Genomic DNA, 72,089 nt, shown 5'->3' with positions numbered 1-72,089 from the left:
AAGAGGGTTGCAGGCAGATCTTGTGCGACCTGTAGGAATATTTGCGGGACAGAGCCCAGAGAGAGCTGGGGGGGCAAGGCCAGAGAGGAGTCGGTAGAAGATGGAAAGACCACCAACCTGCCTGCGGTGAGTGAGTGAGAGGCCCTTGGAGTTAGCTTCATCGCGGGAGATTCCAATGATTCTGAATGCTTTGGTTTCAACAGCGTGAAGACGAGCTAGGTGTGAGGCAGGAGCACCAGCCCAGAGGGGAGAGCAGTATTCCATTGAGCTGCGGATGAAAGCCTTGTATGTGGTGAGGAGCTCAGGTGTGCCAAGGAAGGACTTCGCACGACGGAGGATGCCCAGTCGGCGACTGGCTTTGGAGGCCAGATTTGAAATGTGGTTTTCCCAGGAAAGATCATGGCACATAGTGAGACCCAAAAGCTTGAGTGACAGAACTTCTCGGAGAGGATTATTCAGAAAGTGGATGGGAGGGTTGTCCAGTCGGTCTTTTCGGAGAGACATCGTAAGAGTGTGAGATTTGTCAGGATTGAAAGACATGTTCCACTTGTTTGCCCAGTCTGTGATTTTGTCCAGGTCTGCAGAGAGTGAGGAGGCAGCAGACTGCCGATCTGAGGGATGAAGAATGGAGCGACAGAGAGTAGAGTCATCAGCAAAGAGATACAGAGGATTTTCAAGAGAGTCAGAGAGATCATTGATGAAGACCAGAAAAAGGACAGGGCCGAGAACACTGCCTTGTGGAACTCCAGCCTGAACAGGAAGAGGAGATGAGAGAAACCCATTCAGGGCCACACGTTGACTACGACTAGAGAGGAAGTCCGCCAGCCATGCGTGGAGATTTCCATGGATACCAAAAGAGGAGAGTTTGGTGAGCAGAGCGGGGTGCCAGACCGTATCGAAGGCACGTGATATGTCAAGGGAGACTGCTCTAATTTCCTGTTTGGCATTGAGGACCTCCATCCATTGTTGGGAAAGCAGAAGCAGCATGTCCAGAGTAGAGTGTCCAGGTCTGAAACCAAATTGATGATCAGAGATCAAGCCATTGGAGAAGAGGAAAGATTTCATATCTGAAGCAATGATGGATTCCATGACTTTGCTGATAATTGGGAGAAGGCTGATTGGTCTGTAGTTGCTGGGATCTGTTTTTGCACCTTGTTTGTGCAAAGCGGTGATGTTGGCAGATTTCCAAGCAGATGGAAGATGACCTTGAGCAAAAGAGAGGGTGAAGAGAACAGAGAGAGGGAGTGAAAGAGCGGAAGAACAGGATTTTAGGACCCGTGGGCTGATGCCGTCAGGTCCAGTTGCAGAATCCGAGTCGAGGGTTGACAGAAACTTTTCCACCTTGTCAGGAGGAAAGGACACAGAGTCCAGGAGCAGCTGGGTACGACTGGGTACGGTGGGTACAGAGAGGGATGGGTTTGGGACACAAGATTTAGAGGCAAACACAGAGTTGAGGCATTCAGCTTTTTCACGTGCAGAGTCAGCCGTGTGGCCATTTGAGGTGAGGGAGGGGATGGAGGGGGAACAAACACCAGAAACAGATTTGACCAGACGCCACCAGGATTTGGAAGAGGGAGACAGATAAGAGAGTTCGGTCCTGAGAACGGAGAGATATTGTTTCCTGGCTCTCCTGAGGGTGGACACACACTTGTTTCGGGCTTTGTGAAAGGAAATGAGATTTCCTTCCGTTGGATTTGCTTTCCAGGAGACGAAAGCAAGTTGTTTCTGGGCAATAGCCTCACCACAAGATTCCGTGTACCATGGACGGGAGGAAGGGTATGACAACAGAAGACGAGATGGGATAAATCTGTGCATGAGAGAGAGCAGTTTGCTTTGGAAGAATTCCCACGAAGAATTTATGTCAGAGGCAGTAGAGATGGGAGACCAGTCCAGATGATTGATGGCTGCTTGAAGACCGTGCCAGTTGGCCTTAGTGAAATGCCAGACTCGTCGACGCTGAGGAGGCTCTCTGAGAATGGTCAGAGAGATGTCCACTTTAACAAGCACATGATCAGAAGAGCCGATTGGAGCAGAAGAAGAGCAGCAGACATTTTCAGGGAAGTTAGTCATAATCAAGTCCAGAAGAGAAGATGCTCCGTTGACTGAAATCCGGGTCGGGAAATTGACAGATTGTGTCAGTCCCAGTGAGTCACAGAAGTCCTTTGCTGAAGAGCCATGGCTGGTGAGAGAGGTACCGACACCCAGCCAACTGGCATGGTGACAGTTGAAATCACCACATATGAGGAAGAGAGAGTTGGGATGGGTAGATAGAAGTTGGTCCATATTCTCAGACAGCGAGATGTAGATGGAGTCATCACTGTTTGGTGGACGGTACAACACACATATGAACAAAAGGTGGGAGCGAAGGGGAAGCCGTAGCCAAAGGTATTCCTGGGGGTGAGGTGGAGAGAGGGCAGTGCAGGGCGAGTGAGGAAGAGAGTTTTTTTATAAAGATAGCAACCCCACCTCCAGGACGAAGCTCAGGTCTATCATACCGGAGTAGGGAGTAACCTGGGAGAGATACCAAGGAATCAGAGACATCATGAAGGAGGAAAGTTTCTGTTAAGCAGATCACGTCTGGTTTGTCAGAAGCAACCTGTATGGAGAGATCAGACATGTTTGAGCGAAGGCCCCGGATGTTTGAGGTCCATACTGTTAAGGAAGAGGAAGGGGGAGCATCGGATACAGAACAGGGGGGGGAGCGGTAGGGTAAGATGTGGAAGAGGAGGAAGAAGTAGGGAGAGCTGTTGAAGGTGTGTCAGAGATTACAGAATAGCTCAGAGAAAGGGAAGGATGGGGCAGACAAAAGGTTTGATGGTGATTGGGAGAGGCGCAGTGAGGTTTTATTTGACGAGGGGGAAGAGCGAGGCAGAAGGTTGAGGGAGATGAAGGTGAAAGTTGGAAGGGGGAAGAAGCGGGGAGGACACTTTGAGGGGGAGGGGTGAGAGGGGAGTCTAGGAGGGGAGGAGCGAGGGAGAGTCTCGGAGGGGAGGGGTGTGGGGGGAGATTTGAAAGGAATGGGTGATTGGGAAGATTTGGAGGGATGGGGCAAGGGGGAAGATTTGAAAGAGATGGGTGATGGGGATGGTTTGGAGGGGATGGGCAAGGGGGTAGATTTAGAGGGGAGGGGTGATGGGAAATGGGATTTTGGGGTGATGGGATTTTGAAAAATGTACGATTAATGGGAAACGAACATTTATTGCAAAATGAGTTTCTTGAGACATTCGAGTCAAAAATACGTTTGAGGACGCTGGAGGGAGGATGGAGTGCTGGAGAGTTTAGGGAATGAATGAAAGATGCACTATAAGAGATGGAATTTTTTTTTGGAATGAATGGATTTGGTGAGCAAGTCGAAAGCATCCTTTTATAGAAGAAGAAGAAAAAGGTGTTATAGAAAATGACAGAATACAGGTCTTCAGGGTTCAGATGAGACATTTTTTAACAACGTGATCACAAACAGCGTGGTCGAAGAATGAACGAACGAACAACTAAGAACGAATAAACGAATAAAAACGGAAGGAAATGTTTTTGGGTTTTTTTTTTTTTTTTTGAGATTTTAAAACAAGGAAGTATGGGATGAAAAGACCGTGAAAACAGAGACGGGAAAAAAATTCAGCGTGATCGGAGAACCGCTGAGACAAAAACAAAGCCTAAAGCCAAGGTTGGACACAGTAGCCTAGTACTACACTTAGGCCTCAGGATACACGATGAGAAAGACCGACGATTCTGTACACAGGTACAAAAAACCAACGCCAAGAATACTATTAAAGACACCCCAATAGGTACATACAAGACCAGTTTCGACAAAAACACAATTGTGAAAAGTTACTTAACTTCGAAAGCGAGCGCACATGGACAGCTTTGAAGAGACGAGACCTCCGATGTGTGTGTATGTTATTCGCATAACTCAAAAAGTATTCAACCGAATTGCATGAAATTTGGTGGGATGATTGGTTATTATACGGGACACATTTGATTAGATTTTGGGAGCAATCGGGTCAAAGGTCAGGGGGGTCACGACCTTGCAAAATGTGCGTTTTTTGTCATAACTCGGTCAATTCTTATCCGATTTGCATGAAATCAGCACCAAACTGTTCACTGTTATGTTCCCTACACTCCCATGCCAAGTACAGAACAGTAGCTGCGGCGAAGGTATGCGCTCTACCGAGTGCCCGTTCTAGTTTAGGCTAAATTTGGTCACGTTTTTGAGAGTTTACATGTTTTAGGCTAAATTTGGTCACGTTTTTGAGAGTTTCCATGTTTTAGGCTAAATTTGGTCACGTTTTTGAGAGATTTCCATGTTTTCGGCAAAATTTGGTCACGTTTTTGAGAGATTTACATGTTTTAGGCAAAATTCTGTCACGTTTTTGGAGAGATTTACATGTTTTAGGCTAAATTTGGTCACGTTTTTGAGAGTTTACATGTTTTAGGCTAAATTTGGTCACGTTTTTGAGAGATTTACATGTTTTAGGCTAAATTTGGTCACGTTTTTGAGAGTTTACATGTTTTAGGCTAAATTTGGTCACGTTTTTGAGAGATTTACATGTTTTAGGCTAAATTTGGTCACGTTTTTGAGAGATTTACATGTTTTAGGCTAAATTCGGTCACGTTTTTGAGAGATTTACATGTTTTAGGCTAAATTCGGTCACGTTTTTGAGAGATTTACATGTTTTAGGCAAAATTCGGTCACGTTTTTGAGAGATTTACATGTTTTAGGCAAAATTCGGTCACGTTTTTGAGAGATGTACATGTTTTAGGCTAAATTTGGTCACGTTTTTGAGAGATTTACATGTTTTAGGCAAAATTTGGTCACGTTTTTGAGAGATTTACATGTTTTAGGCAAAATTCGGTCACGTTTTTGAGAGATTTACATGTTTTAGGCAAAATTTGGTCACGTTTTTGAGAGATTTACATGTGTTACATATTTATGTGAATGTATGTGAATTACCATGCAGGTGTTTGCTTCCGTGTGTAGTATATTAAGTTGTTGTGTAGTTGTTGTGGTTGGAGGGTCAGGAGCCCTTCTGAAAGAGTGGCAGGAAGCGGAAGTGACGGGGAACGGGGGAGAAAAGACACGAGGGAAAGGAAGGTTTCTCCTTCCTCGCCCCGCTCCGACAAAAGGTGGAAGCGACCTTGCGCTGGGTGGAAAACGCGCCGTTTCGAAACGTCTGGCGAGAGGAGTTACCTGGGCGGTAAATACCTTTTGACACGTCCAGTCACCGTGAGTTCGTGCACGAAACCAAGCGTCCGGGACAGTTTGCCCCGTCTACAAAGACGCGTACGGGTCCGCACGTTGGGCCTCGCTCGCGTCGGAAGCCGCGCTGGGTTTTGCCCCGTCTACAAAGACGCGTACGGGTCCGCACGTTGGGCCTCGCTCGCGTCGGAAGCCGCGCTGGGTTTTTGCCCATCTACAAGGACGCGTAAGGGTCGCACTTGGGGCCTCGCGCCCGTTGGACGCCGCGCTGGGTTTGCCCCGTGGCTTGGCAAGGAGGTGCGCTGCAGCCGCGGCCCCAGTACGAGACTGCACGTTGGGAGCACGTCCGCCCGGGGTTCGTCCAACCGCCCGTGTGCGGAGAGGAGAGACATTGACCACGGAGGGAGTCAGGAGTGGGGCTCACGTGAGGAATGTATAAGATTAAGATGGCCATCTTAGAGTTTGTGTAGATGAGTTCACATGGTTGTAATATTGATTGCGCCTGGTTGTGTATTGTTGATTGCTCGGGGAAAATCTCCGTGGTTGTGTCTTTGAAAGTGTTTGGTATCATTACCATTGGAAATATATACTTGCACATCAGTTGTCTCCTGGGTGGAATTCCTATGGATTGCGTGGCGAATGCGCCTATATAATACTATTTGCTGGCGAAGGTCCTCTCACGGTCCGGGGGTCACCGAGACCTGGTATGCACTGAGGGGACCACGTAACAGAATTGGGGGCTCGTCCAAATTACGATTTGCGGTTTCGCAATTGGGTCTACGTCCGGGATCTAAAAGTGTATAAAATAATAAAATAATAATATTTTTGGTAATTAAAATTTATTAATTAATTATTAATTGGTAATATTTTTTTTTGAGAAATTGGGGAAAGTCTTGGGGTGAAGGTTAACAGGTGTTAACGATAGGCACCATGGCGTTTGTGGCACAGAACTTTGGGGTAACCCCGAGTGAGGCACAGTTCCGAGCGTTGCTAAAGTCGGATCTCTTGAAATTGGCCAAACATTTTAACTTGGAGGTCCGAACTAATTTGAGGAAGGCAGAGTTGCAGGCCACGGTGATACAATCTATGGTGGGATTAGGAACATGGGACGAGTTAGCCTGGGAGTGGCTACCCGAAGAACCAGAAGACGTGGAGCTCCGGAAACTGGAGTTGCAATTACGGAGCCAGGAACGGATCAAAGAAGAAGAAAGGAAAGCAGAAGAGAGAAGAGAAGAGAAGCAAGCAGAGGAAAGGAGAGTGGAACGAGAACTCCAGGAAAGGTTAAAAGAAGAAGAAAGGAAAGCAGAAGAGAGGAGAGAAGAGAAACAAGCAGAGGAAAGGAGAGTGGAACGAGAACTCCAGGAAAGGTTAGCAGAAGAAGAAAGGAAAGCAGAAAAGGAAAGAGCAGAAGAAGAAAGGAAAGCAGAAAAGGAAAGAGCAGAAGAAGAAAGGAAAGCAGAAAAGGAAAGAGCAGAAGAAGAAAGGAAAGCAGAAAAGGAAAGAGCAGAAGAAGAAAGGAAAGCAGAAAAGGAAAGAGCAGAAGAAGAAAGGAAAGCAGAGGAGAGGAGAGAAGAGAAACAAGCAGAAGAAAGGATGAAAACAAGGGAACTCGAAGCAGAGGAGAGAAAAGCGGAAAGGGAATTAAAGGAACGTGACATGGAGCTTCAGCGGGAAATCAAGTTCAAGGAGCTGGAGTTAATGAGAGAACGGGGAGAGGCACCACCCTTGCTGACGGGGTCGACACCTCACCAGAAAACCTGGGATGTGGGCAGACATGTGAGGCTGGTTCCACCGTTCAGTGAAAAGGAAGTCGCGAAATTCTTCCCACACTTTGAGAAAGTGGCTCGACAATTAAACTGGCCGGAGGAGGCCTGGACCATACTCGTACAAAGTGTGCTGGTGGGGAAAGCTCAGGAAATTTATTCGGCGCTACCAATGGACCAATGTGCAGATTATGAGGTACTGAAGAAGCACATCCTCAAGGCCTATGAGTTGGTTCCGGAAGCTTACAGGCAAAAATTCAGGAATGCCAGGAAGAGGGAGAGTGAGACCCATGTGGAGTTTGCCAGAGTGAAAGAAAACATGTTTGATCGGTGGTGTGAGTCAAAAGGAGTCGGGAAAGACTTCGAGACATTGCGGGACTTGATCCTGGTGGAGGAATTCCAGCAGTGTGTCCACGAGGACATCAAAGTGTACCTGCAGGAAAAGAAGGTACCAAAGTTGTGGGACGCAGCCACCATGGCAGATGATTATGCCTTAACCCACCGAATAGGGGTCCACGAACCTAACTCCTCGCCTAGATCTCCGCAGGGGAGGTGGGGAACAGCAGGTGCGGAGAACGACCATACATGGCGGCGGCCTCGAGATGATTATGGGGACAACTATGATACCCCACCGGTTCGAAATCAGAGGGATGCGGGCCCAAGACAAACTTATAGTTCGGGGGGCCCGAGGCAGACCCCGAGTTTTTCCTCCGGGCCTACTTGCGCGTTTTGCAAAAAACCTGGACACTTGATGTCCAGTTGTTACCTCATGAAAAGGGACAACCCAGAGCGGAGTCCGACTATTACAACTCCGAATGCGATGGCTAGCGTAAGAAATCGCCATCAAGAGGGTTACCAACCATTTGTTTCCGAGGGGTTTGTGTCACTGGATGGAGCCTCGACTAACCGGAGACCGGTTAGGATATTGAGAGACACAGGGGCCCATCAATCTTTAATGCTTGAAGGCATTTTGCCATGGTCCGAGGAGACGGCAACGGGGGATAGTGTTCGTTTACAGGGGATCGGGGGCGGTGTTAGTGCTCCCCTTCAGGTCATCCAGTTGGAGTCCGATTTGGTGTCAGGACCGGTCACCGTCGGTTTACAAGCCACGTTTCCTGTAGAGGGTGTATCTGTGGTTCTCGGGAATGATTTGGCCGGGGGTCAAGTTTATGGTAACCTGAGGGTTGATAAAGAGCCCAGCAGGGAAAATAACACCACACCAGCTCGGGATGGTGACAAAAGTGCCAAGTTATTTGTAGGGGGACTGAACTTCAAAACAGAGGAAGAAGTTCTGACCTCTGTCTTCAACAGATATGGGCCGCTGGTGGAAGTGCGGTTGGTAAGAGACTGGGAAACGCAACAGTCAAGAGGGTTCGGCTTTGTCACGTTTGCCAGCACAAAAGACGCCAGAGAGGCAGAGAAGAATTGGAATGGCAAGGATTTGGAGGGTCGGACCATAACAGTAGGGAAGGCATTTCGTAGGCGTCGAGAGGTCTACAGGAGAGGACAACTGGGCGGTAGTTTTGGTGGTGGCCGCAGTCAATATTATTATGGAGGCTCCCTGAGTTACGGCCGCTCCCGAAGGAAGAATTGGCAAAGTAGTGGCCGAGAAGAAGACCGGTATTCAGGGGACTACAGGGACCAGTGGTCCCACCCTAATTATTAGGGACGTTCTGAGAAGTTGAAGCACTGAAGGCGGCGGAGCCGCCGAGCCAAGATTCCTACACGAATTAACCGTGAACGCCGTTCCTAAAGGCGTCCATGTAGTGAACTTTCCTGCACGGACTAACCGTGAACTCCACGTTCCTCAAGGCGCCCATGTAGAGAACTTTCCTGCACGGACTAACCGTGAACTCCACGTTCCTCAAGGCGCCCATGTAGAGAACTTTCCTGCACGGACTAACCGTGAACTCCGCGTTCCTAAAGGCATCCATGTAGTGAATACTCGGCTTGGCCTCCCGGAAAAGTGCTATCGAGTGGCTTAACTGGCTTTATTTTTAAGTGATAACTGTGCCCGGGGGGAACTGATAATGTGGGGGGGGTTGAGTTATCTGGTTTGTTTCTCCAAATTGGCCGGCAAAGAAAGTTTTCGCTGGGTTCAAACTTTCTTTCTTGAAGGGGGGGAGTGTTACATATTTATGTGAATGTATGTGAATTACCATGCAGGTGTTTGCTTCCGTGTGTAGTATATTAAGTTGTTGTGTAGTTGTTGTGGTTGGAGGGTCAGGAGCCCTTCTGAAAGAGTGGCAGGAAGCGGAAGTGACGGGGAACGGGGGAGAAAAGACACGAGGGAAAGGAAGGTTTCTCCTTCCTCGCCCCGCTCCGACAAAAGGTGGAAGCGACCTTGCGCTGGGTGGAAAACGCGCCGTTTCGAAACGTCTGGCGAGAGGAGTTACCTGGGCGGTAAATACCTTTTGACACGTCCAGTCACCGTGAGTTCGTGCACGAAACCAAGCGTCCGGGACAGTTTGCCCCGTCTACAAAGACGCGTACGGGTCCGCACGTTGGGCCTCGCTCGCGTCGGAAGCCGCGCTGGGTTTTGCCCCGTCTACAAAGACGCGTACGGGTCCGCACGTTGGGCCTCGCTCGCGTCGGAAGCCGCGCTGGGTTTTTGCCCATCTACAAGGACGCGTAAGGGTCGCACTTGGGGCCTCGCGCCCGTTGGACGCCGCGCTGGGTTTGCCCCGTGGCTTGGCAAGGAGGTGCGCTGCAGCCGCGGCCCCAGTACGAGACTGCACGTTGGGAGCACGTCCGCCCGGGGTTCGTCCAACCGCCCGTGTGCGGAGAGGAGAGACATTGACCACGGAGGGAGTCAGGAGTGGGGCTCACGTGAGGAATGTATAAGATTAAGATGGCCATCTTAGAGTTTGTGTAGATGAGTTCACATGGTTGTAATATTGATTGCGCCTGGTTGTGTATTGTTGATTGCTCGGGGAAAATCTCCGTGGTTGTGTCTTTGAAAGTGTTTGGTATCATTACCATTGGAAATATATACTTGCACATCAGTTGTCTCCTGGGTGGAATTCCTATGGATTGCGTGGCGAATGCGCCTATATAATACTATTTGCTGGCGAAGGTCCTCTCACGGTCCGGGGGTCACCGAGACCTGGTATGCACTGAGGGGACCACGTAACACATGTTTTAGGCAAAATTCGGTCACGTTTTTGAGAGATTTACATGTTTTAGGCAAAATTCGGTCACGTTTTTGAGAGTTTACATGTTTTAGGCTAAATTTGGTCACGTTTTTGAGAGTTTACATGTTTTAGGCTAAATTTGGTCACGTTTTTAAGAGATTTATGTGTTTTAGGCTAAATTCGGTCACGTTTTTGAGAGATTTCCATGTTTTAGGCAAAATTTGGTCACGTTTTTGAGAGATTTACAAGTTTTAGGCAAAATTCGGTCACGTTTTTGAGAGATTTACATGTTTTAGGCTAAATTTGGTCACGTTTTTGAGAGATTTACATGTTTTAGGCTAAATTTGGTCACGTTTTTTAGAGTTTACATGTTTTAGGCTAAATTTGGTCACGTTTTGGAGAGTTTTACATGTTTTAGGCGAAATTTGGTCACGTTTTTTTAGAGTTTACATGTTTTAGGCTAAATTTGGTCACGTTTTTGAGAGATTTCCATGTTTTAGGCAAAATTTGGTCACGTTTTTGAGAGATTTACTAGTTTTAGGGAAAATTTGGCCACGTTTTTAGAGATTTACATGTTTTAGGCTAAATTTGGTCACGTTTTTGAGAGATTTTCATGTTTTAGGCTAAATTTGGTCACGTTTTTGAGAGATTTACATGTTTTAGGCAAAATTCGGTCACGTTTTTGAGAGATTTACATGTTTTAGGCTAAATTTGGTCACGTTTTTGAGAGATTTCCATGTTTTAGGCAAAATTTGGTCACGTTTTTGAGAGATTTACAAGTTTTAGGCTAAATTTGGCCATGTTTTAGGCTAAATTTGGTCACGTTTTTGAGAGATTTTCATGTTTTAGGCAAAATTCGGTCACGTTTTTGAGAGATTTACATGTTTACATGTTTATGTTTACATGTATGTTTACATGTGAGAGATTTACATTTACATGATACACACTATGTATCTAGCAGCGCTATGTTGTCTTAGATGTCACCTTTTGTCTGCCAAAGCTGCAAGAAGTGTGTCAGCAAGTCATCCCAGGTTGGACAGGATTTAACACCTTACTACAATAAGTTCCCAGGACAGCAGCACACGTCACCCAGTGTTAACCCTTGACAGCAGCCAGCACATGTCACCCAGGGTTACCCCGAGACAGCAGCACACGCCACCCAGGGTTAATCCGGGACAGCAGCACACGCCACCCAGGGTTACCCCGGGACAGCAGCACACGTCAGCCAGGGTTACCCCGGGACAGCAGCACACGTCACCCGGGGTTACCCCGGGACAGCAGCACAAGTCACCCAGGGTTACCCCGGGACAGCAGCACACGTCATCCAGGGTTACCCCGGGACAGCAGCACACGTCACCCAGGGTTAACCCTTGACAGCAGCACACGTCACCCAGGGTTACCCCAGGACAGCAGCACACGTCACCCAGGGTTACCCCGGGACAGCAGCACTCGTCAACACTCGCTGGTCATCTATTTTCTAGTGCTCATGGGACATCGTGATTCGACAATTTCATTGGATGACATTGAATGGCTTTAAAAACACCTTTTTCAGGTACTATAGGTACACTTTCCAATGAGTTGTTTTTTATATTTATATGCTCTGTGTGGCTTATTTTGAAATTGTATTTATTGTGCGATAAATCAATCGGTGCGATACAAAACGTAAACTGTTCAGCCTGGCCGAGTGGTCTCTACCGAGTTCCGTTCTAGTTGTTTCCGCCACCGAAGGTGTATGGAAGTTGTGTTTTCACCCCCTCTTTGTCTGTCTGGTTGTCTGTCTGGTTGTCTCTTTGTGAACAAGATATCTCAAAGAGTTGTGGACAGATTTCGACGGAAATTGGTCGATATGTTGGGCGTGTGACGAGGAAGAATTGGTTCAATTTTGGTGAAGATTCAAATCTGGATCCGGATCAAAGAAAGTTGTTAAACGTTTTTTTAAAGCTCATCACCCGCATCACCCTCCTGTTTCTCTTCTGCCCCATAGCCAATCACAGGCTCTCAAATCTTGGGTCAAACCACGTAAGTCAAACTCGGGGGTGGGTCAAGAAGAAGAGGGCACAGACCGTAGCAATCGTCCATTGGTCATTTCATGAACCTAGAAATGTTTTATCCTTTGAAGTTTTTGATGGATTTGTACTCCCATGCGGTCCTACAGCAAATTCAGCTTGGTTGGCTAAACTTAATCTTTGCGCAACTCTGGTAAATTCCATAAATCCGAGACGGCCTCTGGTGGCCATATTGCAAATTTAACTTTGGAACCGTTTGTCCTAGAATGATGTATAATACCTCTTTTAAGGGGTTTTGGGAGGTGTAGAATCCATTCCCGATGTTATTTTTTCGGTTCAAAGTGAAGATCAGGTCAACATCAAAGGACAAGGTGTGACACGGTCCCATTTTGGACTCTCGGAGGACAAATCACATTATTTTAGTCATTACGTGGATAATTTGTTCATATTTCAAGATGGCCGACACATGTCCCGATAATTTTGGGAGTACAGGTCAATGAAAACTTCAACTAAATAATATTTTAGTATTTATTAATATATACAATGGAATACAAATAATAATAATAATATACAATGGAAGCAACAGCTGTTAAACTCCCCCACTCCCTTCAATCCCACTCCTCCCTCCAGGTCTTTAAAACAGCTGTTCACCACCATCTCTTATCTTCCCCTTGATCCTTGATCGAAAACCTTGATCTTTTCTTCCCCCGCTAATTTTCACCCCAGATACACTTTTTTTAAATTCCAACATCTTTCCTGGAAATCCTTGCAGTGTCCATGTGTTTTATACCTCTCCCACCTCACCCCAAACCCTCTCCCTCCCACAGTTCTCTCGATGTCCTGTGCTCAAATGTTGTTTGTGCCCGTCCTTCCCCCTCTATCCCCATCTTGTCTACCGCTCCCCATTATTTTGTGTTTTGTGTGTCGGTTTGACTTTTTGTGTGATTAATGCTAGCTCTTTCACGAGCCTTGATGTTGTACACAAAAAAACAAAAAAAACAACAACAAATAAACAAAAGAAAAACAGAAAACGTCCGTGCAAGACTAGTCCATAGTTGTTCAGATTCGTGCTGAAGATCGAGTCGCCATCGAAGTTCAGTATCTGGTCGTGCGACAAGAAAGACAAGATTTCCTCACAAATGTAGGGAGCCACCTGTGACGACCATCATCGACAGGTGTACACTTCATGGAGAAGCCTTCAAGATCTTTTCCACAACGAGATCCTTTGAGGACAGAGTAATTAGCCAGGGGTAAATGATCCTTGTGAAACAGCTGCACAGCGAGTTCCTGCAAGGACTGTTGGGAAACTTCATGGAGTTGATGTGGCCACGCAGGTGCACAGCGAGTTCCTGCAAGGACTGTTGGGAAACTTCATGGAGTTGATGTGGCCACGCAGGTGCACAGCGAGTTCCTGCAAGGACTGTTGGGAAACTTCATGGAGTTGATGTGGCCACGCAGGTGCACAGCGAGTTCCTGCAAGGACTGTTGGGAAACTTCATGGAGTTGATGTGGCCACGCAGGTGCACAGCGAGTTCCTGCAAGGACTGTTGGGAAACTTCATGGAGTTGATGTGGCCACGCAGGTGCACAGCGAGTTCCTGCAAGGACTGTTGGGAAACTTCATGGAGTTGATGTGGCCACGCAGGTGCACAGCGAGTTCCTGCAAGGACTGTTGGGAAACTCCATGGAGTTGATGTGGCCACGCAGGTGCACAGTTTGTACCTGAAACAAAGCAGTCTCGACGAAACAACGCAACCGGTTTATTCTGAAGGCAGAAAAACAGAGATAGTTGAATGTTGGCCTCGGACCCGGTGCCGGAGAGTGTCTTGGAATTCAGAGGATTGGAATCGGGATTAGAATTCCAAATCAGGAGCGAGGAGCGCGAGACCGACACGTTTTGTGAGAAAGGCATGAACTCCAATTTTGAGATGAAATTGGCTGCGAAGACAGCCACGTGACGTCAGCATGGATAGTTGGAGTTTGGAGCGTCTGATGAAGTTTGTGAAATGAGGCTTGTGAATGCGTCCCTTGAAAATCAGCAAAAGCTGCTCTGATGTTGTTAACTTGGTATCGAAAGGAAGAATGGCCACTTGTGTTTGACCATTGACCGGATGTGGCAATTTTAAGGCCCGTGAACAGTAAATGTGACAAAACTGGCTGTGTTAACTATAACTGTTCCTGCGAAGTTCTGCATTATACAGCTTCTTCTTCTTCTTTCCTTGCTAACACATGAATGTGTGTAACATCATTTGCAGGGGGTACAGCTGAGCTGCTGGGTGTTATATAGCAAAGGTTTTCAAAACTGAAAATGACGTGTGTGTGGAAATCGTGACCAATAACAGTGAAGAAGATACAAAAGTATTGAGAGTACAGGCTGAGCACATGGAGAGCAAATGACCAGGAATTTGGGGGCATTGGCAAAGCCTATGGCAAACACACAAGGGACAGTAATACTGTGTTCACCAGGCTCACTGATAGGCCAGATCTGGATTCGGGCCTGAACCACAATATAATTGGCTTGTTCTTGTCGCCAAACTCATCCACCAAATTTAGTCATAACTCGTCCATAACTTTTTTGTCCCCCGTCGCACCACGGAGCGAAAGGGGGACTATGGTTTTCCTCTCCGTCCGTGTGTCCGTCCGTCCGTGCGTGCATGCGTGCGTAAGCGAAGGACCGCATTCGAATTTGGTGTGTGGGTGCAACCCACGTCAAAATCCAAGATGGCCGCCGCCATGTATGTCTGATGCCATGTATGTCTGAACCTTGTGAGCTGAATATCTTGAAAAATAAGCGAAGTACCAACTTCTAATCTGGTGTTTGAGTGTCTCTCGGCACAAGGAAGAACGCTATTGTAAATTGGGTCGCCACGTCAAAATCCAAGATGGCCGCCGCCATGTATGTCTGAACCTTGTGAGCTGAATATCTTGAAAAATAAGCGAAGTACCAACTTCTAATATGGTGTGTGGGTGTATCTTGGCATAAGGAAGAACCCTATTGTAAATTGGGTCGCCACGTCAAAATCCAAGATGGCCGCCGCCATGTATGTCTGAACCTTGTGAGCTGAATATCTTGAAAAATAAGTGAAGTACCAACTTCTAATATGGTGTGTGGGTGTATCTTGGCATAAGGAAGAACCCTATTGTAAATTGGGTCGCCACGTCAAAATCCAAGATGGCCGCCGCCATGTATGTCTGAACCTTGTGAGCTGAATATCTTGAAAAATAAGCGAAGTACCAACTTCTAATCTGGTGTGTGGGTGTATCTTGGCATAAGGGAGAACGCTATTGAAAATTGGGTCGCCAAGTCAAAATCCAAGATGGCCGCCTTGCGTCTTCCACTTTGTCAACTCGCATCACTTCACCGACGGGGGACCTAGGCGTAACGCTTGTTTAATTTAATGTTATATATCACTTTTCACCCGATCTCTCAATGGTGAAGAATCACTTAAAAATTAAATAATTCTTGTAGCCGAATCCATATTCAGATCTTCACCAAAATCTAATGGCTCGTCCTTGTCACGCACACAAACGGTCCAACAAATTCCGTACGAATCCGTCCACAACTTTTTGAGATATTCTGCTATATGTAGTTTTTAAGCCCTATCACTCAATGGTGAAGATTAACTTTCAAAAGTTCTCTGATTCAGATCCAGATCTTCACCAAAATCGAATCCATTCGTCATTGTCGCACACCCAACCTGTCCGTCAAGTTTCGTCCCACTCCATCCACTAATTTTTGAGATATCGTGTGTCAACCACTGAATTGTTAATGGGGCTTTGATATTACCAATAATTCTGTGCTACAATAACTTGTATATTATTAGCTCACCTGGAACGAAGTTCAACGGAGCTTATGCGATGGCGCGTCGTCCGTCAGTCCGTCAGTCAGTCCGTCAGTTTGTCAGTCAGTCCGTCCGTCAGTCAGTCCGTCAGTTTGTCAGTCAGTCAGTCAGTCAGTCCGTCAGTCAGTCCGTCAGTTTGTCAGTCAGTCAGTCCGTCAGTTTGTCAGTCAGTCAGTCAGTCCGTCAGTTTGTCAGTCAGTCAGTCAGTCAGTCCGTCCGTCATTCAGTCCGTAAACACTTGAAACTTCTTCTCCGAAACCGCTGAAGGGATTGTGACCAAATTTGGCACAAATGATATTTGTTGTGTTGTGACTAAAGTTTGTTGAAAGCATTAAAAAAAAGTCGGGATTTAAGGGGGTTTAACGGGGGTCAAAGTGGGTCCAGGTTTGACCCCCCAAAATAGGAATTTGCTTTTTTTAATCAGAAACTACACACACAATTTCGATGAAACTTCACCACAACCTTCATGGTGATGTACCGAAGTTTGTTCACGGCACTAAGAAAATCGAAGTCTAAGGAGGTCTATGGGGGTCAAAGTGGGTCCAGGTTTGATCCCCCAAAATAGGTATTTGCTTTCTTCTCTGAAAATACAAACGCTATTTCGATGAAACTTCACCACAACCTTCACTACACGTGATGTACTAAAGTTTGTTCACGGCATTTAAAAAAATCTGCCCCTATAGGGGTCCATGGGGTGGGGGTGGAGGGGGGGGGTTGTCCCCCAAAATAGGTGTTTGCTTTTTTTCTCAGAACCTACACACGCAATTTCGATGAAACTTCGCCACAACCTTAATCACCCATGATGTACCAATGTTTGTTCAAGGTATTAGAAAAATTGGGGTCTGATGAGATATATGGAGTTGGCGGTTGTGGGGGTTGCCCCCCCAAAATAGGTATTTGTTTGTTTGTTTGTTTAAAGTCTTATGATTATGTTAGTATGATTCTACATGCTGCCCTGTTTTCTGGCAAGCATGGGAATTGGTTTAAAATACCCTAAGTCGGTGCAGTATACTGTTTATTCTACCAGGTGAGCGCTCGGGGTATTGCCCCAATGTTTTACTCATATAATTCTGTGCTTTTGTTGAGTCTATTATACTCATGACTTTTGGGGTACTTCCTCTTCCGGTGCACTGTTCAATACAGCTCCTCAATACAGGACTGTTCAATACAGTTCAACAGGTGCACTGTTCAATCCGGACTGTTCACAAACAAACAAACAGGAGTGAAAACATAACCTCCATCCACCTTCGGTGGCGGAAGAATAATGTCAAATTTGATCTGGAGTGTTATTTGTTTGTGTCTCGGGGTGTACTTACAAAGAGCCTTCAATAAAAGGATTAGATGTGCAGTTCAATTCCTGCAGAGAATATTTCACCTTTGTCGCCGATATGCATTAGGGAATTACAAAGACCGAACAGAGATTATACAGACTCTCGCCAGCACTTGTTATGTGTGGTTTAATATAGTACGTACTTTATAGACGTTCTCGGATTTTATTTGCACATATTTTATAGAGGTACTCGGTTGAAAAAAGATAGTGTGTACCACTGGCTACCACCAGGTGGTGTTTGTGACCTACCTTAGTACCTTACTTTAGTTTGTGGCATACATTAGAGAAACAGACAAAGAAACAAGGTATATGTCGTGCATATGATACTTGCAAAATCCAAATATACAATAGTTTCCATGCAAACAGCAATTTGGTAATTTGGACATTTTGACCAATCCAGTGTTTTACATGAATGAATGTTGTGCACAATAAATTTGGTTGATACATTTTCTAATTGCCACCTAATGGGTATTTTACCTGTTTTGGATGGCATTGACCTTGACCTTTGCCTAATTTTGACCAGATTTTATCCACATGTACAACGCATGTGTACAAATAAGCGGTGTAACTTTCAATCGGATGAAAAATGACGATTTTAGAATTTTGACCTGAAGATGACCTTTGACCTCAAAATCAATGGGCTTCTCAGTTGTGACTACATTGAGGTAAAGTTTCATGATTATCGGTTTAGAATTGTGACCTGTAAGCGAGTGACAAATAGACAGAATAACAAAGTCGACCGAGCAATATAGTGGAAAAATCTTTGATTTTGCGAGTAACAAACTTGAAAGACGTTGTGCGGAACACGATACTTGCAAAATCCATCCCCCCTCGCCCCCCCCCCCACCCCACCAAAAAAAAAGTTGTCATAGATATATCAAATTGTCCATTTCATTAAGATTAAAAAAGGACGATCTTAATTAAAGCTCAGGTTAATCGGATGAAAACTGATGATTTTTCAGATGAAAATTGATGATTTTGGAAGTTTGACCTTGAGTTGACCTTTTGACCCCAAAACGTTGGTTTCCCAATTCAGTGACCCAATATGCAAATCCAGTTCAACTTTTGAGTCGATCGCATGAAAACTGATGCTTTTTCAAATGAAAATTGATGATTTTAGAAGTTTGACCTTGAGTTGACCTTTTGACCCCAAAAATAGTTGGTTTCCCAATTCAATGAGGCAATATGCAAATGCTGTTCTATATTTACAAGTCAATCGGATGAAAACTGATGATTTTTCAGGTGCAAATTGAAGATTTTGGAAGTTTGACCTTGAGTTGACCTTTGACCTTTTGAACTCACAAATCGTTGGTTTCCCAATTCAGTGACGCAATATGGAAATCCTGAGCAACTTTCAAGTCAATCAGATGAAAAATTACGCTTTTAGAAATTTTACCTCCAAATGACCTTTCACCTCAAAACCAATAGGCCTCTCAGTTGTGACTAGTTTTACAACTTGGTAAAGTTTGATGACCATCGCTTTAGAATTGTGACCTGTTGGCAAACAGATTGGCAAATGGAGGTATGGCAAACAGATTGCCAAACAAACAGATTGCCAAACAAACAGATTGCCAAACAAACAGATTGCCAAACAAACAGATTGGCAAACAGACAGACAGACAAATGTAAGTTTGCAGTTAACTTCCCTTTGCCCCTCCAGTTCTACAACAGCAGCAGCAGCAGTTTAAAGCCACAATGATGATATCTGGCCCATGGTTTATTTGAGCTGTCTCGTCAATGGTTCGATTCCCGACCGGACTATAAACTGTTGGATTGGTGCTTTAACCGACGTCCTTCGGACGAACGCTAAGCCGGGCGTCCTGGCTGCTAGGATTTCCTGCTGGATGTTAAAGATCCGACGTTTGACGAAGGGTGGGTGAGTTATTGCCGGCATCCTGAGCAACTGACAAATGCCTGCCCAAACCTACTGCATCAGCGACACACCAGCGTTCCCAAAAATGGTGTAAACGGGAGCCATGGGCTCCAAACGAGCGAATGAATCAAAATAGAAGTAGAACGGCACTTAGTAGAGAGCATACCTCCACCTGCTTGGCCATATCACTCAATGGTGAAGAATCACTGAAACAAATGATACTAGCTGGATCCGGATCCGGATATTCACCAAAATTGAATCAATTTTTCCTTGTCCCACACACAACCTGTCCACCAAGTTTCGTCCAAATGGGTCCGCAACGTTTTGAGATATCCAGCTATGTATCGTTTTTGGCCCGATTTCCCAATGGTGAAGAATCACTTAAAAAGTTCTAGTAGCCGAATCCGAATCCGGATCTTCACCAAAATTGAATCAATTTTTCCTTGTCCCACACACAACCTGTCCACCAAGTTTCGTCCAAATGCATCCATAACTTTTTGAGATATCCAGCTATGTATCGTTTTTGGTTTTATCACCCAATGGTGAAGAATCACTTAAAAAATTAAATAATTCTCATATCCGAATCCATATACAGATCTTCACCAAAATCGAAGCGAATCGTCCTTGTCAGACACCCAACCTGTCCACCAAGTTTCGTCCAAATCGGTCCGCAACGTTTTGAGATATCCAGCTATGTATCGTTTTTGGCCCGATCTCCCAATCGTGAAGAATCACTTAAAAGGTTATAGTAGCCGAATCCGAATCCGGATCTTCACCAAAATCGAATCATTTCGTCCTTGTCCCATACGCTACGTCTATACCAAATTTCGTCTGAATCTGTCCACAACATTTCGAGATACTTTGTTCACAAACTGACAGACAAACGGACAAAGACAGACAGGGGTGAAAACATAACCTCCATCCACCTTTGGTGTCGGAGGTAATGAAGATGTGCAGACTGTCGAGAGACACGAAAGTTCAGCTGATCTCACAACCTGCAGGGTATAGTCTTGGAAGCAAGAAGCACATGGAGTCGACTTTTAACGTTCGTTTTATTTCAAACTGAACTGTGTTGAGAAAAAGCGCGCCAAAAACCCGCGGTTAAAAGGTAAAAACCGCGATCTCCAGTGGACCACCTTGCAGTGATAAGGGCAGGGTTGTGGCTGCCTGATAAGGTATTCATTATGGCCTTGTGGGGGTCAAGGTCTTGTCTTTGTGGTTAACGCAGCCAAGGGCCAGCCACGTTCTGTCCTTAGGGAGTGGGTCGTGGGTGTTAGTGGGAACTCAGGCAGGGAAAGGGAAGACCTCTCAATTGGCATTTCCATCCTTAGATTCGAATCCCAACTGTGTTCATTTGTCATTCGTCTCCGAAAACGGTGGAAGAATTAACCACAACAAAAGTATCTGTTGGTTCTGCAAAAATGGACTTTATCGCTCCTACCAACTTTTCCTTGAGCCTCAGATCAGTGTAAAACAACAACAACAACAACAACAACAACAACAACAACAACAAACAGAGAAGACGTGGTAGAATGGGGAGAAAATGGAAAAAGGGATTTCGAGGGAATCATAAGAGGAAGTTAAACTCGAGAGACATTTGTCGGATACAGCATCCCACAGACAGGTCATTTACATACACGAGCATCGGGGTGGCCATAGCTCGCATTCCCGACTGGACGGATTCGATCTGTCTTATCGTTGGTTTAGTCTCGGCAAGAAATTCGAAAATGTGCTTATTTAAGCTGCATGAGGCATTTTTGAGGAAAAGCAAACAAATAGGTTTTTCTGAAAGGGATTTTCGTGCTGAATATCAATATCTTGTTTGTGTTTCCCAAAATTGCCTAATTAGGTCATTAATTAAGGTCAAAGGTCAATAGGTGCAAAATTCAAGTTTTCACAGAAGTTATTTTATTTTTAATATCCAATACAGTGGCGAAAAAGTTTATCGACTATCTATCATATTAAGCCATATATCGTACGTCAAAGATTTGAATTTAATGGAAAATGTGAAAGAAATGTTTGCTTCTGAAGAGAATATCTCCGTAACGGTTGGACTTTTCATGCATTACCATATGGGCTTAACCCCTCCCGCTTTTGATATGTCAATGCACTAGTGAAATGGTTTTTCTGGCTTCTAAATTCTGGCTTCTTTTTTTTCTCCAAAGGTGAATTACTATGGAACTCCCTTCAATCCCACTCCTCCCTCCAGGTCTTTAAAACAGCTGTTCACCACCATCTCTTATCTTCCCCCATCCAAAACCTTGATCTTTTCTACCCCCGCTAATTCACCCCAGATCCACCTTGTTTGAAATTCCAACTTCTTTCCTGGAAGTCCTGGCAGTGTCCATATGTTTTATACCTCTCCCACCCCCCCCCTTCCCATGCCCCCTGTTCCCATTCCCCCCCCCCCCCCCAAAGCCCTCTCCCTCTCACAGATCTCTCGATGTCTCCATGTCTCTCGGTCCCTGCTCTCAAATGTTGTGTTTGTGTCCTTCCCCCTCTCTCCCCATCTTGTCTACCGCTCCCGATGTTATATGTTTTATGTGTCGGTTTGTCTTTCTGTGTGATTAATGTTCGCTCTTTCACGAGCCTCGATCTTGTATACAAAAAAAAAAAAAAAAAAAAAAGCTGAGTGGTCGAGCTGAAGATGAGCCGTTTAACCAGACCGAACGGGGCTTAACTACCGTAAAAGAAGCAACGGAGATGAGGAAGAAGCTACGGAATGATGACTATAGGGCTGCCGTTGACAGGCTGACATCGCTCTTCGCAGAAAATTCAGAACCTGCGCCAGAACTCAAGTGGCACAGAGTGTGTTATTCAAAGTACACACATAACAACAATATTAATGCTAAACTATCCAATGAACAGCGTGGAATGAACAGTAGGCCTACTGATGAAGGTAGACCAGAACGATACTTGCGCAGCTGTTGTAACAAAATGGACTGCAAGTTATGCATTTTCTGTCAAGACCCGAAAAGCAAGAAGACAACGAGTAACGTATCTACTATGAATATGAGTTCAAACATCTATATATATAAAACACAGTGTGTGTGTGTGTGTGTGTGTGTGTGTGTGTGTGTGTGTGTGTGTGTGTGTGTGTGTGTGTGTGTGTGTGTGTGTGTAATGTTACCGATAGACTCCTAAACGGAGAGGCTTACGTGCTTGATATTTGGCATAGACATGGCCGAACTCAAAATATTTGACGATCCATATTTTTTATTCATATTTACCTCAGCGCATTTCAGCAAAGTACCCGCTAATCTCAGCCGGTTCCAGAGCAGCTCGCTGATTCGCTCAGAGCGATCACGTGATGTTCCATTCCCGCCGCTCAGAGCGATCACGTGATGTTCCATCCCGTCACACGTCACTTCACCTTTTATGCGATCGTGTTTTGTATCGATTTTGTGCGATATGAATTAAAGACGTCTTTGAAACAGCTGTGAAACGTCTTTCCACAACCCTTCCGTAACCGATTGGAGCAGTTTCTTGCCGCACAAAACGAGATCCGCGAGGCGAGTTGGTCGAGTCGTGCTGACCAAGATGGCGACACGGCGGCTTCACTTTTCACGGAGTATGAGCGTTCTATATATTTTCAATTCAGTGTGCCCGTGATTTGTGGCATAGACATGACCATTGGGCCTTCACGGTGTAATTTGTGCGAGGCTTTTGTCCGAGTGAGCTTGAGTCGAGAGGGCGAATGTACGGGTTGGGAATGTACGGGTCTCCCTTCCCCCGCCCGGCAACGCCGGTACTGGAGGACGTCACAGGATCGGTGAGTCTCCAAAATCTGCTTCGTGCTGTTGCGAATATGCAGGACTATGTCCGATTGTTGTGCTGCTCTCCGACCATGAGAACTGCAACGTCGTTGTTGACTGGCCATCCCCTTCCCTCCCCCTTCCCCCTCCCCCCCTGTCCCCCCTTCCCTTCCCCTTCCACCCTACCCCCTCCACCCTACCCCTCCCCTTCTCCCCTCCCCCTCCCCTTCTCCCCTCCCCCTCCATTTCCCCCTCCTCCTCCCTTTTCCCCTCCTCCTCCCTTTTCCCCCTCCCCCCTCCCCTCCCGTTTTCCCCCTCCCCCCTCCCCCTCCCCTCCCTTTCCCCATCCCCCTCCACCTCCCTTTCCCCTCCCCCTCCCTTTCCCCTCCCCCTCCCACTCCCCCTTCCCCCTCCCCCTCCCCCTCCCCCTTCCCCCTCCCCCTTCCCCCTCCCCCTCCACCCTACCCCCTCCCCTTCTCCCCTCCCCCTCCATTTCCCCCTCCCCCCTCCCCTCCCCCCTCCACCCTCCCCCCTCTCCCACCCCTCCCCCCTCTCCCACCCCCTCCCCCTCCCATCCCTCACCCTCCCCAGCCCCCCCTCTTCTCCCCTCTCCCCCTCCCCCCTCCCACTCTTCTCCCCCCCTCCCCCCTCCCACTCTTCTCCCCCTCCCCCCTCCCACTCTTCTCCCCCTCCCCCCTCCCACTCTTCTCCCCCTCCCCCCTCCCACTCTTCTCCCCCTCCCCCCTCCCACTCTTCTCCCCCTCCCCCCTCCCACTCTTCTCCCCCTCCCCCCCTCCCACTCTTCTCCCCTCCCCCCCGTTCTCCTCCCCTCCCCCCCCCCCCGTTCCCCTCCCCTCCCCTCCCCCCCCCGTTCCCCTCCCCTCCCCTCCCCCCGTTCCCCTCCCCTCCCCCCGTTCCCCTCCCCTCCCCCGCGTTCCCCTCCCCTCCCCTCCCCCGCCGGCAATGCCGGGTACTTCTGCTAGTATATAATAATGCAAAATATGTTCATGAGGTATTTGTACGCATTGCAGATACAAATGACTTGGTTGCAGCTGAAGGATGTTATCATTCAAACTGCCTGAATAAATTCTATAGAGATTCTAATAGAGCCAAAAGTGATAACAAATCGACTGACTTGGCCATAGTTTGGCTCTGTCATGAACTGAAACATTCTGCTGTGAAAGGTCATGTTCTTGAACTTTCCTCTGTGCTTGAAAGATACAAAGATCTTTCCAGCGATGCAAACTGCGAAATACCATTGTCGTTTCTTAGCAGGATTACAACTTTCAAAGATACTTTAGTGAGGTTTGTTAGTAACAGTTATGAATTTGTAGTCATGCGCAATGCAATACCATCCGAAAGACAAACCCTCTTAGTTCCAACAATATTCGATCATGTACCTGTGTCAGAGACAGTAAATGAGCGTGTCCAAGAAACTATTCCTATTTTCAAACCAGATGATGATGAGTTTAGGTCCATAGTTCATGTAGCACTGAAACTTCGAAGTGATATATCGTTGGCGATAGAATCAAGAATTCCAATCATATTTTTCATTTAATTTGAATATTCGGCACATAATATGACATTTAATTTGAATATTCGGCACATAATATGACATTTAATTTGAATATTCGGCACATAATATGACGTTTAATTTGAATATTCGGCACATAATATGACGTTTAATTTGAATATTCGGCACATAATATGACATTTAATTTGAATATTCGGCACATAATATGACATTTAATTTGAATATTCGGCACATAATATGACGTTTAATTTGAATATTCGGCACATAATATGACGTTTAATTTGAATATTCGGCACATAATATGACGTTTAATTTGAATATTCGGCACATAATATGACGTTTAATTTGAATATTCGGCACATAATATGACGTTTAATTTGAATATTCGGCACATAATATGACGTTTAATTTGAATATTCGGCACATAATATGACGTTTAATTTGAATATTCGGCACATAATATGACGTTTAATTTGAATATTCGGCACATAATATGACGTTTAATTTGAATATTCGGCACATAATATGACGTTTAATTTGAATATTCGGCACATAATATGACATTTAATTTGAATATTCGGCACATAATATGACGTTTAATTGAATATTCGGCACATAATATGACGTTTAATTTGAATATTCGGCACATAATATGACATTTAATTTGAATATTCGGCACATAATATGACATTTAATTTGAATATTCGGCACATAATATGACGTTTAATTTGAATATTCGGCACATAATATGACGTTTAATTTGAATATTCGGCACATAATATGACGTTTAATTTGAATATTCGGCACATAATATGACATTTAATTTGAATATTCGGCACATAATATGACATTTAATTTGAATATTCGGCACATAATATGACGTTTAATTTGAATATTCGGCACATAATATGACGTTTAATTTGAATATTCGGCACATAATATTACGTTTAATTTGAATATTCGGCACATAATATGACATTTAATTTGAATATTCGGCACATAATATGACGTTTAATTTGAATATTCGGCACATAATATGACATTTAATTTGAATATTCGGCACATAATATGACGTTTAATTTGAATATTCGGCACATAATATGACGTTTAATTTGAATATTCGGCACATAATATGACGTTTAATTTGAATATTCGGCACATAATATGACATTTAATTTGAATATTCGGCACATAATATGACGTTTAATTTGAATATTCGGCACATAATATGACGTTTAATTTGAATATTCGGCACATAATATGACGTTTAATTTGAATATTCGGCACATAATATGACGTTTAATTTGAATACTCGGCACATAATATGACATTTAATTTGAATATTCGGCACATAATATGACGTTTAATTTGAATATTCGGCACATAATATGACATTTAATTTGAATATTCGGCACATAATATGACGTTTAATTTGAATATTCGGCACATAATATGACGTTTAATTTGAATATTCGGCACATAATATGACGTTTAATTTGAATATTCGGCACATAATATGACATTTAATTTGAATATTCGGCACATAATATGACGTTTAATTTGAATATTCGGCACATAATATGACGTTTAATTTGAATATTCGGCACATAATATGACATTTAATTTGAATATTCGGCACATAATATGACATTTAATTTGAATATTCGGCACATAATATGACATTTAATTTGAATATTCGGCACATAATATGACGTTTAATTTGAATGATATGTAGAAAATTCTTGTAAATTCATCTCGGGGACGTCAAATAGGACTTTACAAAAATTTCATTAAAATTCGTATTTTGTACTAATTAACCCTTGACCCTAATTGGTGGCTAATTATGCAAATTTCGCAAAACAAACAACAAAGTCTCATTCCCCTGAACCTAGACAATGATGCTATGCCATATATTCTTTTCACTGGTGCATTTTGACATGAAACATCAAAGGGAAATCGACTGACATGACACTCCATAGAAAGGTCAACCGTTACGGAGATATTCTCCATAGAAGTGAAAAATTCTTTCACATTTTCCATTAAATTCAAATCTTTGACATGCAATGTATGGCTTAATATGATAGATATTGGAAAATCTTTTTTACCACTGTATTGAATATTAAAAATAAAACAATTTCTGTGAAAACTTGAATTTTGCACTTATTGACCTTTGACCTTAATTAATGACCTAATTAGGCAATTTTGGGAAACACAAACAAGATATTCATATTCAGCACAAAATTCCCTTTAAGAAAAACCTATTTGTTTGCTTTTCCTCAAAAATTCCTCATGCAATCACATTTGCTGGAAATTGATCCAGTCGAGTGCAGGAATATCAGTGACTGCGGTATCAAATTTGCACATTTTGCAGATCATAATCTGGTCTGGATAAAGCTTTCTCTTGCTGAGACATGGCGCGGCACTGGTCTCTGGCACTTCAACAATGCCTTAGTTCAGGATGAAGCTTTTCTTTCAGTATTTCATAACCTTTGCCAAGCTTGGAGAAACAGAAAAGGAGATTTCTTTTCGCTTGGACTCTGGTGGGATGTGGGGAAGGTGCGGCTGAAAAGGTTGTGCCAGGAGTGCGAGTAAAAACGTTCTCGTACGGAACGAGTAAAACACTTGGGATGGAGATCAGGAGGAGCTGTTGGAGCTAGAAGTGGAGATGTTGGTGCTAGAAGCGGAGATGTTGGAGCTAGAAGTGGAGATGTTGGAGCTAGAAGTGGAGATGTTGGAGCTAGAAGTGGAGATGTTGGAGCTAGAAGTGGAGATGTTGGAGCTAGAAGTGGAGATGTTGGAGCTAGAAGAGGATATGTTGGAGCTAGAAGAGGAGATGTTGGAGCTAGAAGTGGAGATGTTGGAGCTACAAAAGGAGCTGTTGGAGCTAGAAGTGGAGCTGTTGCTGCTAGAAGTGGAGATGTTGGAGCTAGAAGAGGAGCTGTTGGAGCTAGAAGTGGAGCTGTTGCTGCTAGAAGTGGAGATGTTGGAGCTAGGAGAGGAGCTGTTGGAGATAGAAGTGGAGCTGTTGCTGCTAGAAGTGGAGATGTTGGAGCTAGAAGAGGAGATGTTGGAGCTAGAAGAGGAGATGTTGGAGCTAGAAGTGGAGATGTTGGAGCTAGAAGACGAGCTGTTGGAGCTAGAGGAGGAGATGTTGGAGCAAGAAGTGGAGATGTTGGAGCTAGAAGTGGAGATGTTGGAGCTAGAAGAGGAGATGTTGGAGCTAGAAGTGGAGCTGTTGGAGCTAGAAGTGGAGCTGTTGGAGCGAGAAGAGGAGATGTTGGTGCTAGAAGTGGAGATGTTGGAGCTAGAAGAGGAGATGTTGGAGCTAGAGGAGGAGCTGTTGGAGCTAGAAGAGGAGCTGTTTGGAGCTAGAAGTGGAGATGTTGGAGCTAGAAAAGGAGCTGTTGGAGCTAGGAGAGGAGCTGTTGGAGCTAGAAGTGGAGCTGTTGCTGCTAGAAATGGAGAGGTTGGAGCTAGAAAAGGAGCTGTTGGAGCTAGGAGAGGAGCTGTTGGAGCTAGAAGTGGAGCTGTTGCTGATAGAAGTGGAGATGTTGCTGCTAGAAGTGGAGATGTTGGAGCTAGAAGAGTAGCTGTTGGAGCTATAAGTGGAGATGTTGGAGCTAAAAAAAGGAGCTGTTGGAGCTAGAAGAGGAGCTGTTGAAGCTAGAAGAGGAGATGTTGGAGCAAGAAGAGGAGATGTTGGAACTAGAATTGGAGATGTTGGAGCTAGAAGAGGAGATGTTGGAGCTAGAAGTGGAGCTGTTGGAGCTAGAAGTGGAGCTGTTGGAGCGAGAAGAGGAGATGTTGGTGCTAGAAGTGGAGATGTTGGAGCTAGAAGAGGAGATGTTGGAGCTAGAGGAGGAGCTGTTGGAGCTAGAAGAGGAGCTGTTTGGAGCTAGAAGAGGAGATGTTGGTGCTAGAAGTGGAGATGTTGGAGCTAGAAGAGGAGATGTTGGAGCTAGAGGAGGAGCTGTTGGAGCTAGAAGAGGAGCTGTTTGGAGCTAGAAGTGGAGATGTTGGAGCTAGAAAAGGAGCTGTTGGAGCTAGGAGAGGAGCTGTTGGAGCTAGAAGTGGAGCTGTTGCTGCTAGAAATGGAGAGGTTGGAGCTAGAAAAGGAGCTGTTGGAGCTAGGAGAGGAGCTGTTGGAGCTAGAAGTGGAGCTGTTGCTGATAGAAGTGGAGATGTTGCTGCTAGAAGTGGAGATGTTGGAGCTAGAAGAGTAGCTGTTGGAGCTATAAGTGGAGATGTTGGAGCTAAAAAAAGGAGCTGTTGGAGCTAGAAGAGGAGCTGTTGAAGCTAGAAGAGGAGATGTTGGAGCAAGAAGAGGAGATGTTGGAACTAGAATTGGAGATGTTGGAGCTAGGAGTGGAGATGTTGGAGTTCGAAGAGGAGCTGTTGGAGCTAGAAGAGGAGATGTTGGAGCTAGAAATGGAGATGTAGGAGCTAGAAGTGGAGATGTTGGAGCTAGAAGTGGAGATGTTGGAGCTAGAAGTGGAGCTGTTGGAGCTAGAAGAGGAGATGTTGGAGCTAGAAGAGGAGCTGTTGAAGCTAGAAGAGGAGATGTTGGAGCTAGAAGAGGAGATGTTGGAACTAGAATTGGAGATGTTGGAGCTAGGAGTGGAGATGTTGGAGTTCTAAGAGGAGCTGTTGGAGCTCGAAGAGGAGATGTTGGAGCTAGAAATGGAGATGTTGGAGCTAGAAGTGGAGATGTTGGAGCTAGAAGAGGAGATGTTGGAGCTAGAAGAGGAGACGTTGGAGCTAGAAGTGGAGATGTTGGAGCTAGAAGAGGAGATGTTGGAGCTAGGAGTGGAGATGTTGGAGCTAGAAGAGGAGATGTTGGAGCTAGAAGTGGAGATGTTGGAGCTAGAAGAGGAGATGTTGGAGCTAGAAGTGGAGATGTTGGAGCTAGAAGACGAGCTGTTGGAGCTAGAGGAGGAGATGTTGGAGCAAGAAGTGGAGATGTTGGAGCTAGAAGTGGAGATGTTGGAGCTAGAAGTGGAGATGTTGGAGCTAGAAGTGGAGATGTTGGAGCTAGAAGAGGAGATGTTGGAGCTAGAAGAGGATATGTTGGAGCTAGAAGAGGAGAGGTTGGAATTAGAAGGGGAGATGTTTGAGCCAGAAGTGGAGATGTTGGAGCTAGAAGTGGAGCTGTTGGAGCTAGAAGTAAAGCTGTTGGAGCGAGAAGAGGAGATGTTGGAGCTAGAAGAGGAGCTGTTGGAGCTAGAAGTGGAGATGTTGGAGCTAGAAAAGGAGCTGTTGGAGCTAGGAGAGGAGCTGTTGGAGCTAGAAGTGGAGCTGTTGCTGCTAGAAATGGAGAGGTTGGAGCTAGAAAAGGAGCTGTTGGAGCTAGGAGAGGAGCTGTTGGAGCTAGAAGTGGAGCTGTTGCTGCTAGAAGTGGAGATGTTGCTGCTAGAAGAGTAGCTGTTGGAGCTATAAGTGGAGATGTTGGAGCTAAAAAAGGAGCTGTTGGAGCTAGAAGAGGAGCTGTTGAAGCTAGAAGAGGAGATGTTGGAGCTAGAAGAGGAGATGTTGGAACTAGAATTGGAGATGTTGGAGCTAGGAGTGGAGATGTTGGAGTTCGAAGAGGAGCTGTTGGAGCTCGAATAGGAGATGTTGGAGCTAGAAATGGAGATGTTGGAGCTAGAAGTGGAGATGTTGGAGCTAGAAGTGGAGCTGTTGGAGCTAGAAGAGGAGATGTTGGAGCTAGAAGAGGAGATGTTGGAGCTAGAAGAGGAGATGTTGGAGCTAGAAGTGGAGATGTTGGTGCTAGAAGTGGAGATGTTGGCGCTAGAAGTGGAGATGTTGGTGCTGCAAGTGGAGATGTTGGAGCTAGAAGTGGAGATGTTGGAGCTAGAAGTGGAGCTGTTGGAGCTAGAAGAGGAGATGTTGGAGCTAGAAGAGGAGATGTTGGAGCTAGAAGAGGAGATGTTGCATCTCGAGTGTCGCCTGGCAACACTTACCCTTGCTGAATTGCATATGTATGAAGAAAATAAGAACACCCTGAAAGTGTGCAGCAGTGTGAAGGCCATGGTGAATATCGAAGATGAATATCTCCTGATGAATATCCATCTTAAAGCTTTGGAAAAGCGCAAGGGTCGATATCAAATTATATGCAGTGTTCTGGCTGAAGATGGCTCTTCATTTAATAATTGCAGAAGTGTTCATGAACGAATTCGAGCCTTTTATGCACAGCTTGGGGAAAGGTGTGGATGCTGATGCTTGTGGCACTTTGTGGAATAGCCTCCCAGTGGCTGCTCCGGAGGAGCGAGAACGACTAGAGGCTCCTTTGACTCTGGGGGAATTTACGACTGCTCTACAGTCTGTCGGTAGATATGTCCCCTGGAATTGATGGCCTATCTTGCGAGTTCTTCAAAAAAGCCCGAGATCTCATTGGACTTGGCTACCTGAGCGTAGCCCAGGAAGCATGTGATGCAGGCCAGATGCCACAGTCTAGGCCACAGTCGAGCAATCTTGGCTTTGATTCCTAAGGAGGGAGACTTGAGAGACATGAGGAACTATCGTCCGGTGTCTCTGTTATGTGTGGACTACAAAATAATGGCAAAAGTGTTGTCAAATCGTCTGGGACCTGTGTTGACAAAATTAGTGGTTTCTGACCAGTCATATGCTGTCCCTGGCAGAACAATATATGATAATATATATCTGGTCAGGGACTTGATACACTATGTGGACATGACTAAAACTCAAATTGGGTTCCTCTCTTTAGATCAGGAGAAAGCATTTGACCGAGTGAACCATGACCACCTCTTTTAGACCTTGCTATCCTTCGGGTTAGGGAGGAGATATGTAGGTATGCTTCGGACACTTTACACTTCTGCAGAGTGCCTCATTAAAGTTAATGGTTTCTTACTCGCACCTCTTCCTTTTGAGAGTGGAATAAGGCAAGGATGTCCTCTGTCTGGCAAGCTATATTCCTTGTGTATTGAGCCTTTTCACTGTCTAATGAGGCGAAGGTTAACTGGCATCATGGTACCAGGCTGTAATAGTCCCTTCTTTCTTTCTGCTTATGCTGATGATCTCGTGTTTGCGGGAAGTGCAAGAGACATGCAAACAGTTTATGACTGTCAGCAAATCTACTCGGCAGCGTCATCTGCTCAAATAAATTGGGAGAAGAGTTCTGGATTACTGGTTGGAACAATGCAGATTGGCGAACTCCCTATGCTGTTTCAGCAATTAACATGGAGTCACCAGGAACTCAAACATTTGGGGGTCTATTTGTCAATCTCTCATAATGGCTCATCAATTTGCAATTGGAGCACTCTCGACGTAAAATACAGGTGAAGCTGAGAGATTGGAGTGGACTATGGATCCTATCTTTGCATGGGAGAACTCTTTTTCTGAAACAATTTGTCCTTCACAAACTGTTGTTCAGGCTTTCTTGCATAAGTGTTCCTGATTGGTTTCTGGCTAAGATCCAAAGGACGTTGGTGGACGGCTTTTGGAATGGGAAGCATTGGGTATCTCTGGGAATCCTGAGTGTGCCTCTTGCTGAAGGTGGACAGGGCTTTCCCTGTCTTGGAAGCCACTTTTACATCTTCAGGCTACAGACAATTATTGAGTGATACCTATATGCGAACCCAATACCACAATGGTGCATGCTGACATCGTACTTTTCAGTAAAGTGCTCAGTCTAGGGTATCAACTCCCAAAACATTGCCAGTGACCTTCTGTAATCAGGAAATGCTGAAGGCCTGGTGTGCAATTAATATCACAAGGGCAAATGTTCCTCACCCAAGGAAAGACCTGCTGGAGGAACTGCTTTTCTTGAACCCACTTCGACAACCCCCAATGGGGGATTCCCTCAGTATAAGGAGAAAACTCCTGTCTAAGGGTGTATCTACAGTGGGAGATCTCTCAAAGGATGGGAAGAATGCCATTCTCTCACCTGAACCTGAGGAACTTGCAGCAAAGATAGATCTGCAGTCAATAAGAGTTCCTTTTAGGGTACTCCGAGAGGTTAAAAACTCATTGCCTCCTCATTTTCTGGCTTACCTGGAAAACCCTTGCAAAGGTGAGGAAGCTATGCAGGTCCCCCCACCCCACCTCTACTTTCATGGCTTTTAAAATAAAACCGCATGGATGCGATCTCTTCCAAGCGCCACCTCAGCATAATATGAGCAAGGTCCGTGGCATGGCTGGGGTGCCATCTGTGATGCATCAACAAAAATAATATATGCACAAGTAATCCACTCACTCCACTTTGTTGCATCAGCAAATCACATGGACAGTCCATGGCATGAGTTTCTTCTGCCTCCCTTTCCTGTCCATCCAAGTTGGGAATCTCTATCTCTACCCAACACCAAGGGGGGTTGGAGATCTAAGTTGGAGGCTGCTTCATGGGACACTTAGTTCTGGAGTTCTACTGCAGCACTTCACAAACGCTCCTCATGGATGTTGCTTCTGTGGGAAAGGTCAGGTATGGGAGCATGCACCGGAGCAGCGCACCGGAGCAGGGTACAGCCCGGAGCAGTGGAAAAATATTGTCTCAAAAAGAGAACTATGACAATTACAACTTCATATGGGCAGGGTACAGCCCGAAGTGGAGATCGGTTTCTGAGGTTTGGGACATGGAATGTAGGGACAATGACAGGGAGATCAGGAGAAGTGGTGGAAGTATTGGTCAGAAGAAGAGTGGACATATGTTGTGTGCAAGAGACGAGATGGAAGGGAAGTGGTGTGAGAATGGTGAAGGGTAGGTAGGGACAGAAATACAAGTTTGTGTGGCAAGGGTGCCCGGAGGGCGTGAATGGTGTTGGTGTCCTGTTTTCTGAGAACATTGTAGACAGTGTGGTGAGTGTGACTAGAGTGAGTGATAGGTTGATGATGGCGAAAATGATGATTGGAAAGCTCTTGGTGAACGTCATCTCGGGATATGCTCCGCAGGTTGGTCGGAACAATGAAGAGAAGGACAGGTTCTGGTGTGCGATAGAGAAGCTGATGGAAAACGTGAAAGATGAGGAAGTTGTTGTGGTAGGAGGAGACCTAAATGGACATGTGGGAAGGAGTATGGACGGTTTTGAGGGAGTTCATGGGGGTTACGGATATGGTGTGAGAAATGGAGAAGGTGAAAGGATTTTGGAGTTTGCTGATGGAGCTGATTTGTTGATTTGTAATACTCAGTTCCAGAAAGAGGATAATAAGCTTGTTACATACACGTCAGGTGGGTCGACGACAACCGTTGACTACCTGATGGGGCATAGGCAAGATAGGGGGCACCTCCGGGACACAAAGGTGATCCCGGGGGAGGAGGCTGTTTCACAGCACCACTTGGTTGTCTGCGACATAAGGCTGAAAGGTGCGAGGAGAGCTCGGCGGGTGAAGTACCAACCGAGAATGAAGGTGTGGAGGTTGAAAGAGGTGACAGTAAGGGAGGCATTAAAAGAGAGGCTGAGTAGGGTGGAGGATGATGTGGTTGAGCTTGAAAGTGATTGGATGTCAATGAAAGATAGTCTGTTGGGAGCCGTTGGTGAGATACATGGATGGACAAAAGGACCACCGAGGCACTCGGAAACATGGTGGTGGGAGGATGAAGTTGGAAAGAGGATTGACGAGAAGAGGAAGAAGTTCAAGGAGTGGCAGAAGGCAAAGGGTACGGGAGCAGAAAAAGCAGAGCATGAAAGTTATAAGGCAGCCAAGAAGGCTGCAAAGAAAGAGGTAGCAAAGGCGCAGGAGGCATGTAGGAAAATGTTCGGAGAACGCTTGGATTCGGAAGAGGGCCAGAGAGCGGTATTCAGGATTGCAAAGCAGATCGCGAAAGAGAGGTGTGATGTGATGGGGGTGAGTTGCTTGAAGGTTGAAGTGGGACAAATCGTTGTTGACCCAGATGGAATGAAAGGAAGATGGAAAAGATATATGGAAATGCTGTTAAATACAGAGAATGAATGGGATGGCAACAAAGAGAGTAACCCAGTTTTAGGACCGGCAGAGAAGATAACTGAGAAGGAAGTTGAGGAAGCGATAAAAGCAATGAAGAGTAGAAAAGCGGGAGGGCCGACGGGAGTTGTGGGAGATATGTTGAAGGCAGCAGGAAGTAGGGGTGTGAAGAGAATGACAGAGATCTGTAATCTGGTGGTGAAAGAATGCCGCATTCCAATGAATTGGGAACTGAGTACCCTCGTCCCTCTATACAAGGGGAAAGGTGACCCTCTGGAGTGTGGATCGTATCGAGCGATAAAGTTATTGGAGCATGGAATGAAGGTATTGGAAAGGGTTTTGGAGAGGAGGATAAGGAAGAAGGTGAAGATCGACGAAATGCAGTTTGGATTTATTCCAGGAAGAGGAACGACAGACGCGCTCTTTATTGTGAGGCAGTTGCAGGAGAAGTACATGGAGAAGAGGAAGAAGTTGTTTCTTGGGTTTGTTGATCTGGAGAAAGCATTCGATAGGGTTCCACGCGAAATATTGACATGGGCATTGAGGAAGTTAGGAGTGGAGGAATAGTTGTCACGTGAAAAAGTAAGTACACCCCATGTAAAGTTTTGACTTTTTCAACGTATTTCAACATACAGCTAGAGATAAAGAGATAAAGGTGATATACAGACTTGGCATTTAATGTGGAATATTTTTTTTGTGGGGGTGAACTTACTTTTCAAGATGACTTAGAACCAAAGGTCATTGGAATTATGTTGAAATTATTCTAGATTTTGTTAATGTGACCTTTAAAAGAAACAAAAACCACATTTGCCATTTCGAAGCAAATAAATTGATCCTTGAAAGTGATGTAAACTGATATCGAACTCAATTCACGGACAGTACTGTGTTGAACTTCTGTACGTTTTCCAGAAGTATCTCTTTATTTTGCACATTAGCCAAAAAAAAATTCAACAAAAGCAAAATTATGACTGGGATTACAGACAGTAAAATTACAGTTCAGTACTTCGTGTAACCCCCACGAGCATTCAGGAGAGCACGTACACGTCGAGGCATGCTGTTCACGAGATTTGCCAAGGTTTGGACAGGAATCGCTTGCCATGCAGTGACAATAGTCTGCTGCAATTCACGCACAGAGGTAGGCTGCTGGTCCAAGTTGTCGATTTGACGCGTTAATTCTGCCCACAAGTTCTCTATCAGATTCATATCCGGGGACATGGCAGGCCACTCCATATGCTCTACACCATGGTCAGCAAGAAAGTGTTGGATCATGCGAGCACGATGAGGCCGTGCATTGTCATCTTGGAAGACAAAGTTTCCTCGAAAGGCTGCACGACCAAATGGAAGCAATGTTTCTTCCAGAATGACCCTGTACTTGAACTGGTTCAGGTTTCCATTCAGAACACCAGGTCAGTTTTGCCCCCTGCATGAAAAGCAGCCCAAACGGTCACCCCACCGCCTCCAGCTTGGACTCTTGGCACTATACAATCTTCGTTGTGGGCTTCATGCACTTGTCTGCGCACTCGGACGCGGCCATCTTGACGATAGACCAGAAATCTAGACTCGTCACTGAAGGTCATGTGATTCTAGTGTCCTGGCTGCCATTGACGGTGCTCTCTGGCCCACTGCAATTGGCGCTGGCTGTGTTGTCTGGTCAGGCGTGGCTTTCTCAGGGGACGCCTGGCACAATAGCCTGCTTGAACCAGTCGTTGGTTGACTAGCCTTCTGGATACAGGCACATTTGTCAGTTGCTGCCACTCAGCCCTAAGCCGATTAGCTGACTTGGTACGGCCATTGCAGACTAACCGGTGCAGCTGGGGATCATCTCTCCTTGTGTTTCTACGTGGACGTCCTGGCCTCGGTATTGGAGTAGGGACACCCCTCTGAGCATTTCGTTTCAGGATCTTTGACACCTGACCTTGAGTGATGCCATACTACTGAGCAATAGCACGCTGCTTCATGCCAGAATTTCGTAAAGCCACCACTCCATGACAAACAGCATTGTCAAGTTGACGGACCATCTCCAGAGGAAGCGGCAATAACTTTTGTAGACATGCAGCAGTTGTTTTCCACTAATACAGAACGCAATAACCCTTATATACCCGATTGTGAAGCCAATCGTCAAATGTACCTGTCCTTACATTTTGTCATGCCACCTCTGATATAATCCTGTCATTGACTTCTTGCTGCGAAAGACAATCAGTGACATGGTTCTTTCAACAAAGACATCACCGAAGGGTAAAAGAAACTCACCAGATTGATATACTGAGTTCAGAAAGTAAACCCAAGTCAAGAAAAAAAAAATAATCCATATTAAATGCCAAGTCTGTAAATACACTGATATCTACGAATGTTTTTATTATAATTTTTATATACTGTATTTCCAAAACCATGAGGCGTATGTTGTGAAAAAAACAAAATACAGTAAACTAAAGAGTTAATAGAACACAATACCCTGTGCAGTGTACACTACCAAAAGGACATTGAGTCACAGTTTAGGAGATGGAGACTTTATTGATCACCATAGAACGCAGTGTCAATTGGCATCGTATCGTACATAGCCATCCATGTCAGTGGCCTCTTCTTCACCCGTTACGCACCCTCTCACATGCCATGCCCACTTCCATGGGGCTGTGCTTGACAGCTCCTCTTCCATAAACCATCCTATAGAACTTGTCCAAGTGCTGCAAAACTGGAGGTTCTTTTTTATTTTTATTTTGCTACCTAATCGCAGCTCATATAAGAGCTAAAAAAAAAAACTAGATAAATAAATTAAAAGAGAGCCAAATATTGAAGCGGCTTCACCACTTAAAAAGTATCTCGCTTGTCTCTGCGCATGTGCGATCGGAACAAATTCTGAGCCAAAATATGGTAAAACGGCAAACTTGTCTTCCGATTCGTATTCAAAATATAATATTCATTTCAAATAACCTGGTCCTCGATCATAAACTGATAAAACAGACAGACAGATGGATATACATGAAGCAATTGCTTACCCCCGTCCCCCACCTTTCACTTTGTGTGCGTGGGGTAATAAAGATTTTTTTTTTTTGTCTGTTCTCTGAGGCTCGTGTTTTGGGTTAGGGGTAATTTAAAGCTTGATCACAAAGGCTCATTTTTTTGTTGTGTTTACTCAAATTTAATATGGAAATGCAGATGTGCCAGAGTTCTGATGATGTGTAGTAATAATAAAATCTCAGTTTGTAGAGCACATGGTGATAATTTAATATCCTCTACACACTAAAAATAATTATAATAATAAAATAAAGAGCGATCACAAAGGTCATGCTACCAAGTAGGGGTGATATATAGCTTATTTTCTTCTCTACTACCCGTTGTCTCTCAGCGCTGGGCTGTAAATCGACAAATGCGGTTTGAGGGTGGCTTTCAAGGCAGAACCAACAAGCTGGTTGATGGTTGCTACTCATTCTGGCAAGCTGGTCTACTGCCTTTGCTCCACCGGTCTCTTCATGCTGAGGGTACACAACTGTTTGTGATGAACAGAATGTCTTTTTCATTTGGTGCTTGGAATTGTTGTACAAAGGGAGTAGGGACTATACTGTACAAGAAGCCCTGAATCATAAAAGTGCTGAAAATGCAATCATTATTTTGAAGGAACTGCGCTCCAACGCGAGTCGAAAGAATTGACGCGACCAAAGACGGAATTCGTCCGAGTTGCTTTATTGAAACAAAACAGCTCAGGTATTCTGACAAGCCCGTTTTTCGGGCAACAATATATATATACACATTTATGTCGGGAAGTTTGCCCGGCAAAAGCTATACCGGGCATGCCCAGGTATCAAGGGCGAGCCTTGGAAAGGCGAGTCTGGACCTGCCCGGGCGTGTTTGGCTGCGGCCTGGCAAGTCGAGGCTGGGCGTGCCCGGGCGCTCTGGGCGAGCACTGGAAAGGCGATAGCGGGCATGCCCAGACGCTCTGGGCGAGCCCTGGAAAGGCGATAGCGGGCATGCCCGGACGCTCTGGGCGAGCCCTGGAAAGGCGATAGCGGGCATGCCCGGACGCTCTGGGCGAGCCCTGGAAAGGCGATAGCGGGCATGCCCGTACGCTCTGGGCGAGCCCTGGAAAGGCGAGAGCGGGCATGCCCGGGAAAGACGAGACTGGGCATGCCCGGGAGGTTCGGGCGTGCCCGGGAACAGTGAGTCCGGGCATGCCCGGGAGAGGCGCGTCTGGCCGTGTTCTGGCCGGTGCAAGGCGATTATGTACATCCAGCGGTAACCGCTACACACGCCCCTCCAGAATCGACCTGCACCGGCAGGGTCAATTTAAGGGGGGTCCGGATGACCCGGCCGAAGCGACCCCTGGAGGGTCGTGGGGAGGGGTCTGATGTGGTGGTGGGTGGTCGAGCGGGGGGAACTGTGGACGGGGGGCGGCCTCGCCGCGGAGGAAGGGCCAACCGTGGTGGTCGGTCGACGTCCATGTGCGCCGGTTTGAGGCGGTCCACAGAAATCCGGTCCGGCCGGCCGCCGAAGTCGACGATGAAAGACTTGTCGCCCCGTCGCAGGACCCGGAAGGGCCCGTCGTACGGCGGCCGGAGTGGCCCCCGGTGCGCGTCATGACGCACAAAGACGTACTCCGCTGTGTGAAGCGCCGGGGGGACGTAGGACTGGGGGCCACCGTGGCGGGACGTCGGCACGGGGGCAAATCGTCGGGCGGCCTCCTGGAGGTCCGAGCGCTGGCGAGCGGCGGACCAGGGACTGGTAGCGTCAGGCACGAATTCGCCCGGGACGCGGAGTGGCTGGCCGTAGACGAGCTCGGCGGCGGATGCCTGGAGGTCTTCCTTGGGGGCCGTGCGAAGGCCCAAAAGGACCCACGGCAGCCGGTCGGCCCAACCGTCGTCCTGAAGGCCGGCCATGAGTGCGGCCTTCATGGAGCGGTGAAACTGCTCGCATAACCCATTGGCTTGGGGGTGGTAGGCCGTGGTGCAGTGCAGCGTGACCCCCAACGAACGGGCGACCGCGCCCCAAAGCTCAGACGTGAATTGTGGGCCGCGGTCGGACGAGATGTCCGCTGGTGTGCCGAAGCGCGCGACCCAGGTGGCGATGAACGCCTGCGCCACGTCGGCGGTGGTGGTGGAGGTGAGGGGCACGGCCTCCGGCCACCTGGTGGTCCTGTCCACCATGGTGAGCAGGTGGGTGAACCCCCGCGAGGGGGGCAGGGGACCCAACAGGTCCACGTGGACGTGGTCGAAACGCCGTTCAGGCACGGCGAAAGGTGCCAGCGGGGCCTGGGTGTGGCGGTGGACCTTGGCTCGCTGGCAGGCCGTGCAGGCGTTGGCCCAGTCGCGGATGTTTCGTCGAAGGCCGTGCCAGACGAAACGCGCCGACACCAGCTTCTGAGAAGCTTTCCGGCCCGGGTGAGAAAGGCCGTGGATGGAGGCGAAGATGCGGCGCTGCCAGGAAACGGGCACGATGGGGCGAGGCTGGCCCTGGGAGACGTCGCAGAGCAGGACGGTGCCCGCGAAGGGGATGTCGGCCAGGCGGAGGCCCGTGTCCGCCACGCGGAGTGCCTGCACCGAGGCGTCGGTGGTCTGGTCGGCCGCCATGAGCGTGAAGTCCACGCCGAGGTGGACCGCGTTCGCGCTGGCCCGCGAAAGGCAGTCGGCCACGGCGTTGTCTTTGCCGGCGACGTGCTGGATGTCCGTGGTGAACTCCGACACGGCGGAGAGGTGGCGCTGCTGGCGGGCCGACCACGGCTCCGTGACCTTAGCCATTGCGTAGACCAACGGCTTGTGGTCGACGAAAGCCATGAACGGGCGGCCCTCCAGGAGGTGTCGGAAATGGCGAACGGCCAGGAATAGCCCGAGCAGCTCGTGGTCGAACGTGCTGTAGTTTAACTCGTTCGGCCGGAGTTGCCGGCTGAAAAAAGCGAGTGGCTGCCAAACCCCGTCCACCCATTGCTCATGGACGGCGCCCACCGCGTAGTTGGAGGCGTCCGTAGTGAGGGTCATGGGCGCGTTGAGCACCGGGTGAGCCAGCAGCGTTGCGTCGGCGAGGGCCCGTTTGGCACTGGCGAAGGCCGCGTCCATGGCCGCGGACCAAACAATGTCATGCTTGGCCGGCTTGCCCCGGAGGGCCTCGTAAAGGGGCCGCATGAGCTGAGCAGCGCGGGGCACGAATCGGTGATAAAAATTCACCATGCCGAGGAACTCTTGGAGGGCCTTGATGGAACGGGGACGCGGGAACGTGGTGATGGCCTCGACCTTGGTCGGCAGCGGCACGGCCCCGGTCTTGGTGATGCGGTGGCCCAAAAAGTCAACGGTCGTCGCGCCGAAGTGGCATTTGACCGGGTTGACAATTAAGCCGTGCTCGCTGAGGCGACCGAACAGTGTTCGGAGGTGGAGGAGGTGCTCGGCGCGGGACGTGCTGGCGACGAGGATGTCGTCCAGATAGACGAAAAGAAACGGCAGGTCGCGCAGCACGCCGTCCATCAAGCGCTGGAACGCCTGGGCCGCGTTCTTGAGGCCAAACGGCATCCGCAAAAATTCGAACAGGCCGAACGGCGTGATGACGGCCGTCTTCAGGACGTCGGCCGCCCGGACAGGTACCTGGTGGTAGCCCCGTATCAGGTCAATTTTCGAAAAGATGACCCGTCCCGCCAAACGGGCGGAAAAGTCCTGAATATGCGGGATCGGGTACCTGTCGGGGGTGGTAGCGTCATTGAGACGGCGGTAGTCGCCACACGGGCGCCATCCACCCCCCGGCTTTGGTACGATGTGCAGTGGCGATGCCCACGCGCTATCGGAGCGCCGCACGATGCCGAGGTGCTCCAACGCGTCGAATTCGGCCTTTGCCACGGCGAGCTTGGCTGGGTCGAGGCGGCGGGCCCTGGCGTAGACCGGCGGGCCCGTAGTGGGTATGTGGTGCTCGATCCCGTGCCGCACCGCGACGGCCGAAAACGTCGGCCGCGTGAGGGCCGGGAATTCCACGAGCAGGCGAGCGAACTCGTTCGTTGCCGGGAGGGCGCACGCCAGTTCGGTCGGCGTGGAGCTGCTCATTGTGCACGCCAGGGAGCTGAAGGTCTCGGCGTGGACAAGGCGACGTCGTTTGACGTCGACCAGCAGCCCGTGCGCGCAGAGGAAGTCGGCGCCCAGCAAAGCCACGGGGACGCTGGCGGTAACAAAAGTCCATTGAAAGCACTGGCTGCCGAAGCAGAGGGTGACGACGCGTGGGCCGAAAGTGCGTATGGCCGAGCCATTAGCAGTGACCAAAGAAGGGCCGCAAACTGCGTCCAGCCTGTCCTGCTCGGAGGCAGGTATGACGCTCAGTTGGGCGCCGGTGTCGCACAGGAAACGCCGTCCAGACGCTTTGTCCCGAATAAACAGCAAGTTGCCCGAGTGGCCGGCGCTCATGGCTGGGAATGAACGCCGGCCCGGCCGTTTCCCGACCTGCCGAAAGTGCACGGGGGCCGGCACGTCCGAGCCTTGTGTCCGAACCTGGCGTGGTAATAACACCACGCCCGGTCAGGTGGAGGCCCCGGCCGTCGTGTCGGAAGCGGGCGGTGCGGCGTGGCGGCCGCCAGTTGCACCGGCAGTTCGACCTCCAACGGCGCAGGGCGCTCGGGCGTCGTGGGCGTCGCCTCGGACGGCGGCGGGCTCCAGGTAACCGCGCCGATGTGCTGGCCCGCCGAGGAGATCTTATCGGCTTCCCTGGCGAGGGCGCGGGAATCCGTGATCAACGTGCCAGCCAGGGCGAGGCGTACCGGGTTAGGCAGCTGACGGAGGAACAGCTCCCGGAACAGGAATGCCGGAGAGTGCTCGCCGAGCAACGAGAGCATATAGTCCATGCGCTCGGACGGGCGCGTGTCGCCGAGCTCGGGCAGGTCAAGCTGGCGCCGTGCGCGTTCTGCCGGTGAGAGGGCGAAAGCGCCGAGGAGGAGCGTCTTCAGCGCGTCGTATTTGTCAGCAGCCGGCGGGTGCTGGAGGAGGCTCAAGGCGCGGGCTGCGGTGGCGGAACCGAGCGCCGCCACAACATGGTGGAAGCGGGTGTCGTCCGCGGTAATGCCTCGCAGGGCGAACTGGGAGTCCGCCTGGGTGAACCAAACAGCCGCGTGAGCCTCCCAGAAGGTAGGCAGTTTAAGCGTCACTGCCGTATCCATGTCAGTAGGTCACCAATGAAGGAACTGCGCTCCAACGCGAGTCGAAAGAATTGACGTGACCAAAGACGGAATTCGTCCGAGTTGCTTTATTGAAACAAAACAGCTCAGGTATTCTGACAAGCCCGTTTTTCGGGCAACAATATATATACACATTTATGTCGGGAAGTTTGCCCGGCAAAAGCTATACCGGGCATGCCCGGGTATCAAGGGCGAGCCTTGGAAAGGCGAGTCTGGACCTGCCCGGGCGTGTTTGTCTGCGGCCTGGCAAGTCGAGGCTGGGCGTGCCCGGGCGCTCTGGGCGAGCACTGGAAAGGCGATAGCGGGCATGCCCGGACGCTCTGGGCGAGCCCTGGAAAGGCGATAGCGGGCATGCCCGGACGCTCTGGGCGAGCCCTGGAAAGGCGATAGCGGGCATGCCCGGACGCTCTGGGCGAGCCCTGGAAAGGCGAGAGCGGGCATGCCCGGGAAAGACGAGACCGGGCGTGCCCGGGAGGTTCGGGCGTGCCCGGGAACAGTGAGTCCGGGCATGCCCGGGAGAGGCGCGTCTGGCCGTGTTCTGGCCGGTGCAAGGCGATTATGTACATCCAGCGGTAACCGCTACAATTTAAGCCTTCCCCTATAGCATGAGCCATATGGGAAGGGGCTTATTGCTATTGTAGGGTTTGTTGTCCCCCGTCGCACCACGGAGTGAAAGGGGGACTATGGTTTTCGCGTCCGTCCATCCGTGCGTCCGTGCATGCGTCCACCCGTGCGTGCGTGCGTGTGTGCGTATTTGCGTGCGTGCGTCAGCGAAGGACCGAATGCTAATTTGGTGTGTGGGTGCAACCCACGTCAAAATCCAAGATGGCCACTGCCATGTATGTCTGAACCTTGTGAGTGGAATATCTTGAAAAATAAGCGAAGTACCAACTTCTAATCTGGTGTGTGGGTGTATCTAGGCATAAGGAAGAACGCTATTGAAAATTGGGTCGCCACGTCAAATCTAAGGTGGCCACTACCATATATATGTCTGAACCTTGTGAGCGAAATATCTAGAAAAATAAATGAACTACTAACTTCTAATCTGGTGTGTGGGTGTATCTACGCATAAGGGAGAACGCTGTTGAAAATTGGGTCGCCACGTCAAAATCCAAGATGGCCGCCTTGCGTCTTCCACTTTGTCAACTCACATCACTTCACCGACGGGGGACCTAGGTGTAACGCTTGTTTCTACTATTGGCGCTCCCAATTTTTAATAGTACCACAGAGTTTCTTCGACCCCCAAGTGTAATAAACCACCATTTCCAAACCTATTTTTCTTTTCTTCCTGCACTCTCAACACTCCAAATTAACAAACTGTGTCAATTTCCAAATTGTATCTCGGAGCCGGCAGGGACATTCAGAGTGAAATTTTGCATCAATAATGTGAATATAAAGTATAGGTTGATTGCATATACAAAGTTTCATTGAGAAATGTTTTAAATGTACCCGTCATTGCATTTTATATGCCTTCGCTGACGAAGTCGCCAGAGGCATCATGTTTTCAGGTTGTCTGTCCAGCTGTCTGTCCATCTATGATAGATTTTTGTTACCGCGATAACTTAAGAATAGCTGAAAGGATCCCAGTGAAACATGGTACCAGCATGTATAATTAATGATGCAAAGATGAACCGATTAGATTATGGGGTCATAGGTCAAATATCATAGGTCCCGTTAGGTAACAATTCTGTTACCGAGATAATTTGTGAACCAGTCATGGGATTTTCACCAAACTTGGTATAATTATATATTATAATGCAAAGATGAACTAATTCGATTTTGGGGTCAAGAAGTCAGAGGACATGTTAAGTTGCAATTAATTTTTTACCGCGATAACTTAAGAACGGCTGAAGGGTTTCAGTCAAACTTGGTACAGGTATGGATAATTATCTAAAGGTGAACTGAATAGACTTTGTGGTCAAGAGGTCAAAGGTCAGACGTCGTTTTAAGTAAAAAATGATGTTACCGGGCCAACTTGTGCACCAGTGATGGGATATTAACAAACTTAGCATAAGCATATATGATGCAAAGATGAATTGATTGGATTATGACATCAAAGACAAAGGTCAGAGGTTATGGCAGGTAAAAATGTGATAACTTTAGAAGAGCTGAGGGATTTAAATCAAACTTGGTACAAGTATGTATCATGATGTAAATATGAATTGAGATTTTGAGATCAAGAGGTCAATGGTCAGAGGTCATGTTAATTAAAAAATATTTCGTTACCGCGATAACTTAAAAACGGCTGAAGGGATCCAAGTCAAACTTGGTCCAGGAATGTACACTACCGGTCAAAAGTTTTAGAACACCTCAATTTTTCCAGTTTTTATTGAAATTTACGCAGTTTAATTTCTCAATATACTCTGAAATTAAGCATAGAACAAATAAACAATTGGAGATTTAAAAAAAAAGAAATCATAGAATCATTTTGTTCAACAAAATTTAATTTAAATTTTTGACTCAGCAAAGTAGCCACCTTTTGCAGATATAACCGACGAACACACTCGTGGCATTCTTTCTACAATGGAAATCAAATATTGTTCAGGAAGTTCTTCCCAACACTGTTTCAGAAGTTCCCACAAAAGTGTTGCACTTGTAGGTTGCTTTGCTTTCACCCTTCTGTATAGTTCATCCCAAACCAGCTCGATGGGGTTTAAGTCTGGAGACTGTGCTGGCCATTCCATGATTTGAAGCCTACCGTCTTGTTCTTTTCCTCGAAGGTAGTTTTGACATAGCCTGGAGGTGTATTTAGGGTCTTTATCTTGCTGTTGGATGAACCCTGAACAACGAGGCATATACCAGAGGGTATTGCATGGCGCTGCAAAATGCTGTGGTCGCCCTTTTGGTTCAGGGTGCCAGTCACTCTGTGCAAGTCGCCGACTCTGGATCCAGCAAAAGAGCCCCAGACCATCACGCTTCCTCCTCCATGTTTGACATTTGGTGTCACACACTGAGGAACCATCCTTTCGCCTACTCGACGGCGTACAAAAACCCTGCGTGATGAACCAAATATTTCAAATTTTGATTCATCGGTCCATAAGACCTTCTTCCAGTCTTCAGTAGTCCACTGGCGGTGCTTCTTGGCCCAGGCAAGCCTCTTTTTTTATTTTGCCATCTTAGCTATGGCTTTCTTACTGCCACTCGACCTGTCAAACCTGCAGCTCGAAGTCTTCTCTTCACAGTTGAAACTGAGACTTGTTTACTTCGACCAGTGTTAAGCTGTGCTTGAAGCTGTTGTCCTGTGAGCCGCCTATCACGCAAGCTGTTGACTCTCAGAAACATGTCTTCTGATTCTGTTGTGGCTTTGGGTCTGCCAGACCTCTTCCTCCAGTTTTCAAAATACTACTTCCTGCAGTGCAATATTGTCCAAATAATGCTTCAGAGGGTGTAATAACAGTCTGTTCCAATTCTGCTTTTATACAGACGGGGGTTTTGTAATCAAGTAATCAGCAGAGGTTGGGACACCTGTAGGAATTGTTTGCATCAACTTTCAAGGCTTAATTTACTTACATTGCTGCAGAACAGCTGTAAGTTGTTAACCCATTACTTGTTCCCTGAAGAAGGCCTTTTTTTACAATATAACTGTGTAATTTACATTATTTTCCCGTTTTTGCTAACCTAAACTTTTTTTTTAACCTCGAGCAGTTCACTGCTTACCTTTGTACCATTTCAGGTTATTCACTGGACATTAAACCGTAAATTTCAATAAAAACTGCAAAAATTGAGGTGTTCTAAAACTTTTGACCGGTAGTGTATAGTTATGTAAAATTGACCTCATTATATTTTGGGGTCAAGTGGTCAAAGCTCAGAGGTCATTTTAAGTAAAAAATTATGTTGCCGTGCCTACTTGTGAACCAATGGTGGATTATGCAAAGATGAACTAATTGGATTATAGCATCAAGAAGTCAAAGGTCAGAGGTCATGTTAAGTAAAACTTATTTCATTACCATGGTAACTCAAGAACAGCGGAAGGGATTTAAATCAAACTTGGTAGGAATATGTATAATAATGTATTGATGTGGGTGGAGGCATATCGGTCAACGTCGCATTGTTGAAGAGTCCCTTTCTAGTTTTTTTAAGCATGGGGTTAATAAACTAGTTGCCCCAACCAGCTGTGCCATTATTTCCATCAATTGCAATGTTGTGCTCCCAGGGATACGCAATTATTTTACCCATCAAAATAATAATAAAAGTTGTCTGTGGCACATTATTATCTGTGGTGCAATGGATTGATTTTCAAGATGAGAAACATTTAGATGCTCGAGCATGTCCAGCAGACAGTAGAAAAAAGCAGTGTACTGTCCCCTTAATCACACGGACTATATACCCACAAGCCATCTATCTTGTGATGCTCAAGAAAAAGCTGTATCTTTGCTGGAGATTAATCAAAAGTGGGAGAGGTCATTCTTATTGTACAGAAGAATTGGAGTGACTTAAGCAAAAACCCAAAATCATATCGGGCTGTGTGACGATGCAATATCAGAAATATCATTTGATATTTCATTCTGAGAATTGGTTACATTGAACTTGAATTTAAAATTCTTTGCATTTCAAGTTCATGATGAAAATAAATTGCTTATTGCAAAAACCAGTAAGTTTCACCTGCCTGTACGGGATTCTAAACGGTGGAGGGATGGCGGCGGAAAAATGCAAATTGCGTCTTCTCTCATCGAGCCGGCAAGCTTTGAGCAACAATTCACATTTATTGCCACATTTGATGTAATTTGAATGCTCGAAGGGCGGCGAGATGCTCCATTTGAAACTGTTTGTTCAATATCTGCAGCCTTTTTATGCCTAGGGTCTGTAATAAAAATTTGTATTGGTATCAAAACCAGTGTCCAATTGCAAATTAATAGTGGGGTTTACCCACCTTCATTACTTCATCCACTTTGGATACATCAACCAACTGTGTAAGCATGTATTCCTTTCAGGTGAATGGCATTTTGCTCATGTGGTGCCTTGTGTTAAAAGGTTCCTTACCCTTAGCATTCATTTTACAGGAGATTCTATCTGACCTTCCTTTTTTCAGGCTGAATAAGTTGAGAAAATACAGAAGTCTTTTTCTGATTTGTGCGAGTTAATTGTGTTTCTAGGAGATTCTGCTTTGAGTTCCAGCAGCTGGATGTTCCATGTCGAAGCTCTGCAGGAATATCTGCTTGTTTGTTGCCAATGTCCAGCAGGAGGGATGCTTGATAAGCCAGGAAAGTAAGTAAATATGAAGTGATTTGGTCTCTTAATATTAACTTTACAGGTGGCAGGTGATATGCAGTGCCTGACGTTAGAGCGGCTCCTGTAATTTGTGTGATTTGGGGGGTATAAACAGGTGTGTGTGTGTGTGTGTGTGTGTGTGTGTGTGTGTGTGTGTGTGTGTGTGTGTGTGTGTGTGTTTTGGTTGGTGTTTTGGTTTGTTTGTGTTTACTATTAAACCAGTGCTCCATTTGTAATGAAACCTAGTTCGTTGGGAATTTTCAAGATAATTTTTTATGGAGTTCACTCCCTACACAAGGCAAAAGGCCACTTTAGGTGGGGGGAGAGGGGGCCAGACAAGGAAAGACAAGGAGAGGGAGAACAGAGAAAATTTGTTAACAGATTCCGATAATGTTGAGAGCTTAACTTTGCATATAATCCAGGAGAGATAGATGTGAATATGGGGTGCCAGCCCATAGTGGAGAGCAGTAATCCTTTGATGTAAGGACAAGACCTTGTAGACTGAGAATAGCTCTGATTTTCAAAGACTTGGATCGACTGAGGATGCCCAGTCTGTGGCTGGTTTTGGAGGGCAGTTTTCCTTTGTGGATGGACCAAGAGAGGTCATGACTGATGGTGAGGCTGAGAAGTTCAAGAGCCTGAATGTCTTCCAGTGGCTGACCATTGAAATATACAGGTGAGTTTTGACCATCCTCCTGGAGCAACATGGTGAGACAATGTATCCTCCAGGATTGAAGGATATGTTCCATTTATCAGACCAGCATCTAATAAATTCCAGAACACCATATAATGACAGCTACAGTCTGCCTAGCATTTGGATGGAGGTACTGTACCACAGAATGTGGAGTCATCTGGAAAAAGGAAGACGTTTTCCATTGTGTCAGAGAGGCCATTTATGTAGATGAGAACCAAGACAGAGCATAAAACACTGCTTGGAGGCACTCCAGCCACCAATGGAATAGGGGAGGATATAATTGCATTAATAGCAACACGTTGACTGCACGAGGAGAGAGTCAGAAGTCCAGGAATGAAGTTGGCCTTGTATGTCACAGACAAAGGGTTTTGCAAGAAATCAGGATTCCAGAGTGTGTCGAATGCTTGAGATATGTCCATGAAAACGTTCCTGACTTGTTCATTGAGATTGAGGGCCTCCACAACTATGGCAGAGAGAGGAGTAGCAGCAATTCCGGAGTTGAGTGATAGGGACAGAATTCAAACTGAGGGTCAGAGACCAGGCTTTTTGAAAACAGGAAAGACTTGACATCAGCAGCAATGATTAATTCCATGACTTTGCGTATAATTAGAAGTAATCTCTCATTCTCTCCTATTTTAATAATTACCCAGCTATTGTTACTTGTTTTTGTGTTTTTCTTCCTTTCCTTATGCATGTCCACCCTGCACTCCCCCCCCCCCTTTCCCTCCTCCCAAATACCCCTCAATAATTTGTAATGCTGCTGCCATTTTTATTTTTTTTGGCTAAACTATGACGTCATTTTTGTGTGCATGGTGGCTGTACAAAGAGCAAGAGACTTTTATCACACGTGTTACTGCCTCACCCTCAGTGGACTCTCGGTTACACAGTACTTCAATGCCGCTCGTCAAGAAATCGAAGCCACCGAATGTGTGGACAATATTATGGTAGGTTTTTATGCACGCATTCTTCCTATACTTTTAAAATAAAAAAATTAACAACACGATTGCACCTTTTTATTCTTGCTCGTTCTCCATTTCATCGTTTCCCTTTTTAACCAGGAAATGACACATTCTGTATATAATATTGGACCGAAAAACGTGGAAAGGGCCATGCGACATTTCCTCGAGCTTCCCAACAATAAAACGCCGACTCAACTCGAAAGCACCTCATCTAAGTGAATGGTAATATGCGTGTGAAATGCTTAGCAGTACATTGTTTTTGTACTTACATCATGTGTCTGGAGTTTTGGACTGAAATTTTTGTCGTACCATTACGTTCATTAGCAGTGCACTTTGGGAAGGGTTACCAAAGGGATTTTAATTTGTCGAACATCCCTGCCCCAGTCTGAAGCTGCCATTCCACAGAGTGTTTGAGTGGTTGTTAAGATGGAATTTAGATTAGTACCCAGAATTAGTGCATTGCCAAGCAGCACCTCTAATTGTTGAGAGAACCCAGCATTAAATGAAGAAGAAACATTTGGTGTTGACGCTAAAGACACCAAAGATTGTGGTCAGATTGTCCTTTTAGAATTTGTGCCATTGCTCTTGATTTACATTCCCATTGTCCCCAGATGTTGTCACATGGTGTTGCTTGTAAGGATTTTGGAAAGTAAAATAAACTGCCACATTGATGAAGCGTAACTTTTTTGTGTCTGTGCCAGTTAGCAACCCTTGATTTGTTCCCTCCGCTACCGAAGGTGGACAGAGGTTATGTTTTGTCACATAACCTCTGTGGTTTGTCACACACAGATTGGGTGTGTGACAAGGAAGAATTTATTCAATTTCGGTGAAAATTTGAATCCGGATCAGATAATTTTTAAAGTGATTTTTCACCATTGAGTATACTAGGGCATGCCCGTACTATATATATATCTAAAATTATATCCCCCCCCTCTATTTACATGAAATGGTTTGGTCCATTCGCAAAGCCAAAGCGAACGGCTTGCGAGTACGGTGACAATCCCCCCCCTCTATTTACATGAAATGGTTTGGTCCAAAGCGAACGGCTTGCGAGTACGGTGACAATCCCCCCCCCTCTATTTACATGAAATGGTTTGGTCCAAAGCGAACGGCTTGCGAGTACGGTGACAATCCCCCCCCTCTATTTACATGAAATGGTTTGGTCCAAAGCGAACGGCTTGCGGAGTTTGGTAAAGAAATCGCCATAGCGTGCACAAACGCGCAGGAAAGCGAAAGAATCGCAAAGTAGTTTTAATTAGTTTTAAAACATAGTTTAACGCCAACATAGTTTGCCAACGTGAAATAAATGAATACGCTCTCAAATGTGCCGTCCGAGGCAGAGTCTGTTCCCCACGTTCGGCACACGTGATAGCTCGCTGCTCTCTGATTGGTTGAATCGTTTTTTGGACATAGCTCGCTAACTACTTGTCCGATTAATATGAAACCTTGAAAAGGCACATCCTCGGGTCCCCAGCAATATACCTGGCAAGTTTCAAGTATATCGGACCCGTGGTTGTCGAGAAACAGCGGTCACAGACAGACACACAGAGATTACTGGCATTATAGATAGATACAGTATATAAAAAATAATAACCACATTTAGAGGCCATTTTTCCCCGCAAAGCGGGGGTTGGCCTTTTTCGGGGACTGTGGTTGTTGTTTTTTGGTCCCCTTTTTGAAGCAATGTTTTACGGCCGGATGCCCTTCCTGCCGCCAACCCTTTTTGTCGCCTTTTACGACAAGCAGGGAATTACCAGTGAACTGGTACTCAATTAGCCAACCTCGGAAGGATGACAGGCTGAGTCAACCCCCCTGGCGTTAATTCAGCGATCGACCGGGATTCGAACCCAGGATCCTAAGCTGGCACCCTAGCCGCTCGCCCAACACCAGGCTCACCATTGAGTGATAAGGCTAAAAACTATGTATAGCACGATATCTCAAAGTTGTGGATGAATTGTGACAAAACTTGGTGGATGAGTTATTTAGGTTATAAGAACAGGCCGATTAGACTTTGGTTCAGGTCCTGATCTAGATTTGGCCTATCAGTAGGATACAAAACATAAACTGTTCAGCCTGGTGGAGGTATGTGTGGGATCCCGACCCCGGTCCTCGCCCTCTGATGTAGACCGAGCCTCGAGTCCAGTTCTTGAAGAAGTAAGTTTATTTATGAACCAAGCACGGCTGTGGAGACACGTTAAGATGGTCGCCAGAGACGAGGCGCCTTCCAAACGGTCTGAAAATCTACCACGAAGGGCCTTCTTTAAGTATAGTTCGGCCGTAATCGTTATCATAATTAAATTCAAAGCAAAGCATTCCTAAGGTCTACAAAATCGCTGTTCATCTTTGTATGTCAACACAATGTGAGGTAATCCAATCAAGCTGTCGGTATAGAACAATACCCAGGACATGAACCACATTCCAGTCGTGTTTACATGCGACGGATGCTGCAATCTCAAAAGACATTGGAAAGCACGTGAGTTGACTTTTGGCTTGAGTCAGCAGTTGTACCAAGTTAAGACAATTTGTTCCTATATATTAAATTTCTCAATTAAGTATTGTATTTTTACCATTGAATAGACCCCTGGTCTCCACATTTGTCCCTTTTGTTTCTAAAGAACCATGTCGCAGAAACAATTTGATACGAGTAGAATTACAGGAGCCTCTTCGTCCTCGGCAGTGCATCTTCTTACGTCCTTTAGTGCCCGGAGCAGCTTCCGGCTCACCCTTCCCCCGGCGGAGGCCTCTTGCCATCGTCAACTCCAACCGTAGGACTGAAAACGTAAGACTATGCAAAACCGAGACAAACCTACACCCGTAGTGCTTAATCTAGTGGCGGTAAAATTGTCGCCAATCAAAACTGAAATGACGCTTGCATGGTCGGCGCCATTTTGCAGTGATGCATTCTCCAACGGTTCATTCTCCAGCTGTGCTTGTGCTGTTATAGCATAGAGGAAACCCATGTCCTCCATGTGGTGACAGCAATTCTTCGGGAGTCAGACCCGAAGCGAAGTCGTCGGGAATCAGACCCGAGCTAAGAGCTTGTAGAAACAAATAAGGAAAAACAGGAACATCCAATTCCTGCACCCCTTGGGGATTTTGTAATGCTCACAATCCAATCAGTCAATGGGTGGGGGAGAAGGGGAGGAACATACAAACGGAGGTTGAGGGCGGTGCAGGAATGAATGAATGAATGATCGTTTTGAGGCCATTTTTCCCCGCTAGAGCGGGGGTTAGCCTTGCGGGCCCCATGACAATCATGGTTCCCTGTTTGAGGCAATGTTTTTATCGCCGGATTCCCTTCCTGACGCCAACCCTTGGTCGCCTCTTACGATGCGCAGGGATACGGTGTACCTATTCTAAACCGGGGTACACACCGGGATCATTCATCCCAGCAAGCTGGTACTCAATTTGCCGACCTCGGAAGGATGACATGTGCAGGGATGATTCATAATTGGTGTCAGAAGAGTGTGAGGAGGCATCTTGATCTCGTGCAGCAGACAACACCATGGTTTTTTCTGGGTCCCTTTGGGAGAATTTTTTGGAGAAAAGCTTCACCATACACATAGTTAAAAGAAGCTTCTTTACAGAAATTAAAAGAATAAAGCCTACGATGGCACTTAAAGCCGTTGGTAACCATTTCAAAATTGTTCCCCCCAATCTTTGAACAGTTTTGATATATCCAAATCGTCCCTGCTGGTCCGGTCTACTGTTAAACCCCAACTAACCTTTTTAATAGATGTCGAGGCTATCTAACAAAAGGACCTCCGGTTATCTCCGAACTCAAGTAGCATGTCCCCCTTCCAGTTATCAAATAAATCTATCTCTGCTTGTTAGGATGGCGCAAGTTTATTCTTCCATTGCTGGCCATACATCTTGTTTCAGCAGTGCTTTGCTCTGTACTAGCGGTGTCTCTATCATGACTAGCGGCAACATCTGCGTGCATCTGCGTGAGCGTGCTGGTGGTGTGCAACATGGTGTGCTGGGGTTGTTTGGCGCCCTGGGCGAGTGCAGGTGTTCCATGAGAGCAGCCTATTGGTGTTGCGTCTCTGAGGATACCCACCTGCCATTTGTAGCATCTCCGTTACTGAAAAACAAAAAAACTTCGGCCAACAGCCACAATTAGAATCTTTCAATCATCTAATTTTTTTAAAAAACATTATTCCAACGATTATTTTAAACAAACCAATTTTCTCTCTCTCCTTCAGCCACTACAAAAGGTACAGCTCTCACAACCAACCTCTACCATCCTAAGGCATCCTACCACCGAGACAACCTCGACCATCGTCCCTCCTTAGGGTTCGAATATACACCTGTACACCACAATTTCAATCTTCCAGAGCAGAACATCCTATACATCTCAAAATGCTTTGTTCAACCAATCACCTCTCTGATCTTCAATGTCTATCTCTCCTCACATCGACACTTGTTCACAAACCGTCAGAGCTCCCGCTGCTGATACCATTTGCCATAGTCACCACAATCCCAATTACCAGCAGCACAACATATACTAAGACGTCGTCACCTGCTGACACTAGCCTGATCGAAAAATACTCGGCCACTTCCGGTGCTAGAGATCCTACATGCACTTACTTCACGAATCAATCCGTCCCACCATTGTATGTTCATCTGCTCTTGTGCAAATTATTAATAGGGGACATACCAAATGTTCCCCGACAATTCACAGCAGGTGACTCGTCCACCTCCTATCTGTTGTGTTCCAACAGGTGACCCGACAGGCGAGCAGACAAACAGACAGGGGCAAACCCCAACGTATTGACAGGAAGGTCTCACCGATGCCCATTCGATCCAGACTGTCGATTCTGCCTGCAGGGACACACCTGTCACCTGATACACCGGTCCACGTCCTTTTTGAGATTCATGTTCCACCACCAATGTTCAAAATCTCATTTGAACATTTTGAGATTTCAATCACAGTCCAAGCGTTTTGATCACAGCTCGACACTAATACTCCAACATGCCGCCTGATCTCTACTCGCATTGTTCTTATAAATTTTTATATTTCAACTCAAATTCAGTCAAATAAACTCCCCCCTTGCCCCTCCCCTCCAAATCTTCCCCCTTGCCCCTCCCCTCCTAAACTCCCCCCTTGCCCCTCCCCTCCTATCCAACTTATCCGACATCCGGACTACACAGGTCCCTGACTTACTGTACATCAAAGTGGTTCTTGCTACCCACGATCATCGGAGCACCTACCTATGCAGATCTACCTAAATCTATATCACTACCCCAAAATTCATAACAATACACATAGGCAAAAAGGGTTGGCGTCAGGAAGGGCATCCGGCCGTAAAACATTGCTTCAAAAAGGGGACCAAAAAACAACAACAACCACGGTCCCCGAAAAAGGCCAACCCCCGCTTTGCAGGGAAAAATGGCCTCTAAAGGTGGTTTTTTTTACTCATAGGATAACTAGATGTATTTATTACACTTCTCATTTTTCTACATTAACTTCAGCAGCCTTGCGCCAGCGAGAAACAAGAGCATGTATCCCCTTCTTGTACCAGTTTTCAAATTGTACAACAAGAAATGCTCCGTGACCCAGATCTTAGTCGACTTCGTGATGTCATCATCAATGGCTGGCCTGATCTCATGAATGACACACCAGAGCCTCTTCTGGGCTTCTGGAGCTATCAGTTGAAAACGGTATAATTCTCAAGGGAGAGCGAGTTGTTATCCCGAAATGTTTACAGCAGGAAATTCTCCAAAAGCTCCACTCGGGGCATTTCTGTCACGAGAAGACCAAACTTCTCGCTGAAGACATTGTGTTCTGGCCTAACAAAAACCAGGATATTGAGCGCATAGTGAGCAGTTGCCAAACCTGCCAGAGGTACCAGCAGTCATGGAGTTCGGAGCCGTTGCTCCAGCTTGAGGTTCATATTTGGGAGCTTGAGGTTCGTACTCAAAATCAGAGATCTCATATTTGGGAGCCAGCCACAGAGATCTGTTGTATCACGTTGTGAGGAACCAAGATCATACCTACTGCGATCACCTAACGGCCGTTCATATCACCATAATCGAGTTCACATGAGAGAGACCCTTCCTCCCACACAGCCCCCCATGAGTGAGGACAATTCAGTGGTTCTAGTTTGCCACAATTTGGCTCTGATGTTTCCACCATCCCTGTAGGGGAAAGTGGTACAAAATGGACCCCTTGGGTCATATGGACCCCTTGGTATATTCCACCAGCAGCTGCTGCCATCTTGTGGCTGTTCATGTTAAAACATTCCTTTGTGGATTAGCAGAAAGTAACAACATGGTGGCCATCCCTATCCAGTCTTGAACTCGAGCTGAACCATCCAACATTTTGACACCTACTAGGATCTATCGGTAGGTATGTGAGAAAATTGTGTTTGTGGTGACAGAGTGAATCATATTTCCTAGTGTTACTGCATGCTTTTAGAGTATAAGTCAGTCACTAAAATTGACCTTTGAAACATTCTGCCCAGTACATGTGGTTTCCAATGATGTCAGGTTTTCATGGAGGTCGTTCATGGGGCAAAACGGTCCATTTCCCTGGGGTAAAATGGCCCGTGGGGTACCAGACCTGTTGATGGTCCTGCACCTAATGGTAATGCTGCGAGAGGCCCTGCAAATGCTGTGAGACCTGTTGATGGTCCTGCACCTAATGGTAACGCTGCGAGAGGCCCTGGAAATGCTGTGAGACCTGTTGATGGTCCTGCACCTAATGGTAATGCTGTGAGAGGCCCCGAAAATGCTGTGAGACCCATTGGTAACACTCAAAGACATGCTGCTGTTCCAAGACCTGCTGTTGCAAGCACCAGTAGGGAGTTCATTTCACCCTTTCAAATCAGTCCCCCACCTAAGGCTACTCCTGCTAAGGGTAGGCCTACAACACGTCAATCAAAAAGGTCAATGTCAGAGCATTTAACATCAAGCCCATACAAGAAACGACTTGCTGATGCAGCTGAAGAAAAGAAAAGACAGGAAGCACAGAAGGCAGAGAAGGCAAAGCAGAGAGCTGAAAAAAAACTTCAGAAGCAAAAGAAAGTTGCAGAAAAGCCAAAAAAGAAGATAGTGAAGGGTAAACGGGCTATATTTACGGCACCAGAAGAATCTAGCGAGTCTGAGGATGATGATGGAACAATGTGCTTATTCTGCCGGGAAAGTTATAGTGTGATAGGAGAAGGATGGATAAAGTGCACAGTCTGTCGTCTTTGGGCCCATGATGGTTGTGCAGGTGTGGATGAAGAAGATGTGAATTTCATCTGTGACTTTTGTGCCTAATTATGTGCATAATCTCACCTTGTAGTCTGTAATTTTTCACAATAAATATTATTTCAGGTTCAAAGTGTTTTGATTGGTGACTCTGAGGGTAATTATTATGTTTTTCAATGGGGTGACCATATTGCCCCATATGTGGGGGCCATTTTGCCCAACGTGGTGTACAAAATGGCCCACTTAGCACATTTTTGGTCTTTGGTTCTCACCAGTGAATGGTTGATTTGATTCTAATACCAAGTAATTTGTGTATTTATAATGGAATAATGATTGTAAAGACACTGTCTGATTTCAGATATACTGCATCATTTTGGATAAAATTTCAAAGAAAGCTTAAGTGTGCCATTTTGCCCCACCTTCCCCTACCTGTCCCAAGCAGGCCATCACACACTGACCATGCTCACGGTGTTGTGCCTGCTTCTCAGTATGCATCAAGGAATGTAGGCAACACTGTTTGATATATTCCACACAATGTGTCTCGCCCAACCAATTACACTACTACCCACCCTGGCAGAATGGTTAAACCCCCAGCTCCTTTTGAGCCCTGAAGTTGTTTTATTATTATCATTTTTGCTTGTTTTGGAAAGATGGAGATGTAATATGTATGCTTCAGATGCGAAGCAGCTGACCTTTATCTGTTTGACACGGAAGTGGAGATATCACTTCCGGTGGTGTGAATGGGTGGAGCCAAGCCTGGTGGTTCAGGACGGCTGCAATAAACGTATTAAATAGTTTGGGATCCTGGTCCTCGATCAACTCAACATCAATACATGACAAACAGAATGGTAAAAAAGTCGTGCAAATATTTTATGTATGAACGGATGAGATTTCGTAAGAGATGCCTTCATCAAGGACATACCATCTCACTTCAGGGAGTGTGGGGAACATGTTCCCCACTGATTATAGCCAGAGCAAGAAACACGTGAATCCGGATTGTGCCTCCCTCAAGTGAGAGGCTGCAAGATTGAAGTTCACAGGCTTGCATGGACGAGGAGAATAAACAGGTGTCCCAGGGCCTTTCAATAAAACAAAGTATTTTGATGATAAATAAGTGTTTATTGTGACAAATACAGGTCCATATTATCTTGATACAAGCGATGATGTTGGTGTGAAATATGGTCCCCGAACACCGGGACATAAAGCCAACCCACACCCTCCCATAATTGCCTGCCACCGTGTAGTAGGGCCGACCTCCCCCCCGGTTCCACCTGTCTACCCTCGGCCCTGGCATACATGGTGCAGTGGCCATGAGCTTTGCCTGACCGAGGTGCACTCGTGACCACATGGGGTAGCAAGGTTTCAGCAGGATTTGACAGGAGCGGGGGGTACCTCAGGATGCCGCAGCACTACCAGGACATCCGCTATCTCGCTTTCTCTTATTGAGCCGTGCCCCATGGGTGCCTCGGGCCACTCGGCACTCTCCCCGCAAAGAGGTTCCCTCCCGATCCAGGCTTGTAGGCCCACCCCTTTCGGGACTGGACCGCAACCTTCATGGATCAGGGGACACTGCATCCACCGACCTACCCATACCTCTTTTGAGGCCAGCTGATGACCTTGGTGGGGCGCAGATGCCACAGAGCTGGGGGAAATGCAAAGTTGCACAGTGCCCCGGATCGACCCCACACCAACCCACCCATGGGGACTGGACGTTGGGAGATCCGAGAACACCTGACATGATGGGGGTGATACAGAGGGAATTCCATGGTTATGGAAGGGCCCCCCTTTGACGGGTTGAGTTTGCACCTCTCCAGTCTCCAAGGGACTCCCGCCTTCCTGGGACTGGTCGGACCATTCGGGTTGACCCGGTGAGGGTTGCTGGCCATGCTCCGGAAGAGAACCACACGCGTGGCCCATCAACTACCAGAAGATCAGGCAGGAGGAAACGGAAACACCTATGCGGCTGTGTCCAACGAAATGAAATGATGATGTTGGTGTGAAATTTGGACCAGTATGTAAGTGCAGAAAAGTTCCATTAAGAAGTTGGATGATAAATTAATTTACATGATAAGTGATGATGTTTGTATCACATTTGTAAAATCCATGATATCTATATTATATTAGCCGTAGGTGATTGTGTCTGTCTGTCTGTCTGTCCGGGGGTGTGGCTTACTCCGTTTCAAGCGTAGCTCCACCCTTTCTGGGAGAGGCTTCATATAAACAAATATCCACCATTTTATTAACTCGCATAGCTTTGAGGCCTGTTTAGTTAGGCCCGTGCTGTCTTGCTCTCACAGTTTTATTTCAACTCTAATTCGATATATCATTTCATTTTTCACAGTCGCTAACATAGTTTTAGACTCGGTTGAAAAAAAACGGGAATAAAATCCCATGAAAGTTTCCGTTTATAGAACGAAATGAATTCTCAAAGGCCTGTAATTTCAAGGCCATTGAGTCTCTCTCATGCCTTTATCTCCAATCTAACTCACCATCTGATTTCATTTTTATCAATGGTTTTAGACTCGTTGTCAGCAATAATTGAGAACATTCACGCACACGCAGGAAAATGCAGAGATATATTAAAAAGAAATCGCGCCATGATGTATCATACACCGCCCAACATGACACAGACGGCAATATGTCGACATATATTAAAAATTCGCTTTTTATTTTCCGTTAAGATATATTACTTTTCCGTTTGATGACAGTCGTCACAAAAACGTCAACAATGATGCTGACATATATTTCTTCATTCTCATTTCATTCAACATTATTATCCGGAAGTAAAGGTTCACGTGTTCATTTCACGTGTGCAAAAACAAACTCCATTTCACGTGTGCATGGACATGTCATTCACTTATGTAAAATAAATAATTTAACAGACGGGAAATTGCTGAGAGATATTTCGTTTGGAGCAATTATACACCGCCCAAAGGAAAATTTTCACCGAGAAACCGAGTGAATTCACCGAGGGAATGTCATCGAATTTCACCGAGTTTCAGGAAATCACCAAGAGATATTTCTTCGTTTTTATTTTATTAGTTACCAGCAGAAATACCCTGCGTTGCCGGGTGGGGGCAGGGGAAGTGCACGTACACTTTAAACATGTATATACATGTGGGATGTGGGGTATATACATGTGGGACATGTGGGATGTGTGTCGGTGTACATGTGTGTGTGTTTGTGTGTATGTTTTTGTGTACATATATATATATGTGTGTGTGTGTGTGTGTGTGTATATATATATGTATATATATATGTGTGTGTGTGTATGTGTATATATATATGTGTGTGTGTGTGTGTGAATATGTGTGTATGCATGTGTCGTGTACATGTGTGTGTGTGTGTATATGTGTATATATATGTGTGTGTGTATATGTGTATATATGTGTGTGTATGTGTATGTGTGTGTGTGTGTGTGTGTGTGTGTGTGTGAATATGTGTATGCATGTCTCGTGTACATGTGTGTGTATGAGTGTGTGTTTGTGTGTGTATTGTGAAACTGAATGTGCATGTGCAGCATCTAACTCAAAATGTCACACACGTCCATGCCCGTGGGATCCCCACGGGTGACCCCATGAGTGATAATGTTTGTTGATCTACACACATCGTTGGCAAATGGGAATATTTTGGAGAATAAAATAACAGCAGGTGGTAACTTCATGTTATGGTGTGATCTTCATCGCTGTTGTTCTGCACAAGCTTCCTCACGTATCATCCGAAGGTACTTTGGTCGCTCTACCTCTTGATGTGGAATCCATTTATGCTGAGAAAGGGAAGAGCATACACGCAGTTATCGATGCAGATGTTTTTTTTGTTTGTTTCTTTGTTGTTGTTTTTTTGCATACAATGTCGTGGCTCGTATAAGGGCTAACACATAGAACATATGATAAAGGGAGCAGGAGACAAGAGGGGGAGAGAGAGGGAAGCACAACAACAGCAGGGAACAGGGACATCAGGAGATCTGTGGAAGGGAGAGGGCTGGGGTGAGGTACATGGGATAACTAAGATGGATACTACGAGGACTTTTAGAAAGGAACACGGAATTTGACTGAGGTGGATTTGGAGTATTTTGACGGGGTAGAAAAGATCAAGGTTTTGGATGGGGGAAGATGAGAGATGGTGGTGAGCAGGTGTTTTGAAGACTTGAAGGGAGGAGTGGGATATATCCTTTTAAATGAATATATTATATACTTAATATATCCTTTTAAATCAGAAAAAAAAGAAATGGTATTGACAAAATTATGAACACCCGAGACTTAATATTTGTTAGCACAGCCTTTGGACAAAATAACTGCAGTCAAGCGCTTCCTATAGCCATGAATGAGCTTCCTACACCTCCCTACTGGCAGTTTGGCCCACTCTTATTGTGCCAACTGCTCCAGTTCTCCCAGATTTGAAGGGTGCCTTCTCCCAACTGCTGTTTGCAGATCTCCCACAGGTGTTCAATGGGATTTCGATCTGGACTCATTGCTGGCCACTTCAGAACAGTCCAGCGTTTTGTCTTGAACCAATCCTGGGTGATTTTTGAAGTGTGTTTGGGGTCATTGTCCTGCTGCAAGACCCATTACCTTCGACAGAGACCCAGCTTTCTGACACTGGGTTGAACATTGCGCTCCAAAATGCCTTGGTAATCTCCTGATTTCATGATGCCATGTGATATGAAATTGTGGGTTGCATCTCCGAGCAGTGCCCTCCTTTCTGAATACATTACTGATGATGCAGTCCCTGAATCGACCGCGCGTCTTGGGGATGGCTTAAACAACCTGTAAGCGAGGAGGGATTTTATTTCTGCTGTTGTTGGTCTCCAAGTTGGTATGGACGCTAATGACATGCCTATGCACTCGTATTGTCTCTGCATTGCCTCAGCATTAATGAAGGTTGCCTGGGTATCCTTGCTTATTCGTGCCTTATATGCTTCCCTTTAGATGTGTTGCATTCGAGTGAATAAAAGCTCACGTTGGACTTTTTTTCTGTGGACATCCTTGATTTTCACCACATTTTTATTCACTCCGAATTCTACGCTTGGAGCAATGGAGAACCTGCTGCGCCTCGAGGTCTTCTCGGGCGACCCTCAGGCAACGAACACCGCAGACAAATGGGCCCATTGGTACAGCTTTCTCCAGAATTACATCGCAGTGGTTCCAGATCTCTCCGAGCCGCAGAGGCTTTCGATTCTGACCTATCACGTCAGTGATATTGTTTTTGGTTACATATCCCAATGTGTCACATATAATGACGCCGTTGCAACGTTGCGAGGCATCTTCGTCAAGCAACAAAGCGTGTTGTATGGCAGGCACATGCTCGCTACCCGGCGTTAAGACCCATCGGAGAGCCAGGAGCATTATTTCCAGGAGTGGCATATCACGCCTGGGGAAAGATTGTTTGATGGAAACCCGAACAGTTGAGGAGTTGACCGATGACTTAATGCAGGATGCCTTAGTGACGGAAATCGCCTCACCAGCAATCAGGTTGCGGTTGCGTGAGGAAGCCACATTAACTTTCCAACAAGCGTGCGACAAGGCTCACGTACTACAGCTGGCGACAACTCGTGCGGAGGCGTACAGTGGAGCCTTTCTCACGGCGGGGGCCATTGCCAAGGCGTGCCCGGAGCCAGAGGCACCAACCGATCGGTCCCTCGCAGTGTCTCCCGAAGCCGCGCTGGCTTTGCCGAGTTCGGGAGATGACGGAAACCCGAACGCCGTGGAGAATGCAAAATGTTACTTTTGCAGTAACAAGAGACACCCTCGCGTGTCTTGCCCTGCGAGGAATTGCGATTGTCATAATTGCAGGAGGAAAAGTCACTTCGCCAAGGTTTGCCGGGCGGCGAAAACACGGCGCTCGACCCTCGTGGAGACAAACACCTCACAAACGGCGCGTTTCGGACATCCGGGGATATCGCACGGATTGCGCAGCGCCGTATTGCCTGTGGTTGTGGAAGGAATCCCCGCGGAGGCACTTGTTGACACAGGGAGCAGCTCTGGTTTTGTCATCCAAACGTTGGTACAACGATATGGCTGGGCGGTGGGATCGGATACCCGCCGCATCTACCTGGCCTCAGCGGGACTGTGTGTTCGAACCAAAGGCGTGTGTTCTCTCAAACTGGTAGTCAATGATAAGTTATATGCCGATGTTCGACTCGCGGTAATGCCCGATTTGTGCACCGATGTGCTGCTGGGTCATGACTTCCTGCGCAGACACGGACATTTGGAAATGCGTTTTGGGGAAGGGGAAAACACACTCTCGGTATGCGGCCTAGCCGAGATGGCTATAGAACCCCCGGCTCTGTTCCCTAGCCTAACTGCCGATTGCAGACTCCTCACCGTGAAGTCGCGGAGGTATACCCGCGCTGATGCCCTCTATATCGTAGATGAGACTAAGCGTATGCTCTGCGAGGGCATTATCGAATTGAGTAGATCTCCATGGAGAGCACAGGTACATGTGCACAATGAAAATCACAGAAAAAGATTAGTCGTCGATTACTGTCAGACTATAAATCAATTTACGCAATTAGATGCGTATCTCTTGCCGAAAATAGACGACCTAGTCAGAGAAGTGGCTAAGTATAGGGTCTTCAGTACCTTCGACCTCAAATCCGCATATCATCAGATACCTATCAGGGAGTCGGATAGGGCCTATACCAGGTTCCAATCCGGGACAAAGGTTGTATCAATTTCATCGAATCCCGTTTGGGGTCACTAATGGCATGGCATGTTTTCAACGCGCAATAGATGACATCTTCGTAAAAGTGAAACTGAAAGACATCTTCGTTTACGTGGATAACGTGACGGTCTGCGGACATACTCAGGAGGGGCACGACGCGATCTTTAAACAATTCTTGGAGGTGGCACGTCGTTACAATTTGACCTTCAATAAGGAGAAGTGCCACTATGCCACCAAAACAATCGACCTCCTGGGGTACACAGTGACCGGCGGGGAGATAAAACCTGATGCCGAGCGCCTTCGGCCTCTGCCAGAAATGGCGGCACCGTGTGATCGCGCGTCCCTGAGGCAGAGCCTCGGGCTTTTCGCACATCACTCGATGTGGGTCCAAGGCTACTCGGAGAAAAAAAGTCCTTTGGTGGACTGCAAAGCCTTCCCTCTGATGCAGGACGCCCAGGATGCCTTTCAACTTCTGAAGGAGGATATCGCAGGGGCCTGTAAACATTCTATTGATGACAACATTCCATTTCCCGTTGAGACAGACGGCTCCGACTGTGCTATCGCAGCCACCCTCACCCAAGGGGGTAAGCCTGTGGCGTTCTTCTCCAGGACATTGACCTCGAGCAAACGCAAACACTCTGCGATAGAAAAAGAAGATTACGCAGTCGTGGAGTCTGTCAGACGGTGGCGCCACTTGCTGTTAGACCGGAAATTCGATCTCCTGATGGACCAACAAATATGAATGAATGAACGGCCATAAGCACCCTCAACGCATTAAAAATGAGAAAATATCTCGATGGCGGGTCAAATTAGCTGACTACTGTTATGACAAAATCTATCGACCCGGGAGCGAAAATGTAGCCGCCGACGCGCTATCTCGCCCATCGATTTGCGACGGCATGACTTCGGAGGATCTGAAGCGCATTAATGATTCGTTGTGCCATCCAGGGGTAACTCGCCTTGCGCATTTTGGACGCTGCCGCAACTTACCCTTTTCGATTGAGGACATCAGACGCCTATGTCGAATGTGCTCGGTGCTCGGTATGCGCTGAGTTGAAGCCGCGGTTCTATAAGCTGCCAGTTGGGACTCTCATTCAAGCGAGTCGACCGTGGGAACGGCTAAGCATTGATTTTAAGGCCTTACCCACGCAGAGCACTCTACGTTACATGTTGACCGTAGTTGATGAGTATTCACGTTTTCCGTTCGCATTTCCGTGCTCGGACATGTCCTCCGCCACGGTCATTCGCTGCCTGTGTCAGCTGTTTGTCATGTTCGGGTATCCGGGTTCGTGCATTCCGATCGTGGTGCTGCGTTTATGTCTCAGGAGGTATGGACCTTCCTCGTGGGGCTGGGGATAGCCGCCAGCCGAACTACTCCCTATCATCCTGAGGGGAATGGCCAGGTGGAACGATTTAATGGTGGAATCTGGAAGGCCGTCATGATGCGATTGCGTACACAGTCGATGGGGCTGTACCAATGGCCCCAAGCGGTGCCTGAAGCATTACACGCCCTTTGTATGTTACTATGCACGGCTAAGAAATAAACTTCGCACGAACGTTTGTTTCGCTTTCAGCGTCGCGGCGCCAGCGGACAGTCGCTGCCCGGTTGACTTGTCGATTTAGGCCCCGCGTATCTGAAGCGGACGGTACGACAGAGCAAGTACGAACCGACCATAGATTTGGTGCAACATGTGCAGGTGAATCCACAGTACGCGACCGTTTGGTTGAAGAATGGCCGTTTGTCGACCGTGTCGGTCCAACATTTAGCGCCGTGCGGGGAAAGGCCCGAGGGTGAGGGGCTCCGTCATGACAGGGGCACCGCGGATCCGATCGCCGAAGTTGAGGTGTCCGTGCCGGGAACCCCAAGGCCGGATCGGGCGGCGGGTGACAATGTGCCGTGACAGATGGGGAATGCTGGGGTAGCTTCTCCTGATTCGCCTTGTCCGACAGCTCCCGTGATCGAGTGCGGTTCGGTTAGCTAAAGTACTCGCACCGGCTGGGAATGTCGTCGACCCCAACGCTTGGGATTGTGACGAGTTGGTGGGATACCGACTGCAGTTGACATGATTGCTTGCTTTATATTTTATGCATTTATACTGTTAGTCTTGCGTTCTGGCTGAAACTTTAATGGTGGGTTAATGATCTGAAATTGTGGGTTGCATCTCCGAGCAGTGCCCTCCTCCCTGAATATATTACTGATGATGCAGTCCCTGAATCGACCGCGCGTCTTGGGGACAACTTATAAACTACCTGTAAGCGAGGAGGGATTTTATTTCTGCTGTTGTGGTCTCCAAGTTGGTAAGGATGTTAATGACATGCCTGTGTACTCGCATTGTCTTTGCATTGCCTCAGCATTAATGAAGGTTGTCTGGGAATGTTTGCTTATTTGTGCCTTATATTCTTCCCTCCAGATGTGTTGCATTCGAGTGAATATAAGCTCACGTTGGAGTTTTTTCTGTGGACATCCTTGATTTTCACCATACCATGCACACACTCAAGGCACCCAGTGCCAGAGGCAGCAGAGCAACACCAAAACATCACTGAACCTCTTCTGTGTTTGACTGTAGGAATGAATGAATGAATGAATGATCGTTTTGTTTCGGCCATTTATAGAAAAAAACAAATAAAAAAACAACGATCATTCATTCATTCATTCATCTCATTCATTCCTACAGTCAAACATAAAAGAGGTTCGGTGATGTTTGACTGCAGGGAAGGTGTTTTTTTCTTTGAAGGCTTCATTTTGTTTTCTGCAAACAGAAATGAAAAATTTTGTGTAAAAATGAAATGAAAAATTGTAAAAATGTAAAAATGAAAAAAATGAAATGAAAATATATATATAATTATATATTCTGTAAAATTTTAGCTTTACCAAAAAGTTCTAATTTGGTCTTATCTGTGCACAGGACATTATCCCAGAAGGATTTTTTTGACTTGTTCAAGTGTGTTTTGGCAAACTCCAGTCGGGCTTTCTTGTCTCTCTCTCAGCAGTGGGGTCCTCCTGGGTCTCCTACCATAAAACCCCCTTTCATTGAGTTGGCGACGGATGGTGCGAGTTGAAACTATCGTAACTTGTGTCTAAAGGTCAGCTTGAATCTGTTTGACAGTTGATCGAGGTGCTTTCTCCATCATTCGAACAATCCTTCGCTGCAATCTTCGATCAAAGTTTCTCTTGTGGCCACCTCCAGGGAGGTTGGCTACAGTGCCATGGGCCTTAAACTTCCTGATAACATTCCGAACAGTGGACACATTAACATCAAGGTCTCTGGCGATGGACTTGTAGCCTTGAGATTGTCCATGCTTTGCTACAATCTTGTGTCTGACCTCCTCAGACAATTCTCTGGTATTATTTCTTTTCTCCATGCTCATCGCGGTGCACACAGTGACACAAAACAGCAGAATGACTCCTTTTCTCTATTCAAACTAGTTTAATGAGTGATTCTTATATTGCAGGTGAGTTCAGTTACTTTTTTAAAGGAATAATTAATGCCATAGGTGAGTTCAATTCCAAAGTAAAGGAGAATCACCTGTTTGAAATCTAATTATTTCTAACAACCTCTAAAAGGTGCCAATAATATTGTCTGGGCCATTTTAGGATTTCTGTGGGATAAGCTAAGATTTCGTAATTTTTCAGCTTTTTTTTTTGTTTTGTTCCATTGTAAACCAAAGAAATACATACTGTATGTAGATACCAAAAGATTTTTTAAATTTCAACAATTTCCTGCACGAGATGTATTGGAATTTCACAAGTTAGGTGGTTTGAGACAATATTTGAAAAAAGTGCAAAGGTACCAATATTTTTGGTCACGACAGACAGTATGAGGAAAAGAGAGTTGGGATGAGTGGATAGAAGTTGGTCCATGTTGGCGGACAGCGAGATGTAAATGGAGTCATCACTGTTTGTTGGACGGTACAACACACATAAACAAGAGGTGGAAGTGGAGGGGAACCGTAGACAGAGGTACTCATGGGGATGTGGTGGAGTGAGGAAGAGAGCTGGAAGAAAGGGCAGGATGAGGAGGACCAAAGGCTAGGTGGTGATGTGACGAGGCACAGTGATGAATAATATGAGGTGGGGTAGAGGATCGGAGGTGGAGGAATGATTTGGAAGAGAGATGGTTGTATTTCATTAATTGCTCCTTTTGTACATCTTCAGTGTCAACCCCTTCCCTGTCTATTCCCTCCTCTCCTACGAACCCTATCTCTTACCAGCGTCCCACTCCATGTCCACTCCCTCCACTCCCTCCTGTCCCCATTCCATCACTACCTCTCCCTTTCAAAACCCCCCTCACCCCTCCCCTTCATTTCTCCCCCTCTTCCCTCCCCCCCACACCCCTCCCCTTAATTTCTCCCGCTCTTCCCTCCCCTTCAAAACTGTCGCCCCCACACCTCTCCCCTTCAAATCTCCCCCCCAACCCTCCCATTCAAATCTCCACCCTCTCCTTCAGAACTCCCCCCCATACCCCTCCCCTTCAAACTCCCCCATCACCCTCCCCTGAAAAACTCCACCCTCACCCCTCCACCTTCAACTCCCCCTAAAAACTCCATCCTCACCCCTCCCCCTTCCCCTTAAACCCCCCCTGAACACCTCCCCTTAAAAACTCCACCCTCACCCCTCCCCCTCCCCCTTCGACCCCCCTTAACACCTCCCCTTAAAAACTCCACCCTCACCCCTCCCCCTTCCCCTTAGACCCCCCTTAACACCTCCCCTTAAAAACTCCACCCTCACCCTTCCACCTTCAACCCCCCCTTAACACCTCCCCTTTAAAAACTCCACCCTCACCCCTCCCCCTTCCCTTCAAATCTCCCCTCTCACTCCTCCTATCCTCCTCCAAAGTTTCCTCTTAACTCACCCACAAATCTGCCTCCTCCCACATTCATCCAATGCAAACTGGGGTTGTTGAGATTTTCAAGTCAGAGATACATTTGAAAACGTTAAAGGAGAGGTGATATAAAGGTGAGTTTAGAGATTGGAGAAGGGAAGAAATGTAAGAGATTTATTTTTTGAAATGGAATGATTGAAAGGGGGATTTGAAAACAGCCTTTGAAAAAGGAAGAAGAGTGAATTGCAATAAAAGGGATTAACCAACACGGAAGGAGGAAGGAGGAGGTATATATAAGCACTTAGTACGGGAGGAGTGATTCCTTTTTTCTTTGAAGGTTAAGTGAAAACAGATTTGAGTAAAAAAGAGAAAGGTTGAAAGCGATCGTGAAAGAGTTTGGTGATGCACTTCACAAAAAGAATGGGGATAGAAAGGTGACATCGTCCGGAGAAGGAGGAAAAGATGGAGGATGGGAGGATGGGAGGATGGGAGGGGCGAGACAACACGTGCTGTAAAAGGTTGGGAGAAGGAAAAGGTGAAAATAAAAGGTAGTGCAGAGAAAGGACGATCTTGGACACACAACGACTAATGAGGGAACCGGGTAGGCCTCAAAAATCCGACTAATCCTCCAAGCTCACAGCAAACACATAAACAGCAAAATAAACAGCAGAAAAATCGACAAAGCGATCGCGAGAACTCTGAGGATACCGGAGGAGTCCAAAGATCAGCACGACAGAGCTCAAGGAACCGGAACGTTGGTTGGTGGTTTGAACTTTGAGACAGGTATTAATTGTGAATTGGCACACCTGAGTAAGATGAAAATTACTTACTATGCGAAGGTCTATCAGATAGATCCTGGAGCATTAAATGGATGCGTGTCGATATTTTCCACTCCTTCAATAATTTCTCCAAAAATGTGAAATAACCATTCATCTGTCGAAACACAAAAATATGTTTCTCAGTCAGTAAAACTAGAACGGCATTCAGTAGAGAGCATACCTCGGCCTGGTTGGCCACATCACTCAATGGTGAAGAATCACTAAAGAAATTAAATAATTCTCATATCGGAATCCATATTCAGATCTTCACCAAAATTAAATCGATTCTTCCTTGTCGGACACCCAACCGGTCCACCAAGTTTCGTCCAAATCCATCCATCACTTTTTGAGATATCCCGCAATGTATCGTTTTTGGCCCCATCTCCCAATGGTGAAGAATCACTTAAATATATATATAATTCTCATATCGGAATCCATATTCAGATCTTCACCAAAATCTAATCTATTTGTACTTGTCAGACCCAACCGGTCCACCAAGTTTCGTCCAAATCCGTCCACAACTTTTTGAGATATCCTGCGATGTATCGTTTTTGGCCCAAAATACCAATGGTGAAGAATAACTTTAAAATTCTAGTAGCCGGATCCGAATCCGGATCTTCACCAAAATCTAATCATTTCGTCCTTGTGACATATGCTACATCCCTGCCAAATTTTGTCCGAATCCATCACAACTTTTTGAGATATTTTGTTCACAAACAAACAAACAAATGAAAAATCACTCATTGAGCGACACTTGGCAAAACAGAACAAAGTAGAATGGCACTCGGTAGAGCATCCTTTTGACCTCAAAAATAATTCGTGGTTGAATTCAGTGACCTGATATTCAAATCGTCTTCAAAGTTTAAGTTAATCGGATGAAAATTGACAATTTAAAAAATTTGGGCCTTTGCTGACCTTTTGGCCTATGTTGATCTTTTGGCCTATGTTGACCTTTTGGCCGATTCTGATCTCAAAAATAGTTGGTGGTTGAATTGAGTTAGCTGATATGTAAATCCCATTCAGATTTCAAGTGAATCGGATGAAAATTGAGGATTTTAGAAATTTGAAATTTTTGTTGACCTTTGGCCTATGTTGACCTTTTGGCCTATGCTGATCTCAAAAATAGTTGGTGGTTGAATTCAGTGATCCGATATGAAAATCACATTCAAATTCCAAGTCAATCGGATGAAAATTGAGGATTTAAAAAATTTGAAATTTTTGTTGACCTTTGGCCTATGTTGACCTTTTGGCCTATGTTGATTTGAAAAATAGTTGGTGGTTGAATTCCGTGATCCGATATATAAATCGTTTTCAAATTTCAAGTCAATCGGATTAAAAGTGAGGATTTTAGAAATTTGAAAAAAGTGTTTGACCTTTGGCCTATGTTGACCTTTTGGCCGACGCTGATCTCAAAATAGTTGGTGGTTCAATTCAGTTAGATGATGTGAAAATCCTCTTCAAATTTCAACTTCATCCCAGTAGTTATCTTTACTTTGAAAATCCGTCTTGAGCTGCGTCACCTGCAAGTGATTAAAACACATCAGCAATCATCGCACATCGAGGGAAACATTATCTTATGCTCTTTAGTATCTGTTATTTTGTGGTCAAAGGTCAGACAGTGTGGAGCAAGTCCCACATTGTTGGATAACGGTTGCTTACTTGTTGACGGTACTCAACATCCTGTTGCTCCTGCTTGGTTCGCTGTTCCTGGAGCTGCTGTTCCAATTCAGAATATTTTCTCTCCAGGCTCTCCAGGCCCCGGATGTTTGAGGTCCATATCGTTAATGAGGAGAGAGGGGGAGCATCGGGTGCAGGAGAGGGGAGGGGAGGAGGAGGTAGGAAGAGCAGTTGATCGTGTGTCAGAGATTACAGAAGAGTTCCAAGAAAGGGAAGGATGAGGATGAAAGGTTTGATGGTGATGGGATGAGGCACAGTGAGGGGTTCTTTGAGGGGTGGCAGAGGCCAGAAGGTTGGGGGAGGTGGAGGTATGAGATAGAAGGGAGATGAAGTCGGGAGGAGGCAGCTTTGAGGAGGTGGGAGGGGGGAGAATTGGAGAGGGAGGGGTTGGGGGGAGTTTTGAAGGGGAGGGGTTAGGGGGGAGTTTCGGAGGGGAGGGGCAAGGGGGGAGTTTAGAAGGGGAGGGTCAAGGGGGGAGATTTGTAGGGGAGGGGCGAGGGGGGAGTTTAGAACGTGGATGATTCATGAAAGACGAACATTTATAACAAATTGGGTTATTTGTGATTTTGACGTCAGTGATCCGTTTAAGAACGACAGAGGAGGGGTGGAACGAATTTGAATTTAGATCATGGAGTGATTTGGAATCATAAGAGATTGAATTTTTTTTTGAAGTGGACTGAGATCGTTGCTCCCATTCCTCGAACTTCCTCTTCATTTCTTCCACTGCCTTTACAGTTTCGTTATTTTTCAAGACCACTTCATCCCAGTCGTTGTCTTTAGTTTGAAAATCCGTCTTGAGCTGCGTCACCTGCAAGTGATTAAAACACATCAGCAATCATCGCACATCGAGGGAAACATTATCTTATGCTCTTTAGTATCTGTTATTTTGTGGTCAAAGGTCAGACAGTGTGGAGCAAGTCCCACATTGTTCGATAACGGTTGCTTACTTGTTGGCGGTACTCAACATCCTGTTGCTCCTGCTTCTTTCGCTGTTCCTGGAGCTGCTGTTCCAATTCAGAACATTTGCTCTCCAGGTGTGAGCGATCCATCAAAAGTGCTTCAATCCGTGAAGTCATCTCATCCAATTGATTATCCGTTGATTTCACCTGCTGAGATAGCAGCTCGACCTGTGCAGCAGAAACATGACAGTGTCACTGACAGGAATGTTTCTGTTTTCTGTTCTACATTCCAATGAATAGTCTTCCATTTGTAAATGTCTCACAAGGAGCACGACCCCTGCAAGGTGTTAAAACTCATTAAATCATGTGGAGGTGAACATGATGTTCACCCCATTGACATCTGCAGTCCCACATGCTTGATAACGGTTCCTTACTTGTTGGAAGCTCTCAACGTTCTTCTGTTGTTCTTCCTCATTCCATTGCCGTTGTTTCTGGAGCTGAAGTTGTACTTTTGGCAACTTGATCGAAACTTTTTCGAGTTCGTCTGAAAGGACCTTGTTTTTCACTGTGAACTCATTACCTTGTTCATCCTTCACGTCCAATCGTTGTGAAAGTGCATCAACCTGTGAGGTAGAAACATGACAGTGTCATCGACGAAGTTTCTTGTTTTCTATTCTACATAACCAGAAAGAAACCCAGTGA

The 72,089-nt window shown here is 46.4% G+C and overlaps 1 protein-coding gene across 1 annotated transcript; it reads left to right on the top strand.

Moving 5' to 3' along the window:
- Nucleotides 1-37,641: 37,641 nt before the first annotated feature.
- LOC137436218 (protein farnesyltransferase subunit beta-like) lies at nucleotides 37,642-49,991 on the top strand. Its single transcript, XM_068129947.2, has 4 exons — nucleotides 37,642-37,797; nucleotides 47,543-47,654; nucleotides 49,178-49,295; nucleotides 49,410-49,991. Exons 1-4 carry the CDS (start codon nucleotides 37,686-37,688, stop codon nucleotides 49,527-49,529), a joined length of 462 nt encoding a protein of 153 aa, XP_067986048.2. The 5' UTR covers nucleotides 37,642-37,685; the 3' UTR covers nucleotides 49,530-49,991.
- The last annotated feature ends 22,098 nt before the right edge of the window (nucleotides 49,992-72,089 follow it).

Source organism: Myxine glutinosa, chromosome 11, assembly GCF_964187855.1.
Source record: "Myxine glutinosa chromosome 11, kmMyxGlut1.1, whole genome shotgun sequence".
Taxonomy (NCBI): domain Eukaryota; kingdom Metazoa; phylum Chordata; class Myxini; order Myxiniformes; family Myxinidae; genus Myxine; species Myxine glutinosa.
The sequence above is the reverse complement of the archived record's forward strand: the minus strand, read 5'-3'. Positions and strand labels throughout refer to the sequence as shown.

What these genes read in the sequence shown, in the direction of transcription:
- LOC137436218 (XM_068129947.2), top strand. Translation starts at nt 37,686, where the DNA reads ATGCGGTTTGAGGGTGGCTTTCAAGGCAGAACCAACAAGCTGGTTGAT. An exon ending in CCGGTCTCTTCATGCTGAGG is followed by an intron (nt 37,798 to 47,542) that starts GTACACAACTGT and finishes TTGTGTTTCTAG; the next exon opens with GAGATTCTGCTTTGAGTTCC. An exon ending in ATGCTTGATAAGCCAGGAAA is followed by an intron (nt 47,655 to 49,177) that starts GTAAGTAAATAT and finishes GGCTGTACAAAG; the next exon opens with AGCAAGAGACTTTTATCACA.